The 72,089-nt window shown below is 44.1% G+C and overlaps 4 protein-coding genes across 4 annotated transcripts in view; 3 read left to right on the forward strand and 1 right to left on the reverse strand.

The window, feature by feature from the left end:
- Window positions 1-3,106, forward strand: part of LOC310773161 (1-phosphatidylinositol 4,5-bisphosphate phosphodiesterase gamma-2-like) — a gene marked incomplete at both ends in the record, with an annotated part of 30,005 nt that extends 26,899 nt beyond the window's left edge. Inside the window, 2 exons of the mRNA XM_083633071.1 lie at window positions 2,440-2,585; window positions 2,897-3,106. Of these exons, the coding sequence (XP_083489197.1) occupies window positions 2,440-2,585; window positions 2,897-3,106 (356 nt within the window). The remainder of the gene's footprint in view (window positions 1-2,439; window positions 2,586-2,896) is intronic.
- A 14,211-nt stretch (window positions 3,107-17,317) lies between these two features.
- Window positions 17,318-20,549, forward strand: LOC310773162 (uncharacterized protein; the record flags this gene model as incomplete). Its single annotated transcript, XM_083633072.1, has 5 exons — window positions 17,318-17,366; window positions 17,558-17,651; window positions 18,080-18,167; window positions 18,647-18,962; window positions 20,458-20,549. The coding sequence occupies exons 2-5, from the start codon at window positions 17,596-17,598 to the stop codon at window positions 20,547-20,549; spliced, it is 552 nt and encodes a 183-aa protein (XP_083489198.1). The 5' UTR covers window positions 17,318-17,366; window positions 17,558-17,595.
- Window positions 20,182-22,884, reverse strand: LOC310773163 (putative nuclease HARBI1; the record flags this gene model as incomplete). Its single annotated transcript, XM_083633073.1, has 6 exons — window positions 20,182-20,791; window positions 20,888-21,014; window positions 21,163-21,384; window positions 21,529-21,777; window positions 21,965-22,176; window positions 22,798-22,884. 6 exons carry the CDS (start codon window positions 22,882-22,884, stop codon window positions 20,558-20,560), a joined length of 1,131 nt encoding a protein of 376 aa, XP_083489199.1. The 3' UTR covers window positions 20,182-20,557.
- A 6,663-nt stretch (window positions 22,885-29,547) lies between these two features.
- On the forward strand, window positions 29,548-42,671 carry LOC310773164 (1-phosphatidylinositol 4,5-bisphosphate phosphodiesterase gamma-2-like; the record flags this gene model as incomplete). The annotated part of the gene is made up of 6 exons (XM_083633074.1): window positions 29,548-29,731; window positions 30,716-30,751; window positions 38,680-38,832; window positions 40,730-40,823; window positions 40,929-40,979; window positions 42,566-42,671. 6 exons carry the CDS (start codon window positions 29,548-29,550, stop codon window positions 42,669-42,671), a joined length of 624 nt encoding a protein of 207 aa, XP_083489200.1.
- Window positions 42,672-72,089: the final 29,418 nt, after the last annotated feature.

Below are 72,089 nucleotides of genomic sequence, written 5' to 3' on the forward strand. Positions count from 1 at the left end.
CTCTGTGTTGCTTTTATACTTTGGTTTTTCCCCCAACCCCCTTCCGCTCAGGAGTTTTTTTTTTGCCACCCACCAGGCCGTTATTGAAAATAAGAATTTGTTCTTAATTAACTTGCCTGATTAAATAAAGGTTGAGGATGAATCATCCCAGCGAGCATTTTTAGGTTGAAAAGACGTTTAAAAAACGTTTAGGGTAAACGTTGAAAAAACGTGCAAGAAAGGTTCAAGAGTGAAAGTTTTTTCACCGACTATTTGCAGACATTGATTAAACGTTCAAGTTTAGACCATATTTCACCAAGATCTTAAATTAAAAATTCAACACCCCACATGGGATTCAAACTAAGTTCTCCCACATTCAAACCGAGCTCTTGGCATGAGCTATACTTTTTCTTGTATTACATGGGGGGCCGGGCACATATATACTCTATCTCGCACACAACTTGTAGACTACACGATTGTAGGCTCAACAATCGGGAGGACAGGTTATTTTATGTGATGTGTACAAGACTATAATATTATGTAACAGACTCAAATTATGTTGCAGACCAGTGCAGACTTGCTTTGGTCTAGTCAGTCACAGCTAGCTAGCGACTAAAGGTCTCATTATGCTTTCCGCATCAGCGAGGAACGCGAGTGTCCGCGCGGAAAAGTGACGTCAAATCAGCAGACACGCCCCTCCGCAAGGCTCCGTGCGGACGGTTTTCGACCGGCCGTGCGCACGCCGAATTTTGTAACTACGCGGACGCGGACGGGCGGACAAAGTGGAGTTTTCAAGACTCGCGCTCAATTCCGCCTGCAGAAACCCACACAGAGTATACAAGCTCCACACGTTTCCTCGTCGGATTCCGTGTCTCTCATTTCCGTGCGGCCGGCCAAAGCGTCAAGCATAATCCAGGCTTAAGTAGGCTACTTGTGCATCATGCATGCACGCTGCTGCAGGAACTAAATTCATTATTTTATAGTAGCCTATTGCGCTAAACTATTAACCATATGTGTCCTGGAAGCTTTTTGCTGGCACCACATAGCCTATATAGTCCCATATTTATGATATTTCATGTGACATAAAATGCGTTGAAATGTAGTTTTCGTGTAGACCAGATTTCAACTCTCAGTTACACAATAAATTGGACAAATGCCAATTCACACACTATCAATATTGTCTCTATTTCAAGCTACAACAAACGTTTTAACAATATGATTAACCAAATTGTGTTTTTTGACACGTTGACGTTGTAACCGCATTTTAGCCGGTTGAAAGGAGGGTGAAATTAGGTCTTAGACGTTGAAACCCAATATCACCCAGATTTCAACTAAAAATCAACATTGAAAAAACGTTTTGTGCTCGCTGGGATGACCAAAAATAAAATATGAATTCTGGAGCACATGGTCGATTTTAACAATTGAATATGTGTGACGAAGATGTCGTCACTGGAAGCGGACAGCACATTGTAAACCACTCAATAAATAAACTCATCCAGAAAGACATAATTCCCCTCTGTCATTGTGGTGAGTGCATGCACCACAATAAATCACATCTCCAGTTAAAAGTTCACATACATCCTCTGCAGTAATATAACATGTTGGAAAAACCACACACAGTTTAGTTAACTTAGTTGTTTATTCTATGGAATGTATTTCTTATAATCTAACAAAAGCATTGCCATGTGCCATGATGCCATGTTAATTAATGTTCCTCTCCTCCATACTCACAGGGGCTGAACCAGAGCAATGGGCCAAGCTGGGCTTTATAGGGCTAGAGTGATTGCATGCATCTGTGTTGATTGAGGGAGGTACCATTTTGAACTGGTGAAAGGGCATGTTACTCCTTTTGAGTTATTTGTCAAGTTTGTGGACTTAATGTAAAATGCTTGACTGGGATCGGTGGTTCTTATGTTTAAACATGTTTGGTTTATGTATGAATGCACAGTAAAAGTGTATATGGTGAAAATGAGGGTTAATTGATTTGCTCAGGAGTTGGTTGGGCTGGGGGAGGGGTTTAGGCTTTATAAACCTTTGGCCACCAAGGATCCCGAGTGTTAGTCTGAGGGAGGCTGTGTGAGACACAGGTAACCAGACATTTGTCAACTTTGCACATTATCAAGTTTTTGTTTAGCTATTCTTTATGTGGACGTCCAAGTTCTGTTCTTCACTCTTTTTTGGAATAAAAGCACCTGTATTGTTTTTGCAACTCTAGCCATCTTGTTTGTCATTTTTTCTGAGGAGTTTTTGAACCACAGTTTTCTTGACAATATGCAAACAGACCGATGTTTCAACAAACATTCGTCTCCCTCAGAGTCAATGAGGAAGTGTCCTCCAGAATTCATCTTTTATTTTTGATCTCAGTCCCTTTTCTGAGAGGCATTGGTTTTGCAAAGTTCGTCAGCTGAAGCGCAGATATCCCCTCTTTGTTCTAAGGATCATGTTTGTGTGCCCACCCAGATAGATACACCCAGCTGAACAGCTCCCTCTTCAGTCTGAACGGACGCAAGGGTTACGTGCTGAAGCCAGACCTGATGTTCACTGACAGCTACAACCCAACTGACAAGAAGAAACCAAGTACAATCAAGTACAACCTTAAGATAAAGGTATGTTTATGTGCACAAATATGCACACACACACACACACACACCATCATCACCCTCATCTTTTTTTTCCATTTCGCATGGCATGACTTCAGTGACTAGGGATCAGTTGCGTCATTATGGCTAAGGGGATTTACACAAATCAACTACAAAAGCATTTGTTTTTCGGCACATTGATCATCAGATCATTGGACATTAAAACTCTCCAACCCTTCATAATAAAATATGAATGCATGTACAATCAATTGTACAATACATACAGATGTAATCCAGCAAACTGCATCAAATCTGTGACTGTGTTGGACCCCATGCAGGTGATTGCCGCCAGGCACCTCCCTAAGCTCAACCGCGCCATCGTCAGCCCGTTCGTAGAGGTCGAGCTGTGTGGAGACTCCGGCCCCGAGGAGGAGAGCAAACCCCGCAAATTCAAGACCAGCGTCCAGCGTAAGGAGGGGCTGAGGGGGGTAGTGGAGGGGGAAGACAAGTTAAAGGTGGGCAAGGAAAGAGGAGAAAGGGAGGAATGAGAGTGGGGGATCCTGCCGATGTGACAGACAACCACTGCCCCAACACTGATTAAAGAGTAACTAAACCCTAAACCCAAATCTGTGGAGGCCTGACATCTAGTGGTGAAAAGTAGGGTACCGAACTGACCATCCGCTATTGGCTGGTCTTTGTGCCAGGTGATGTCACCACCTCAGGGGCGGATAACGCATTACATTTATTACAACACATGAGTAAAGGTATTTGCACACACAGTCCATTTGTTTCATGTGTTTTTTTTTTACCAGTCATCCGATCATCATCGTTATGCACAGGAACATTGCACACTGAGTCCGATGCATTTTATTATTATGTTCGCTGAATTGTCGCCCTGCAGTCGTCCTCTCCTGTATCCACATATACAACATAGGGTGACAGGGAGTAGTGGCTGATATGCAGCAGCGGTGATGTGGACTGGAGAAGGCAGATGGCAGCAGGTATGCTAAAGGTATCGCACTGGACAGGGGCTCCGTACTCGCCTTCACCAATTGCCAATCCAGCTGTGGTGTGCCGTGGCCGGGTGCTGCACCGCTGCCCAGGGAGAGGGAGCAGAGAGCTGCTGAGAATCTCTCTGGCTGCCTCTCCACTCAGACCAAAGGAGCTGGAGCCCCTGCTCCTCGGGCTCTCTCCCCCAAACACAGACACAGATGGGTCAAACAGCTCGCAAAAGGCTCTTGACGGATGTGAAAAACACATCAAATCAAACCTGTTCTGAAACTTTAATCACGGATTAAAGTTTTGGAGTCAGTGTGGAAGCGTAATTGATACGCAACATGAGGTTGAATTTATTTTGAAACGTGCAAAATTTCAGGCAAAAAATATGGACTTGAGTGGAAAAGCCTTAAAACTTTTCAGGCCCCATCTTCCGACAGGCGCTATCCCCTAATAGCGCTTGTGCACCTGTTTGCGCATGCCCAGTAGTGAAATATGTTGGGGATGCAATTCTCGGCCGGCATGCGGAAACGTTCACGGCACCTGTCACAGACACAAATTAGAGCCGTGCCAAAATCATCTGCGCCTCAAAATGCCTGCGCAAACGGGATTTGGCCAGTTTTAACTACCAGAATTAGTCACAGGCGTGGCCAGGCAATGCTGGGCATTACGTCAATCAAAATGAATCAGATTCCCGTCTCGCAATGGCTGTTTGCGCGAGGCATGCAATATGCTGTAATTCTCTCCATGCATAATAGTGTACTCATTCGTGCGAGGACAGAGAGAGCTTATTGACAGATCGTCCATTGTCCAACAATTCTTCTCACTTCATTTCCCTCTTTGCGATGTGATACAAGTTTCTCAGTGAGTTATAGTTGATTGCCTCACTGAATTATCTGCTAATACACAATTTTAGCAGCATAATTTGATGTCTAGGCTGTGCGTAATGACATATCCAAAATGAATTCTACTTTGCACTGCGATGTGCTGCACGGAGATTACGGGTGCGCTCCCAGCGCAGCAGGTATTTGCACGTAAGAGGTCCTTTTCAAAGCTCTTATCGCAAAGTAACTGACGATAGGGTAATGCCATCCATCCCCACATTTTACCGCTGAAACGCCTGCTTTGGCATGTGGCAGCCTATGCCCAGTACAATTATCACAGGCATGCGCTTGTGTCCGCCCCCAATTTGCATTGCGCACGGTGTTAAATGAGCGCAAATGCTAAATTAGCGCTTTTGGGAAGATGGGGCCATTCATGTTTCATCTTTTAAACTGTACTTTTACTCTTTATTCAACTATATTTTGACCTAGTAATCAAATTTTTACTTCCCTACATTTGTCCACACAAGGAAATGGAGAAAGAGAAGGGTAGGTGAGGAAGAGGGGTGGAGAGGAAGAGATGGAGACAAAGTGGGAGATCGTTCATATCTCAATTGTATAGGCTATCCTTCTTTGTTTTATTAGCCTACCTGCTCTACTTCACTAAAATAGTTATCAAAAAGTGCTTTTACCCCCCTCTCTCCATAATTTTGCACAGGCCCGCACACCCTAAATAAAAATAGAAAGTAACTTGTACTTTCAGTAATTTATTGACCGGGTACTTTTTAACTTTTACTTGAATAGGTTTCTCAATAAGTGGCAATTTCCACTTTTAATTGAGTCATTTTTATGGGAGTAATTGTATTTTTAATTGAGTAAATGTTCAGTACTCTATGTACCACAAAGACCAGCCAATAACAGATGACCGGTTCAGTTCAGTGTTAGATGATTTGATGATTAGATTTTGGTTTGGGGTTTAGTTCAGACTAATTAAAATAAGTAAAATAATTGGTTTCATCCCAAAATGCTATGTATGCATGCATCTTCATGAATATGTGAACAGTGTGCTGGTTGGTCGGCGGCACCACCATTTTAACGCACCGGTTTACGGGCCCATGTTACTTTAATCGGACCTTGGTTGGCGGCTTGCCCATGTGACTTTAATAGGACGTTGGTTGGTGGCTTGCCCATGTGACTTTAATCCGACCTTGGTTGGCGGCTTGCCCATGTGACTTTAATCTGACTTTGGTTGGCGGCTTGCCCATGTACCTTTAATCCGACCTTGGTTGGCGGCTTGCCCATGTGACTTTAATCTGACCTTGGTTGGCGGCTTGCCAGTGTGACTTTAATCTGACCTTGGTTGGCAGCTTGTCCATGTGACTTTAATCTGACCTTGGTTGGCGGCTTGCCCGTGTGACTTTAATCCAACCTTGGTTGGCGGCTTGCCCATGTGACTTTAATCTGACCTTGGTTGGCGGCTTGCCCATGTGACGGTTTGCCCATGTGATTTTAATCTGACCTTGGTTGGCGGCTTGCCCATGTGACTTTAATCTGACCTTGGTTGGCGGCTTGCCCATGTGACTTTAATCCTAAATATAACCATTTCAATATTTAAATTTTTTCTTGAGGCAGGTTTTTAATTGGGCGGGGCTTAACGGCTTCAAACTTCACACCTGTTGTCATCAATGGGCGGATCCAAAGTAGTCGAGCCAACACGGCTTTCAAACACACACACGCTAGGTTGTCCCACATTTTGGGCGAGAGAGAGGGAGACGGGAGAGCGGGGGAGAGAACGAGATGGAGTGGGAGAGGGAGAGAAAGTGAGAAAGAGAGAGGGGGGAGAGAACATATGCGCGCGCGCGCACCCAGGGCCGGTTCCAGAACAAAATGACTAGGGATGCATCCTAGATAGGAAGGGGTGCAGATGCCCGGCCGAAGGCATCTAAAAATAATGCATTTTACCATCATTTCAAGTAGAATGATACCACCCAAGCAAGAATATTTCAAGTGTTTCAAGTGCTTTACTGAAATATTTGGACCATATAATGATAATACAATTATCTCAACCTTAAAAGGTTACATATAGGTGCCAAAAAGCCATAAATTCACATCAAAGAACAAAGAAAAACATAATTCAAGTTTAAACAGTAAGTGTGCAGTTGCAGCATTTATTATTATTTTTTTTTTACTTTTCAACTGAGCATGCAGACAATTAAAATAAGGGTGCAATGCGTGCTTTTGCACCCCCGTAGAACCGGGCCTGCACACACCCCCACACACCCTAAATTTGGGACGCTCATCATCGTTAAAATTTGGCTGGTGGCTTATTAACATAGGTTCCTGTGGTGTGATTAACTCAAAATGCATATTTATTTTGGGTTTCCAGGGTCTATAATCTGACCTTTGTTGGGGGCTTGTCTCCCCAGGCGATAACGGTCTGAACCCGGTGTGGAATGACCAAGCACCAACACCAATGGTGTTCAAGGTGTACGAGCCAGAGCTCACCTTCCTGCGCTTCGTGGTCAACGAGGAGGACATGTTCTCAGACCCCAACTTCGTAGCTCAGGCCACATTTCCTGTCAGAGGCATCCGCTCAGGTGGGAACACGCCCATGTACAACACGTCCAGTACACCAGTGTTGATAGTGTATCAGTCTGTATAGATTCAGTCTGTAGTGCTGCCATTTTGTCATCCAAGCACCCTACCTTCTGTTTGCTAAAAAGTATCATTTGTAGTAGTGATGCGCGGGCTACCCAGAACCCGCCGGGTCCCGCGGGCTGGCCCGCCCCACAGGCGGTCTGGGTTGGCAAATCATGAAAATATGGTGGGTGCGGGCAGGGCAGGCTCAGAACGTGACAAAGCAACATTATTAAATAATTTAGTTAGAGCAGTGAAACATGCAGAGTAGCACTTTATTAAGACGTGAGCTCTCTCTCACATACGTACACACAGTCAGACAGCGAGTGTAAAGCCGTCTGCAGTGCAGTCTGCTGCACTCTCTATAGCCTACATGGTGGAGTAAAGAAACGCTTCAAATGAGGTAGCCTATGTGCCCTCAAAATAAATATTTTGGAAGGATTATTCATTGTAATTATTATTTGAAGTGTCCATAAAACGAATCCCACCGCAGATTTTCTGTGTGGATCCAACTGTGATCTATTTGTCAACTTTACTGCAACAACGTGACCAATTGAGAGCGCATGAGGTAGCCTAATTAAAATAAATGGGAAAGAATAAGAACTATTTCTGTAGCCTACACTCTACCTGTACCTCCATTTGAAGACCTTGGATTAATTGAAGAAAGACCGATAATAATAGCTGAGTTTGTAACTGGGTTGGGTTGGGCATTTTCAGATATTTTAAAGGGCTGGGCGGTGCGGGCTGGCTCCATTGATGGGTTGGGTTGGAGCGGGCGTTAAAAAACCCTGACCCGCGCATCACTAATTTGTAATCATTTTGTAAGATTGTTACTTTTTCCAAATGGCAGAAAGCTCATTTTGGAATTTGGATGAGGTTGGAGTTAAATTCATTACACTAATCGTTATATTACTTATAGCTATTATAAAAACTCTCACTGTGCATAATAGTCTCAGAATCAAGAGATACAATATGCATTTCTGAAATAAAAAAACATGTTTATATTATGCTCTTTGACGTCACAATACTAAGGAAAAATATAAACACTATTTTTACTGCAATTAAAATGGTAATTTGTTATTCTGTCACTAGGAAAAGTAATAGTATTATTGATGAACACAGTCACTAAGGAGGATGCATGTTTTTTGTGTTTTGACAGGTTACCGCTCAGTACCTCTTATGAACTGCCACAGTGAAAACTTAGAGCTAGCCTCTCTGTTGGTCCACATCAAGAAGAAGTGACCGAAAACGTGTTCTTGAAGCGGCCAAAGTCACACTCCTGGATGTCTTTAATCTCTCATCATTTAGGCTACACGCCATCTTTCTGCTGTGCTTTAGAACGAAAGAGAAGAAAATAAACAGCAAGTTCTCACTCATTGGAGCCTCGCCGCATCCTTTCTTCTTCTTCTTCTTCCTCTTCCTCCACCTCCTCCTCCACAGTGGCTCCTGCGAAAAATGTGAGCCATTTGAAGTCCAATTTCTGGGCCGTTTGAAGCCCAATTTGGGCCGTTTGAAGCAAGATTTAGTGAATATAATGCTAACGCGATGATACATGTTACCTATTTGTTCACTAATAGAAACATCAACATTGCCTAGATAACTGCAAGTATAATATGAAGTAAAAAAACCAAAAACATGCCTCTGTACAAACGCTTCATAGCAAACTTGATTTAAGGAAGAGTGATCAGATCGTGCATACTGCGTTATTCTCCACAGGCTTAAGAACTACACGTCATAACAATAGCAATAATAATAAACATTGACATATTCTCAGTTTCATTAAACATCTTCCTGTTTAAGCAAGCCCCTAACATTAAAGACATGGTAGTGTGTTCTGCTCAAGCCCCAACCTTTGTTTCTGAAAAATTAGGCCAACAATGGTTTTAGTCTCTATAGCCTATAGCCAAGTGTTGAGCAATGCAAAACTCAAGGCTCCAACACAAGAGTCCAGAAATGAATGAGTGACATCACGGTGGCTCTGTCCATATTTTCATACCGTCTATGGTTCCGAGCTTCTGAGTCCAATTTTACAATGATATGCACCCACTTTAACCCTGCAGGTGTAATTATTACTTCAGATTAACTAATAAAGTAATAAAACCACTAGTAAACCAGTAGGCGGCGCCTGGCTTGCTGTTCAGTGAGTAGCCTGACTGCGGGCACACACTTTTTCTTTTTTTTTTGCAGGCCAGGCCAGGCCACCGGGCATTTGCCCGACGTGCCCGATTATGCAGGCCGCGCCTGGCTCCTAGGCACTGAAGCTCCCAGGGGCCAGACCTAACCTTAAATAGGACTTGGTTAGTGCATGAGCTTGATTGTATTACAGATACTGACATGTTATGTAATGTATGTGTACACAGTACACACTGGAAAACAGTTGCACAATTCAATGATCCAGTGACATTCGAGACATAAAAGGTATCTTGATGAACACATCCAAGTTTAAATATAGCCACAAGCGGCAATAATCGGGGTCCAAGGCAAGCAGATTGTGAAGAAATAGCCAAATTTAATATATTTAGAGCAGAACAACAGATGCAGATGACTTGAGAGATTAAAATTATGAACGAATTTTGATAGGCTGAGATAATTGTGAAAACGTAAACTTAATTTTTGCAGCGTCACCTTGAGGTCAATGAATGTCATTATGTGCCTGAGTAATGGGTGAAATTTGCAACCGTGACAATTTTTGGTGTTCTTGTCTTAGTTTTTCCACACAAACGCTTCGCAGATAAAAAATAATTTGGCAACCTTCGACTTAATTAGACCTCAATAATTTTATTGTTTATTACTTTGCTTTGTATTTCTTTCCTGTAATAGTTTTATTTCTCTATGGTATTTTCTTTATATATATTTTATGTAAAGCACTTTGAATTGCCTCGGTGTATGACATGTGCTATTATAGGCTACAAATAAACTTGCCTTGCTAACATACCACATGCATGAATTGTTGCAATTGTTGGCAGATAGGACTTGACCACCTGGGGATTTGAACCCAGGACCTTTGCATCGCCATGCGGAGAAGGTGACTCACTGCCTGTGTAACCCGTGTGTTTTTCCTCTTGCGTTGTGTTCTGGTTAAGAGACATGTGTGGCGACATTCATGAATCAGGAGGCAGTAGTACTGGGTCTCAAGCTCTTTACTGTATTACAAAATCAAACAAAACAATAGGCTGTTCATACACTGATACAAACTAAACAAAAAGCAATAAATAATAAGCCTTTCAGGCAGAGACTTCCACCGACACACCTGAACTCGTCGCCATCTTCCCATCCGACTGTCCTCTGGAGCTATGCGCATGTGCACAAAGCGACGTCACCAACGTGGGTGCGTTCACACACAACAGCAACAGATCACTCAAAACAAGACATTCACACACAAAACGAGGAAATGGTGGTGTTTTGGTTAAATTCATAAGTGAACCAGATTAACCTGTACCACTGGGGAGACATGGGGCCCTATCTTTGCAAAAGCAGAAATTTAGTGTTTGTGCAAATTGGGGGCGGGGACAAGCGCATGCCTGTTATAATTGTACTGGGCATAGGCATGCCACATGCCAGCAAGCAGGCGTTTGTTAAAATGTGGGGATAGATGGCATTATCCTATCGTCAGCGCGCAATTACTTTGTGCTGAGCTTTGAGAGCACGTCATGCTAAATACCTTGCTGCACTGGAGCGCACAAGATACAAGATGTTTATTGTTGAGTTGTGTTCCGTTACAAGTCATAATCATCATCGTCATCAACATCCTCATCATTCACATTATCATCATTGTTTCCTGTCATGCTTAACTGGTACATTAACATCAGAACATTGTCATCGTTATTGTCATCTGTTCCGGTGCTTTTCAGGTCTGTGCCGTATATTGCGGATGCACCATAAATAATCTTTATATGTTATGTTAATTAGTAGTTACAAGTCTGTCTATATATTGCGGTTGCCCATAAATAAATCTGTACATGTTATCTTAGTGTAACCCACTCCTGGATATACATGTCACTCTAGGTTCTGAAGAGCTAGGATATTCTTAGTGCAATAACCCCACAAGTGTAATCAATTAACTGCAAGTTTAGTTTGCATCATTAAATTTGAACAGGTGCATTTATATGAAAAATAACAAACTGGGCCCTCTAAGAGAATAGAAAAATATAAAGAAAAGTAGTCAGTGTAAGTGTAAGTCAGTATAAGTGTGGTCTGTGTCTGTGTCAGTGTGAGTCTATTCTAACCAGATCAGGTGATCAGCCTGTCTGTCAGAGTTCGATCGGGTTCGCGTGCACTTTTCTCTAGCGCGTGTTTGTACCAATCCAGGTGACTGGCACAATCCTACCACAAGGCAGATAGTTCATCCGCTGTTTCAGTGGTAATGTAGATCCGAAATCATGGGAATCAAGCTGGGTGGCTCGCCATCTACTGGAATCACTGGGATCTTCTTCACTGGATTTCGTCTCTCAATAGACCCTTCTCACGGGGGCCATTTTGTGTCGAGAAGCCAGGGTAAACACAGGTGCAAGCAAAACACTAATGAGGGTTTCCAAATCCCAATCATGGAAGTTGGAAACCCTCATTAGTGTTTTGCTTGCACCTGTGTTTACCCTGGCTTCTCGACACAAAATGGCCCCCGTGAGAAGGGTCTATATAAGACCTGACCTGCATTTATAAACAGGCTCATAGTCTCAGTTTCCTTCCTTATATCTCATCTTATATTTCTCTTCTGTTGTACAACATCCTACCAGATCATAGCTGTATGTAAAATAAAATACTTTACATTGAAATGTATTGTAGCGAATCAGTGTTACACATACAGTGGTGAGCAATGGTAGTGTCTCGACTACAGATAGGAACTGATGTGTGGGAGTGTTATTGGGGAACACTATGCTGTTGGGAGACTTCCGGGGGAGACTGAGCATGCGCGGGCAGTCTCCAGATACTGCCTAGAGGGAAAGCTGCTAGCTATGAGCGTGACAGCCGCTGAGAGTTGTAAATATAACTAACTGCTAATAAGGAACCCTGTACCAGCAAGAAGCCTCTGCCTCATGAGTTACCAGGAACGTTACACTGGCAGCAGATAGCAGCAGAAAGCCTGGGGTTGGTGATGATAAAATCCGAGCTAGACGGCGCTATCACCGTAGCCACGGAAGCTACTATACCATCGCTGTATAGAAGCGTGATCTTTTTCCCCTCCAGTTTGTTAGTATGCATTTTATTTTTATTTTTTGCCAGAAGGATCCAGGGGTGATTTGCGATTTGTTTCTGACTCTCAAAAGTCACTTTCTGGGCTGCACTATTTTTCTAAAAGGGTGGATGAGGATATATAAATAATATAATTATATAATTATAACTACATATTTATATTCTTTATATCACCACTAGTAGCATGTGTGTGGTTCACTAATGCCGCTGCAATACTATACACTTCGCTACACAGCACTAATCCAACATGACCACTAGATTTCAGTATCAGTTCTCAGTCAGTGATCAATGTTTCTTAACCCTTCTGTTGATGAGTCATTAATTGTGTGTTAAAAAAATGACCACCCCATTATTATAGCGGATATAATCCATAATATATATTATCACATAATGATGTGTTTGATTTTTATGCCTCCACCGCACTGGCGTAGCCAGACTTGGCTCATTGGGTGTGCCACAGAAAGCCAGGGTATGCCAGGGGGCGGAGCAAAGAAAATTGGGACTTTTCAAACCAGATTTAGAAGAATATTAAGATAGGACCATATGACCATAACCATCATGTGCCTGCAAGGTCGTCTTCCACTTTGTTTTGGCTTGATAGAGCAACACACTGAAACGCAGAGTGTTGCCTCATCTGTGTAATCTGAGTAGCTGGGGCCGGTGCATGGTTTGAGATGGCCTTCACAGTTTTAAACTCCAACAGGGAACTTAATATCTCAGATTGTAAAGGCCAATAATACATTTCTGATTCATTATTCAAAATTTGCACAGCCTGTAATATTTTGTCTTCTGGGATTTCAACATACAGACCTTCAGGGGTACAGTAAATGACAGCATTTAGCTTACACAATGCATCTCTCCCCAATAAATTAGCAGGTGAATTGGCTGAAATTAAAAATTCCTGTTGCAAACTGTGACTGTCTGTCACCACAACATTTGTAGCTTGGGATAGATTTTCTTTCATAACTATGCCTGACACCCCCACTGTGTTTACTGTGCCTGAGCCCTTGGTACATGCATTTTCTTTTTCTCTAATTGTTGACAAAGTAGCACCTGAATCAACAAGCATAGCAATACGTTTTCCAGCTATTTGTACTGTTAACATTGGGTCTTGTTTTGGGTTTTCTGACAGCTTGACTTTAAGAAATTGTTGCACACATGTATTTTCTATTCCTCCATGGCACCCCTAGTGCTCAATCGCTTGTTGCATCGGCGGCGGGTAATTATCTTGAGCCCAGAGAGTCCTAGGCTGGTCTTGTGATTGTTGGTTATCCTGAGGCCAGGATTGTTTTTGCTGTTGATAACCAGGCTGACTTTGTGTCTGCTGGTTATTTTGAGTCCAGGATTGGCTATGCTGTTGATAACCAGCAGGCTGACTTTGTGTCTGCTGGTTACCCTGGGTCCAGGATTGGCTATACTGTTGACAACCAGGCTGAGTTTGTTGCTGTTGGTTCTGTTTTTTATTTCGACATTCGTTCGCCCAGTGTCCACGTTTTCCGCATGCACGGCATCTATCGCTACGACGTTTCGAGCGCTGTTGAGATGTATTATCTGCTGTGGGTGTATTGGGGGAAACCCCAGGCTTATTGAGGTTTGGGTCCTGTGCAGGCATGTGATCAGCAGATATGAAGTGTTTAACCATTGTTTTGAGTAAATCATTAGGATCAATTTGTATGTTTCCAGATTCTTGTTGCAACATATTTAAAACACTTTGTCTGCTGGACCTGTCAAATACACCGTCTCTGCATAGATTTGACAGTGCAACTACTGTCTGAGCAAAATCTGCAGTGTGCCAATCTTTTGCAGATATTTTGTAGGCCGTTGCGACCTCGGGACGTAAACAATTCATGAGCGTTTGCAACGCCAACAAATTGTGTTCACTCACACAAACACCTGCTGATGTTTCCCAAGTAATTTGGAATCTCTGAAGGAACTGGAGTGTTTCTTCAGTTTTGCCTTGGGTACAGGAAGTGACTTTGCTAAAATCTCCTGTGTTCCTGGCTGATTTCTTGATAGCCTCTAGGCATTTTTGTGTTATCGAATCATCTCGGGAATAATTTTCCCCATCTGTTGTTGCTAGCCAATCTCCATTCCCGCTACCTACTGGAAATGTAAAATGTGTCTATACACTTCTCCACTCCAAATTATAAGCCAATGCCAATAATTGTCTTACATCTGGAATTAAGCAGTTATACAGAGATATCACTTGTGCTAGCCATTCATGAAAGGCACCAGGTCTGTTTAGAGGATTTGGACTGTCTCTGAGCATCTGTCTCGCCTCGTGGGGTGTCCAAGGTTTCAGAATGGGTGTCTCACCGACCATGATTTTGGGGGCAATAAAATGAGGATGGTCAGTTGTGTCAGTGAGAGACTCTCTGCTGGTGGTGGGGAGTTGTTCTTTATCAAGGGTTGGGTGTAACATTGATCTAGCCCATTCCTCCCGAGTCATGAGCTTGGACAAATCCTCACGGGAGAGTGTCTCGGGTCTATTTTTGTTTGCCTTCGTTTATATTGTTTTTCTATTCCATCAATATCTCTGATGTCAGGTTGTGAGGAGGATCGTGGCCGTGTCCCATAATCCTTGCCTGACCGGTGATGGCGAGAGAGACTGCTTTTACTGAATTCATCTGGGTCTATATCCAGTCTCTTTAAGATGCTATGTTTTGTTTTACTGTCCTTCGGTTTAGCACCTGCTTGACTTGGGCTCTATTTTGGGTGCTGTTCTGCTGCTTCAGTAGAGGAGAGTGATTGGTTGGATGGTTGGCCGCTCACTCCTCCTTCTTGCTCATGGGCTCTGGCTGCCGCGTTATCATTTAAACGAATTGCTTCTGTGCATGCAATTATCTCTAACATTTGGTCATTATCATTTTCCTCCTCTGACTCTGAGGAAACACATTGTTTAGAATATAAACGCGCGCCAGTGGGCTCTGTGTCTGCAAACCTATCACAATTGATACCGCTGTTTCTCAGATGTCTAATGAAAGACTGTGGAGTCACGTGATTGTTTTTCACACAGTGCAGATGCATGAGGGCAGATGCTTGCTTTGCAGTGTTTTCAGGGAATTTTGCTGAGATCCGGACTATATCTGTTTGTTTCAGTTCCAGGATAGATATGATTATACTGAGTTTGTCGGGTGCCGTTGTTTTGACAATTTTATCAATCATATCTGTCATTTCTGGCATTAGAGCCTTATTCTTTTTAACATCAGAGCAAGGCACTCTCGCTGTGTTGCCTTGGGGAGGCTGGTGCTTTTTAGCTACCCGCTTCCATCCTCTTATGCATTCTGTAACATAAGACTCTGACCAGCCGAGGTTGATTGACTGTCTGGCTGCAGTCTGCATGTACATCATTTTGTCTTTATCAAATGAGCCTCCTATAGGCCAGAGGCCTTGGCTACATTTAGTAAGATCATGGGTGAAAGGTATCACATAGTTTTCTCCAAGTTGCAAACGGACTATGTCAGCACATGAACCAGGTGGTACCAGAGGGACCTTTGCTTTTGTGAGCTGTTTGCGAATATCTCTCGCCCTCAAGCGTTCCGCCTTTGGCAGTGGACAAGGTTCCGGTTCCCCACATTTGGACTGATTTTTACCCATTATCTAGATTCTCTGTCACAGAGTCAACACACCATCTAGATTATATTGTATATATCAGTCTCATCATCATGCTTCTATTTAAGCGCTCAGGGTGTCAAAACTCTTGTCTCAAAGGCGGGTGAAGAGCAGAGAGAATAGCTGCAGCTTTCTTATCTTATGTTTTCTATTTCTCCTAGGGCCTGTGTTTCTGGAACTGGCATCTGTCCTTGTTGTGTGTGCGTTTGGAATGAGCTTACCAGAGGGCCGCAGGGAATTTTTCGTTGGATGTAGTATTGGGTCTGCTGTATCTTACTTGACCTCCTTAGTGGGGTGGAGGTGCTTTTTCCAAAGAATGTATGCGTTGGTTGTAGTTTTGGGTCTGCAATATCTCGCTTGACCTCCTTGTTGGGGCGGAGGTGCCTTGTCCAGGGCTCTGACTGAGCCCGCTTTGTCTGTGAATCAAAAAAACTTGTGACAGATCATTTGTTCTTTTCCCAGATGTTATTTGTTAGTTTGACAAACAGTTAGGGAATACTTCATTGCGAACTTCCATATTTTACAATTATTGTACTCCTTTAATTTTGGCTCTTGGGAAATGTATGGATTTGGAAATGTATGAATTTGTTCACTTTTGCTGTTTATAATGCTTTTGGTTTCATTAGTATGGTTGTGGGGTTCTTTCAGACTTGTTCCTTATATATTCTTGAACTGGTTTCCCAATAATGTGTGGCCTTTTTCCACCTACTATGTCGACTAAAACATAGTGTGTCGCCTTCTGGCCATCTAATTATGTCAACCTGTGAAAGAATATTTTGGTTTCCCCAATAATGTGTGGCTTTTTCGCCTACTACAATTATGTCAACCTGTAAAGAACACTTCTCAGGCTCACTCGGTGCTTGTTTCTCTGGCCGATCCTGGCCAGTGCCCAATAAAAGACAGTGGTTCTGTCTGTAACGCAAGTGAACGATCTTTATAGGTGGCATTTCTAGGTAATAAGTTGTAATTAGGCTGTCTGAAACCAGTTTGATACATAAGTTCACTGAATTTGCAACCTTTTTAGGTACCTAGTTATGGATAATTTTTGATAATTTTTGAGGAACCATACCATGCACACTTTGGTGGGCTAGGGTATCCCATGATACCTTGCGCCCTTGCAATCCACGAAGAAGAATGAAGCTCTCCCCACAAACTTCCTCCAATGGCCGCCCCCACAAAACCTCCCGCAACAGAAAAAGTGAAACGCCCATTCGCTAAATAACAAGCATCATCGCTTTCTTTTCATTTTTATTTTAGAATAGTCAATAGCGTAAACCATTACTTCATTTCAGTGCGGTCAGTTGTTTGTACGGTGTCAGGAAAGTCACGTTTGAAGAATAGTAGGAAGCATCTTAGCTGACGGTGTTCTGGACAGCAGCCACTAGTTAGGTGGCTAGCGTTTTACCCGCTCCGTGCGCGCGCCTGCACCAGGAGTACAAAGAACTTCATGACCAGTGCTCTGCCATGGACAGCAACGCAGAGCCAGGTACTAGCAACATGGCTAGTCTTGCTTGCCAGCCTCCCCTCCCAGACCCTGCGTTCACCTTCAAGTGTAAGTGAAGTTCGTTTTTAACCAGCCATTACTTAAGCACACATTTGTTGGTTGAATGTGTAACGTTATCGATAAGAAATACGCTAGGTAACGTTATGCATTCATTAGCTGATGATGACGTTAGCTCCTTTGGCTTCACCTCTGCTCACTGTCTAAATAAATTACACCGTGGCAACTGATTTATTTTATAGGGACAAAACAGGATACAGCAAAGCTGATTAAGGCCAGGATGCGGCTCAAGAAGCTTTTTACAGGGGACAGGAATTCGGCTATCAATGGATGGAAGTAAGTTACACACCAACATTGAACAACACAGCTTATTATGCTCTGGCTTTTGCTGTGGGTTGATTTGGGGGGGGGGGGGGGTTAGCTTGATTTCACTCAAATTTAAGTAACCAAATATCCCAATCAGACGATATATAAAGATGAGTAGTCTAATCTAGATTTCACACTCACCGAGTTGTCTCCCCAGTGTAGACAGTTCTACAATTCAGTGCTAAATCAACATCAAACATCTCCCCATATGGGTCCCTGTGCCATGAAAACATTTGAGATGAACAAATCACTAATTTAAACCCCTCCATTTCATAGAGGTTCATATGCCCAGTTTTCATACCAGTGTTGCCAGGTGGGAAATATTGAATCACTGATGCTGTCACAAATGGACACAGCCCACAAATCCTGTGTGTTTTGTGTATGTGTGTGTTTTGCAGTCAACTGCTAGCTGATATTGGGCTGGAGGGGAAAGTGGACTTCAAATCTGCCCAAAAAAAATGGGACAACTTGAAGACCCAGTACAAGGTATTAATTGTTCTTGAGTGTTAGCCACAGGCCACTACTGCATTTTACTTTATGCACTGTTTTTTTTTTTTTTTTTTTACTTTTTATTGACAGATTATTATACGTTCTTACATTGTATACGTTGTAGATATGTACTGCCATAGATTTTTTTTTATTTTTTTTATAGACAAATAAAAGAAAAGACAAAACCACAACAGCCGCAACAGCAGCAACAAAACAAACAAACAAAAACAAAAAACAAAACATATAGAGCAGGGAGTCTACTTTTCATTGTACATTCATCTTGGATCCAAAAAAATAAAATCTGGCCTAATGGGTGTTATATATTGAACCCAGCATTCCCATCTTGAGGTAAATTGTTCTACTTTATGATTGATAACAGCAGTTAGTCTTTCCATCTTATATATATCCATTGTAATATTCATCCATTCTTTCACTTTAGGGCTCTTTATGCACTGTTCAATTGTCGTTTCTTCTAGAAACTGAAAGATCCACCAACCGGTAGTGGTACAGACCGCGGTGAGGGTACACCGGCCACCTGGCCTTGGTACAACCTGATGGACGAGGCCCTGGGAAAAAAACATTCAATAACGCCTGCGGTGGTGAGGGCCACGTTGCCTTTGGAGGGTGTGCCAAAGCCAGCAGCTGAACAGGAGCGAGGTGATGGAGAGGAGGAGGCAGCGGCGGCTGGAGAAGGAGAGGCACGAGAGCCAGAAAGAGCACAAGAAATGGCCCCAGCCCCACAACAGAGGAAGCGGCGTCGCCTCGCCGATCTGATTGAGGAGGAGATGGAGCGTGAAAGAGAGAGGCAGGCGCAGAGGAGGAGGGATGAGGCAGAGCGAACCGACCGACTCTTCTCTATCCTAGAGAGATTTATGGATAGGCGTTGAGCATTTTCTTTCTAACTTATTTTTAGTTTAAAGGAGAATATTTAATCCAGAAGTGTTGGTACACAGGTAACCTCAGGTTTACATACAATGTACAACTTCAAATACAATAAGAGACACGGGCAGGAAAAACGCAACGCGTTTCAACCTCACTGGGTCTTCGTCAGCCTTCAGCCTGATGAAGACCCAGTGAGGTTGAAACGCGTTGCGTTTTTCCTGCCCGTGTCTCTTATTGTATTTGAAGTTGTACATTGTATGTAAACCTGAGGTTACCTGTGTACCAACACTTCTGGATTAAATATTCTCCCTAAAAAGTAACCAGTAAGCTCCTTTTTCCATTTTGATTCTATGTTGACTTTGAGCTTGCTTGCTGCCACTTTCTCTGCTCCTAGTTTAAAGGAGAACAATGCTGATTTATTTTGCACATGATCTCAGACATCTGAAAACTGCAAACAGTTTTGCAGGCATTCATTTAGGTTGACATTTATTGAGAGTTGGTCTGTGTTCATTTGTGGAGGCAGTGAAGTCATTCATGGACAAATGACATCACTCACTTGAACTCAAATTAACTTTCAAATCTGTCAAACTAAATGAATGCCTGCAAAATTGTTTAGAGTTTTCAGACATTTGTGAGATCATGTGCAAAATAAATCAGCATGGTTTTTCAGTGAAGTTCTCATTTGCATTTTGTTTCATAAACAATGCAGATTGATCTCACACATATCTGATAACGGTAACCAATTCTGCATGCATTTATTTAGACAGTTATTGAGAGTTGATCTGTGTTAAGTTGTGGAGGCAGTGTTGTCATTAATGACATCACTCAACTTAACTCAAAATCAACTCTCAATAACTGTCTAAATAAATGCATTCAGAATTGGTTACCGTTGTCAGATATGTGTGAGATCATGTGCAAAATAAATCAGCATTGTTTGTCAGTGAAGTTCTCTCTGTTTCATGTTGGTTGAATCAACCCAGTTTTGACTGAAATTAAATGAAATGTGATTTTTTATAAATGGTTGTTCAAGGTTACTTGTAATAAAATAAACAAAAGATTGTTTTACAAGCAAATTGTTTTATTTCAAATGTAGCAAAAATAAACTGGGTAACAGTGGAACACACTCAAACTAAAAATATTTACATTCACAGTACAACAGATTACAAAAATTCAAGAATAATTTTACAAAACAACAAAAATAATCATTTTACAACTATTATCAAATGGTACAAAAGTTGATTTGCCAAAGGGTGGTTGCCAACTCATTTGTATATAACCGGGGTAAGGGGAAATGCCACAAGACTTACTTCACATTACAGGACAGGATCCCGGACAATTGACGCCACAGACAGACTTGACAGCACAAGACACTAGACAACGTGCTCCGTTAAGACCCTGCTTGGAGGGGAACTGCCGGTGTCGGGCTTCCGGCGGACTCTAACGTTAGTCAACAGGATTCAGGAGAACATTATGGGAGAACACCCAGACGCACCATAAGCTTGAGCTCAGTGCAGTGCGTACTCATGGCCACCGACCACATCCTGGAGTGCGCTGACTTGGGTTGATAGATGGTCACGCAGGGCGTTCCCATTCATTTCCCCAGCTTGTGCCTCGCCCCCAGCCTCATCATCAGCAGGGTCTTGCCCATCTTCTTCCTCCATGATGTCACCCACTCCCAGGCAGATGTTGTGCAGTGTGGCGCATGCCATGATGACATCTGGCACAAAGGTGGAGTGTACCTTAGAGGGAAACCAAAGATTAATTCAAGGATAAGTACATAAATTATTTCTCTTTGAATTTGCTCATTTGCTGCGGTCATTCTCAGTTTAAATTACCTCCAGGGCCTGCAGGAAGATGGCTCTCCACCGGGTCTTCATCATTCCAAAGGCTCGCTCTATGATGTTGCGAGCCCTGGCGTGGTGGATGTTGAAGCGCAGCTTCTCTGCACCTCTGACAGGTCTCCTGAAAGTAGGGATGCACCAATGAACATTTTGGCCGATACGATAACCGATATTAACATTGCAACATTGGACCGATATGAATATGTAAAAGAAAAAAAGACTAACATCGGCCGATACGATATGATTGCCAATATATCGTGCATCCCTACCTGAAAGGAGTGATGAGGGCCAGTGGTCTCTCCAAACAGGGGTAGCCACTGTCTCCAAGGAGGAAAGTGCCAGGGGGAGGGTAGGCAGAGTGGTAGATGGGGCTTCGCCGCAGCACCCTTGCGTCATGCACTGACCCCGGTGTTCCCACGTAAATGTCAATGTATCGGCCCCTGCTGTCACACACTGCCTGGAGTTGGATTGACGTGTACAGCTTTCTGTTCCTGTACAGGGGTAAAATCAAAAACAAGAAAATATTTGTGAGCCTGTGAGGAAATGTGTACAATGCATTAAATTAAGTATTATATTAATGTAATACTGCTCTATGCCTGAAATATGGCATGGTGCCTGAGAACTTTAAGCCTTGCCTGTAGCATTGTGCGTCCTCTTCCCCAGGTGCCTTGATTCTCACATGGCAGCCGTCAATTGCCCCACGGGCATTCCTGAATGCCGGGTGCCTGGCCAGGTGAGCAAAGCCATCCCCAACTGCCCTGTGCTCCTCCTCTGTCTGTGGCAAACGGATGACACGAGGGGCCACATTGAGGAGTTCCGTCGCCATGCGGTGGACCAACAGGTGGACTGTGGAGCGGGGTATATCGAATGCTCTGGATGTCACCCTACAGGTTAGGTAGGAATGGAGATTGAGACCATTACATAATCAATACCAGTTATGTTAAAAATGTATTGTAGTCTCGTCTTTCCACCAAGTAATAGAAAAGTATCGATAGTGGTATCAATAAAGATTCAGATCTTTAAGCAGTCTCTAAAATGTAATTAATAAAAATTAACTATCCCCATTCTTACCTGTAGGAGGTACCAGCTCCTAACCAAAAGAGGAAAACTAGCACTTCCAGCTCCGGTCCCCAGCCATGGTGCCTCTGAGGGTCCATCATGCGTAGGAGGGCTGTGATGGCGTCTCGGTGGAGCCTGAAGTCTGGACGTGTGTCTCCATCATCAAAGTACAGGCGCAGCAGTGGCACATGAATGTTCAGACGGCAGTAGGTAGTCAAGTTCTCCTGTTGGGGGAGATGGGGTCACGTCATGTGTACATTTTAAAACACTTGAAATCTGTTTAAAGTTTAAGCCATTTATGTCAACCAATCAATTTACCATATCCATACATTCATTTATTTCCTACATGTACTTATGAAAAAGGGTCAAGTGATTTTAAATTTCTATTCACCTGTTCTCTATTCATCATCGTATAGTAGTGAACATTTGACCGTCTCAATGTTAAATGTTGTGAATTACTGTAACCATTAATTGTATTAAATCCTAATACTTCAATTTAGCAATCTGTGTTCTAATTTATTAAACTGATTGATGTATGTATCTGTGCATCTGTATTTGCAAATCGTAATGAATTATGACTGCTCTAAACTATCTTGCTGGCTGGCTGAGCCAACGGGGCTAGCTGGCTATGTCATGTGGGGTATAGCATAGCATCTAACGCTAGTTCTGTGTCTTTGAGACATTTTAAATAATCTCTTGGTCCATTATGTTACTGCAATGGCCAACCCCTGGGCCCAAGACAATAGAGCATAATTTTACTTCACTGGAAGAACGTCACAATTATGTAGTAGACTGTCTTTTGTCCAGTCACGGAGCTAAATTTGCTAACTTCAGGCCTACTGTACCTGGTCTGGTTCGCTAGACAAAAGTGCCGCCCACCGCTTCAACCTCCCCATCCTGGCACGGTCCTCCTCGGCCTCTTCCTCCGCCATCTCCTCAAAATAATAATAAATAATAATAAAAAGAAACAGCAGTTCTTCTTCCATTACTACGAAAAACGTCTGGCCGAAAAACAACTGGTTTAGCTTAGCTTGATCTATCTTGATCTATCTATCTATCTAGCTATGTCTAGAACGTTCCAGCAGTCGCTTCTTCTTCTTCTTCTTCTTCTTCTTTCAAGTTTCCGGCAGTGTCGCGGCTACTAGGCGTGTTGCACTGCCCACTGCAGGACAAGGATAAAATGACGCTACCTTAAAGCGCCAGGACGTCTGAAACAAGTTTATTTTTCAGTCACCTATATTAAAATTGATACCTAATTAATAAAGTATCTAGTTAGGTAGCTAGGTGATAGGAAGCTCACTTGCGTTACAGACAGACCCAGTGTGTCGGCTATGCCAATCTACACCCCGCCGAGTGAGTTTTTAGTAATTCTGAGGAGATCTATTATTTACGTGGTGTTGGCCTTGCCAATTACCCAGGGCGTTCCCCTTCAGTCTCAAGAAAACCCACAACAACTAACTTAGGTTCTTTTATATCAGACAAACAGTTAGGTAAGGAATTATAAAATTTAATTCAACTTACCGAACTGTTTGTAGATATCCGTTCGATCCAGGGCTGGACTGGGACCAAAAAAGCTACCTGCCATGTGTCAGACAGGCCCACAATTTCGAATCGGCCCAATTTTTCGAGCTCGCGCTCGCTTCGCTCGCGCTCGCATAGATACTCAAAACCAAAAAATATAGAGTAGATTACTTTGGACATAATATAGCCACACAAACATTTCCCGTATCTGATGTATCTTTCCCCATAGTCTGTTACAACTTTACCCCGCTCGCCGGGCGCTTCTGGCTCATACTGAGCGCATTAGCGCCAGGCGAATGTAACGCATTTCCCATTTTACACTGTGCCATTTTCACGTCTAGGTCTAAATGCTGGCTCCTACCTGAGTCTTCACGTGAAGTTAAGACGCTATCCGATGTAAAACATCCTCTTCTTTTAATGACACCTAGTTGTTGCATCCAAATTGTTGCATAAAATCCACTTTTCTGTCGCTCAAAAACCGAAAACTAACAGTTGCTATGGGCTGGCCCAATTGTACGTGGACCAACGTTGATTGGTTAGAGGGCCACTCCAGAGACCAGAATCATTGACGCCTGAATGGACTGCGGTCACGCCATCCGCACTTTGAGGAAGCGTAGTCGCGCTATCTGCATGTAAAATCCATTGAGCGTCTACTTCGCTCTGCACGGTAAAAAGAGTGGGTGAGCCCCTCATGGTGCCTTCAGGTACGCCTCGTACACCCATAAACAGATACTAATGGCCACAGAGCTTGTTGTAAACAGCACAGATAATGATGATTGGGCCGCTACCGGCCCAATCAAATACATAATACATACTTTTTCACCAACCTGACCGGCCCAAAACGCAGCGGCCCGCCGGCCATCGCACCGGTAAGAATACATTACAGTCCAGCCGTGGTTCGATCGTGACGCCAGTTGATAGAGAATGAAATTCCACAGCCAAAAGGTAAACAGTGAACCACTTGAAGGAAACCAGTTGAAATGAAATGATGGAGCCAGGAGTCAGAAGAAGTCGTCTGTTATGATGTATTGAACACAGATCTTGGCCAAGAGATGCACTCTTGTATATTCACGGATGGATACACAGGCTTACATACATTGAACAGATACTCAAAGATACTTATAGGACACACATCAGATTACATGTCTTGACGCACATCAGATTACATGTCTTGACGCACACTGGAAGGCCATTCTGTAGACTCAACCTATCTGTTATTCTGGCCCTGCAAAGAGAGCACCGTGGCAAGGTGACAGGGCACAGTGTGCGATCGAGAGGAGCTGCAAATATATGGTACAAGTTATCTAAATACGTCTGTCTGTGTATGTACACAGGTTATCCAAATATGATGTCTATCTGTGTATGTACACAGGTCATCTAACTATGAAGTATGTCTGTGTCATAACTATATGTAACTAAAATGGAAATGTATATGAATATATTAATAACTAGTGATTGTCCAAATAAAGGCTAATGTGATGTAAATTTTCTCTATCAAACGCTATGAAAATCATGTTGAGAGCGCTGTTTTTTTGTGCTCCGTTTGTTTTTCCCCTGTAGTCGCGTGCAGTACAGATCAGAACACAACGACCACACGGACGGTCACCAGCTAGTTTCTGTTTGATGTTGTTCACTGTCAACATGAAAGGCAGATTATTGCTAATTCTGGCAGCAACAGAGGTTGAAAATCCCTCGGGAGGAGAAAAGGTACAGTAGGAAGAGTGTAAAAGACGATCAGGGCGCTTTTCCTCAATGTTCAACTTTTTCAGCTTAAAAACGCCCACAGCGCTCCTCCAAAAACAACAGACGCCACCAGCGCTGAAACGCCAGGTGCGTTCATTAAAAGAGGAGCACGTCTAGCGCGTCCTTACATAGAGAATGCAGAAAGACGTTGGCAGCTCCAAAAACGCTATTGGTCTGAATGGCCGACAGGCTGTGCATGACAGCTGATGTGTTTTGCAGACAGACAAACAAACAAACAACTTAATTTTTCCTTCTTTCTTTTTGGGTGTGCCAGCTGCCTGTGTGGGTGGCATTGGTACACCCAGGCGCACCCGTAGCTACGCCAATGCTCCACCACCGGCGATAGCTGGAGGCATTATTTTTTCGGACGTACAGTACATCCAGGCGTCCGTCCATCCCATGCTTGTTAATGCGGTATCTCAGAAACACCTTGAGGGAATTTCTTTGAATTTGGCTCAAACATCCACTTGGACTAAAGGATGAACTGATTACTTTTTGGTGGTCAAAGTTCAACGTCACGACCACCCGTTCCATGTTTGTTAATGCGATATCTCAGGAACGCCTTGAGGGAATTTCTTCAAATTTGGCTGGAACATCCACTTGGACTCAAGGATGAACTGATTAGATTTTGGTGGTTAAAGGTCAAAGTTCAAGGTCACTGTGACCTCACAACCATCCATTCCATGCTCGTTAACACGATAGCTCAGGAACACCTGAGGGAATTCTCAGGGAATTCCTTAAAGCTAGGCTCTCGCCTGTCCTACAGCTCGCCGAGCTGGCCCTGCAGCTCGCATTTGCAGCTCGGCCGCTGCGTGGCCTTGCCCGCAGCTCGGCTGCTGTGTGGCCTTGCCTGCCCTATTACAGCGCGCACAATGTCTCCCTCTCCCCCTCTCTCTCTCCCTCAGTCTCTCCCCCCTCTCTCCTCCTCTCCCTCTCCTCTCTCTCCCACTCCCTCAGTCTCTCTCGTGACTTTGTGTGTGATTGCATTTGAATGTCTAAGAATGCAACGCCATGTAACTGGCTCGTTAAGTCTTGCATTCCAGGGAATTACGTTAACGTCTGCGGGTCTTATTGACATAAGTGGCTCGAGTGCTCGGAGGAGAGAAAACTATCTGAAGCTTTCTTTGTTGGAGTCCAGGTATGTTTTACAAGAAAGTGCTCGTCATTGTCGACGACAACGTTATCTGACCTGGCTAACAGTGGATACTCGCTTGCTTGCTGTGTACCGGCTCAAAGTAGTACGTTCTTTATTTTGCCCCCTGCACTGTCCGCTCCAAAAACAACTCTTATTTTGCGCCGTGACCGCCGGAAGTGTTAACAGGACCCAGAAGAATTTGGCCCACTGTAAGGTCTGAACATAAGGTGAATAGCCTTGTGTGTGTGAGTGAATTTATGACATCGCTGATGTCATCAGTGATCATCACTGAACTATAGCCTTGTGTGTGTGAGTAATTCACTGATGATGTCATTTATCAGTATTCCAGGGTCCATACACCTCTGGAATTCAACTCTCATTTATATGCTGATGATGATTATTTGGTGCACGGACTCAAGGTTGAACTGATTAGATTTTAGTGATCAAAAGTCAAAGTTCAAGGTCACTGTGACCTCACGTCTGTCTGTTCCATCAAGAAAGGGGGCGGGTATAGGTAAAAGGGGCCATAGAACCTTATGAACCTAAAATTCAAGGAGAGCAAGCAAAACATTAATGAGGGTTTCCAACTTCCAATTCATTTGGTGATTCAGTGCCATGTTACTTCCTCCCTTTTAGACACAAAATGGGTGAATTGGGTGGGAAGTGAAAAAGGCTACTGCCTGAAGAACGTATGAAATGCAAATATGAAGAGGAATATCGAACATTTAAAGTGGACATGGGAACTTGTTTTTCTTCATATCCATGGGTTCAGGAAAATGCATTTGTTTTGTGGTAACGTCATTTCACAAATTAAAAGGTCCCATTTCCAACAACATCACAAAATAAAGCACCCACGGTCCAGTACGACTTTCTGACAGGTGGAGAGCTGAAGAGCTGGTGAGACTCAAACTGAACCAAACTGGTTTCAGGGAGGACGCTTTGAGATTGTGGCTCTTGCAAAACTATTTTCTGTCAATGTGGCTCCTGAGTAGGGCAAGGTTGATTATTACCACACAAACACACATGCGTGCGCACACACACACACACACACACACACACACACACACACACACACACACACACACACACACACACACACACACACACAGATGTGCAGAAGCAGCACAAAACCCAGACGTGTTAGATAAAAAGTGATAGACAGTGTATAAGGAGGCAGCCCTAAGCTATGTTCCCAACAGCAAATTTAAACACTGTCGAGGCTAGGGGAATCTAGGGGAAGAGAAAAGATTGTGTCGAACCCAAGCCAACGGTGCTAAGGTAGGTCATATACAGTATGATTACCAGAATAAATAGGTTTTAAGTGTACATTCTAACATTTCAAAGGAATTAGAAGTGTAAGAGGTAGTTGGTTCCAGAGATAGGGAGCTCGGTTGGAGAACGTACTGCCGGCTGATTTGTTCTTGATTCTAGGGACAGTCTGGTCGCCAGCATCCTGTGCCTGGATGGCATGAGGGAGAATATAAGGGATTACAATAATATGAGTTAATAACAACTTATCTTCAGAATGAACTAGCCTTTAGTTTTTATGTTCTACTTTTCTTCAAGTGTGCAGACAAAACTAGAACAGATGACACTACACAGTGGATATTATATTAACATAAAATGATCTATCAATATAATATAACATAAAAGAGAATATCAACAATTGACAAATTGATGTGCACAGGCAAAAATGTTATATTTTACCTTGACCTTTTCATTGCGTGGCTTTTCATTCATTTCCAATTACAATTAAAAGGAAGGGGCAAAGTATTTTTACGTTGGGGTCCCTGAGCTAATATCGTTCTATTTGGGGTACTGATGCACGGAAGTTTGAGAAAACCTGATTTAGACCAAGCTATTTCAGCATACAACCCAACTTGAATCAATTATATTAGTACTTTTTTTTTTAATGTGGAAACAAACACACAAGACAGAGGCTCACACATTTGTTAATACTGTAGTTGATGAACAACCTTCAGTTCAAATTCAACTCTCCAGACCTTTCTGTAGCAAACTTTGCTCAATATCTTCCTGTTGCTCATTTGCAAGTTAAATATTTGGTGTTGTGGAGAGCCAAGATGTAGCTACACCTTCACCCCCACTCCATCTCCACGCGCGCGCGGCGCGCACACACGCACACACACATGCACGGATTGCACGCACACACACAATGTCTATTGAACTTCTTTATTTTACTCTATATTTCCAATGCTTTCAAGTCATAAAAATCCACTATGTCATGGGGAGTTACTTTTTTTTAATATTTCTTTTTCTCTGATTTCACCCCTATTTTCTCCCCAATTGTACTTGACCAATTCCCCCAGCTTTCCCGGTCGCTGCCCCACAACCTCTGCCAATCTGGGGAGAGCCGTAGATACGCACACACTTCCTCCGATACATGTGCAGTTGCCAGCCGTTTCTTTTCACCCGACAGCGGGGAGCTTCACCGGCAGGATGTAACACGTGGGAGGATCACGCTATTCCCACCAGTTCCCCTTCCGCCCCGAACAGGCGCCCTGACCAACCAGAGGAGGCGCTAGTGCAGCGACCAGGACACATACCCTCATTCCGGCTTCCCACCTGCAGACACAGCCAATTGTGCCTGTATGGACACCTGACCAAGCCGGAGGTAACACGGGGGTACGAACCTGCTACCCTCGTGTTGGTAGGCAGGGAATTAATCTACTGCTACACTACCCGGACACCCATGGGAGTTGCTTCTGTAGATCTAAATCAGGATAGAGAGCAAAACCATGAATGGCAGGTCTGGAATAAGTGGCAGATTATTTTTTGCAACAGTCAAAATTGTGCATTTGAAGGGTGTGTATAAAAGTGTACACTGTTCCCTAATGCCCGATGACATCTTATTGTATCTTTGGATGACATCCAGTGCTGAAGTAATGGAGTCAGAGTGGGTTTATCACTGCCACAGTAACAAACAGGCTGTGCAAGTGTGTAGTCTAGCGCTTCATGAGAAGGTGTTATTACCAAATTGTGTGTGTAAATTTATAGCTCTGTCTCTACCACTTCCTTGTTATCGCGCTCTCTCTCTCTCTCTCTCTCTCTCTCTCTCTCTCTCTCTCTCTCTCTCTCTCTCTCTTTGTCACTTGGATAATGGCAAGATGTGGCACTTCACCCAAATTTCAGAGTGACATACTGTTACTGTTCTCTGTTTCATGTGCCAGCAGCAGAGATGGCTCAACAGCAGGGGGAGAGAATGGAGGATGAGAGGAATTTGACTCTGATTGAGGAACTGGAGAAGGGAGACGAGATGAACATCTTTCGGCAGAAGGCGCTGGTGAAGGTCAAGGTGCAGGTCCTCATGAAAACGCGCCAGGTGGCATGGGCGAAATCAACCAACAAGACCGACGGTGCCTGTGAGTATAATAAAAAAAAAAAACGGAGTGTCTATTTGTACCAAATGGTGCAAATAGCATCTGCCCTATGGCTCTGCTATTTTATACCCCCTATTTACAAGCACACCCTTACCGAGGCATGGTGCGAGGGCAATGCACTGCAGCCTGTATCCATGCACACTACATCAATGTCCTATCTATAATTTAGTTTATCTTCAGCAGCAGTTGCAAGCATTTTCTTTATTAATGACTCAATAATTACCTTTGCAAGACAAAGATAGGCTACATAAAGCCAATACACACAGCTCTCTCTCTCTCTCTCAACGTTAAAGCTGGCTGTGCACGCTACACTTGTCAAATGTGAGGGAAGCCAACGATTCTTCGGTTTGAATTAAATAACTTGCGGTACATTCTTTAAAACGTCCCGACTCCATGGTTGGAGTACACTATAGTATTGGAAAAAACAAGTGAAAAGGGATCCATGTTTTGAAATGGTATGGTATAAAAGTTCAACGTTCAAAAAAGAAATAAAGTCCGCACACTGCAGTGTGTGGGCTTTATTTCTTTTTTCAAGACAGATTTAGCAGCCTAAAACTCCTGAGGGTGGTCAATTCAAAATCTAGGATCTGTACATAGGTGCTTGGGTGGAGGCTTGGGGGGGGGCATACATGGAGTGAGTGAAGCATGTAAACACTGTAAAAACATATAATTGAAATAGAAGGGATGGGTGGTCAAGAAATCTGAGAATGAGCTCTGCTTGTTGTTCCTGTACAGAGCAATGCTGTTGAGGCTTTATGGCTTTCACTGAGCTTCATTTTGAAACCCTCCACAGTCGAGATAGACAGACTAGGAAGGGCAAGAGCATTGGCTGGATGCTATGCTGATAAATCCAGCCTTTCAACTTTGCAGATAAGCCTGAGCTTTTTCTTTTCTTTTTTCCCCTAAGATGTTTTTTCTTTGCATTTATGCACTCACTCATACCTTCCTATCTATCTCTCTCTACAGTATCAGTCAAATCAACCAACAAGACCGACGGTGCCTGTGAGTATAATAATAATAAAAAACGGAGTGTCTATTTGTACCAAATGGTGCAAATAGCATCTGCCCTATGGCGCTGCTATTTTATACCCCCTATTTACAAGCACACCCTTACCGAGGCATGGTGCGAGGGCAATGCACTGCAGCCTGTATCCATGCACACTACATCAATGTCCTATCTATAATTTAGTTCATCTTCAGCAGCAGTTGCAAGCATTTTCTTTATTAATGACTCAATAATTACCTTTGCAAGACAAAGATAGGCTACATAAAGCCAATACACACAGCTCTCTCTCTCTCTCTCAACGTTAAAGCTGGCTGTGCACGCTACACTTGTCAAATGTGAGGGAAGCCAACGATTCTTCGGTTTGAATTAAATAAATTGCGGTACATTCTTTAAAACGTCCCGACTCCATGGTTGGAGTACACTATAGTATTGGAAAAAACAAGTGAAAAGGGATCCATGTTTTGAAATGGTATGGTATAAAAGTTCAACGTTCAAAAAAGAAATAAAGTCCGCACACTGCAGTGTGTGGGCTTTATTTCTTTTTTCAAGACAGATTTAGCAGCCTAAAACTCCTGAGGGTGGTCAACAGGCCCGGTTCTACGGGGGTGCAAAAGCATGCATTACACCCTTATTTTAATTGTCTGCATGCTCAGTTGAATTTTTTTTTTTTTTTTTTTTTAATAAATGCTGCAGCTGCACACTTACTGTTTAAACTTGAATTATAATTGTTGTTTTTCTTTGTTCTTTGATGTGAATGTATGGCTTTTTGGCACCTATATGTAACCTTTTAAGGTTGAGATAATTGTATTATCATTATATGGTCCAAATATTTCAGTAAAGCACTTGAAACACTTGAAATATTCTTGCTTGGGTGGTATCATTCTACTTGAAATGATGGTAAAATGTATTATTTTTAGTAAAATAACATGTCGGCCGGCCGCCCGAGTGGACCATCTGCACCCCTTCCTATCGAGGATGCATCCCTAGTCATCTTGTTCTGGAACCGGCCCTGGTGGTCAATTCAAAATCTAGGGTCTGTACATAGGTGCTTGGGTGGAGGCTTGGGGGGGGCATACATGGAGTGAGTGAAGCATGTAAACACTGTAAAAACATATAATTGAAATAGAAGGGATGGGTGGTCAAGAAATCTGAGAATGAGCTCTGCTTGTTGTTCCTGTACAGAGCAATGCTGTTGAGGCTTCATGGCTTTCACTGAGCTTCATTTTGAAACCCTCCACAGTCGAGATAGACAGACTAGGAAGGGCCAGAGGATTGGCTGGATGCTATGCTGATAAATCCAGCCTTTCAACTTTGCAGATAAGCCTGAGCTTTTTCTTTTCTTTTTTCCCCTAAGATGTTTTTTCTTTGCATTTATGCTTTATTTGCCTGATACAGAGAGAGATAGACAGGAAGGTATGGGAGAGTGAGAGGGGGAGGACATGCAGCAAATGGCCGTGGACCGGATTCGAACCAACGTCGCTGTGGGAAGGACTGGTTACACCCTGCCTTTTCGAAACCCCCCCACTCCGAAGATCGACCTCCATTCTTCGTAATGGAGGGGTTTCCCATTTTTTTTAAAGGCACCGCTATTCAGAATGGGGACATCCCCTTCATTTCGAAACCCCCCCACTCCTAAATGGATTTTCAAGTCCATATTTCTCCGAGTTTCCTGCATCAAACACTGCAACTCGTTTTTTATTGAAAATATGCATAGGCGGCGCTAGACCATCGGGAATGGGGAAGCTAATTTCCTTAGATTTCTTGCTAATATATGACTCAATGAACCTTATTCAACTGTGAGCATTTGACTCAAAGTTACAATTAAAAAAAATCAAACACTTTTCACCATATGGATGTGGGCATGTGTAACAGCTCACCTTTAGATGTGTAGAAAACATAATTTATGATTAGATCCTGTCGGCGTGTCAGGAGATATAAATAATCCGTTGAATATGCTGCTGTGCAACACATCCTTGCGCTCTCGGATTACGCATTTGACAAACTTAACAAACTGCGTGGCAAGACAACATAAATTAACAATGTTTAGTGATTGTAGAGATATCTCTGTGCACCTGCAGAAAACGAAAACTGCAAGCCAGGAATGCGCAAGACCACACCTGGTATTTAGACCAGCAGAGTGGAAAGTCTGTGTGCCTAAAAATAAAAACACTGCTCCGGGCCCGATACGCGCTTAACTAGAGTGTGCGTTGACAAGGTGTAGCCTATTTCTTTGCGGAGTGGGGGAGAAAGCAAGCGGGACAGCTGTGCCCACTCCCTGACCAGCGGCTCGCGTGATTCTGAACAACACAGAGTGCAAACATGTCTGTGATGGTGATCCACAGCTGATTTTAGGATGTATCCAACGTTCACATTCCTGTAGCCTATCTATCTGAATGCAGCCGGCTCGTGTTTACTGCTATAGCGAAATTATATGAAGACAGTGACATATAATAAAAAAAACAATGAGTTGAAACGTTTATTTCAAGCTGCAGGAATGCAGGAAACTCTGAGAAATATGGACTTGAAAATCCATTTCGGAGTGGGGTGTTAAATCAATTTCAATTTCGGAGTGGCGGGGGTTTCGGAATGGGGGGGTTTCTGAGTGGGGGTGTGTCGGAACGGTGGTGTTTCGGAATGGAAGGCGGTCCCCGGAAGGACTGACATATATTGCAGGGGTGGCCAAACTCTTTTGGATGTGGGCCACATACACAAAAATATAAGGGGTTGCGGGCCAAACAATATTAAGCACGACAGTTTTATCCACAAAGGCTACAGGGAACCCTTGCTAAAGGAACCTTTGATCTCCCGTGAACTATTTTATATCTACGCCAGGCTTTCAGACTGGGGTGTTGCCAAAGGCAAAATCCATGTGCCTCCTGGCATAGGGGGCGTGGCCCGTATATATATCCAGGGGGCCGGATTTGCCTTCAGATTTTCTAATTTTTCCTCACCGAGAGTAATGCAGAGTGATGCGCGGGCTACAACCCACTGGGTCCCACGGGCTGGCCCGTCCCGCCCCCTCTATTGAGCAGTATGGCCCTGGACTGCGGAGTTTCCTGGGACCACTCTTATTCTCAATTTTTACAAATGATATGCTGTTTGCAATTGGTAGAGCCAATTTGACAATGTATGTCGAGTGCTGACGATTCCACTATTTATTATGCGGCCGCCACATGTACAGAGTTTAGACAGGTTCTGTTCTGCTTACCATTATAACTGGTTAAAATCAAATAAACTTGTACTTAATATATCAAAAACAATGTGCATAATTTTCAGTTCTAATTATAGATTATCACACAATCCCAAATTGAATTTACAGATTGAGGGTCAAACCAGACAACACGTAAAAACTGTGAACAGACTTGATTCTACATTATCTTGCTCCAATCACATCAAGGTGGTAGCCAAAATAGGCAGAGCGGTTGCCATCACACAGAAGTGCTCTCCTTATCTCACATCATTGCTGTTTGTTACACCCGCTACGCCTCTGCACTGAATGCTTACTGAAGGCCAGGTATGGTGGATGGGAGCCCAATCCAAATAAATGATCCAACAAGTGTTAATTATCAAAATGCAATGCCAGGGTTTATTTCACACTTAGGGACAAGACAACAAACAGATCTAAGAGCACATTTCTCCTAAGTCGTTATGTACTCTTCTATATTCCATTAGGACTGAGAAAGTTTAAGCTACCAGTGCAGTAATACACACTGGAACACACGACACACGGTGATAAGATCCACACTTGGGAATACACAGCACTGCAACGTCTCACACAGTGGTACGATCCACACTCTGGAATACACAGCACTACAACGTTTCACACTTGATTTTGTGGACACTCCAAATCACATGCAAGTATGAGCAAACAGGTGAGGCACTCCTAGGTTCTCAGTCTAATGATACTACAAGGGCCCTGTTTAACTGGGAGAATGCGCACACAGAAACAAATAAACAAACAAACAAACAAAATATAAAAAGATCAGCCCGCCCTTCCAAGACGAACTCCCAACTCTTTTCGTCTTATGGGTCAACAAGGCCCAGGCGGACTAATTGAATCCCCAAATAAACAAATAAACAAAGAAATTAAGGTCAGCAAGAACAGTGAATAGACCCTCCTGCAATCACTGCAACACACAAACAATGTCACAATTAATATCACAATTAATAAACGTTTGCACCTAGATTTAAAACTATTGCTTTATTTCTCAGACTAAAACATATAGCAAACACTGTAAAACATATAAGAAAATAAACTACTACTGTATGAAATACCTGCTGCGTCAGCGTGTGCTTTCCCTCGCCCGGTATAACGTTACTCCCGGCAGCTGAAAGCCCACCACTAGCACGCTGCAGTATCGCACTGAAAGGCACAGTAAAACGCAGAAGTTGCACTATCAGAAAGAAACAATAATTCCCTTCAGATTACTGAGTAAAAGCATTCATCTCTTACCAAATGGTCAACACTCAACGCTCAAACTTGAGGACACGGCGCGCTGTCCTCCCACCCGCAAGAGAGTCTAAAACAAGAAGTTGTACTGTCAGAAATAAACAATGATTCTCTTCCCATTACTTATAAAGTAACACTCTTAAATCGCTTACCGACTGAACAGACACTCCAGCTTAACTGGGGAACACGCCAAACTTTTCCTCTGTCCTGCCCGGAAGAGTCTAATACAAGACACACCTCCCCTACTATATACGCCTCCCCATCCGCATTCAAGGTGTGTACGGCAAGCCGCAGGTACCACCCGCTACATGTTGTTTCAAGTTGTTTGCTCTATGGTTTTATGTATTTAGACTACTGCTCTGTAGTATGGTCATTGGCACCCAATGGTCTACTCAGAAAGCTACAAGCTCAAAACAAAGCAGCTAGACTAGTCCTGGGCTGCTCACATAGGTGCATGCATGCACGTCTCTCATGGCTCAATGTTAATGAAAGACTATCTGTTAACTTACTTATTTTCATAAAGTTACTCAAACTCAAACTCCTAAGTTCCTTTATAATTACACTAGGGATCTCGCGTGCCACGTGCACTCGATTCCTGGGCTCGCCCGCTATGCGGCCTCGCCCGTCCTGCAGCTCGCATTCGCATTTGGGAACCACTGCTGTCATGGTTAATGAATTAAAATGAAGTTATTTCAGTTATTTCAAATAGTTCAGCTATCTGCCCAATCCAATCGATTCAGCATCCTTTGAAGAACACAGGATGAACCTGCAGTCTAAATAGAGAAAATTACTTTAACAAGTAGAACTCGCCTACTTTGAGGTATGGCAAAATAAGAAACCTCTCCAATATTGTCTAAATCGGCCAAACATTTGTTGAAATATTTTTTGCATATAGCATAGGTATGCTAATTAATACTATTTACTGAGAATTATGCAAATTGCTCAAATTATGCAAGTTAGCATCTGGCATTTCTATAATGCTGGGCACCCATACTGTACATTTCTAACATAAAACTTTGGGGTAGCCAGGGATGTATTACCGAACAGGCCTACCAGGCCAAGGCCGAGGGACCCAAGGGCTCAGGGGGCCCATAACCCAGAGCAGAGCCTCTTCACAGGGCCACCATGTATCTTGCCCGGGCCTGGGATGAACTGATCCCTTAGGGCCTCAACCCTTTATTTTTGACAAAATGTTCCATTATGTTTATGGGCAATTAGAGGGTTATTGTGCTTTTGGCTTTAATTGAGTGTCCCTGCACTGTAAATCCTGTGTAATTAAGAGAGGGTCCAAAATTAGCACCAACCACCAGCCAAATGTTGGTAAAATTATGCAAGTGGCTGGTAGATTTGCTTCACTCACCAGCCAAAACAAACAATGGTAATCTATTGAGTGGCTGGTAAAATGTGAACATTCACTAGCCATTTGGCTGGTGGACAAAAAAGTAAATTTTGGTGCTTGTATTGAGATACAGGAGAATGTATTTCTTGTTATTGTGCTGTTGGCTTTGAGTCTTCACGTGGCTGTGCTGTAAATCATGTTGAGATGCAAGTGAATGTATGTTATTATTTTGATCTTAATTGTATGTGCGCTGTGAGGGGCGCCCTTTATGCGTCTAGGCCCAGGGGCCCGTCATGTCATATGGGGGTAGCTACTCAACATTACCGTGTTCACATTGCTGGCAAGTAGACTACCTCGGGCTCTCTCCCCCAAATAAACAGCTTGGAAAGGCTATTGACTGATGCGAAAAACGCAGAAAATCAAACCTGTTCCGAAAACGTGAATGACAGGCGAACGTTTCGGAGTCAGTGTGTAAACATGAGTGATACAACATGTGGTCGCATTTATTTCCAAACATGGCGTGCAAAAGCCTTTAGTGTTCTGATCCCACTCACAACATTTACACATTATAGCAGACTGGCGTATTGGCCTTGGCGGAGGTCTGCGCTCTCCGAGTGCACTTCTAGTTTGGATCATTTATTATATTTACTATTTAGCCATTATTTACACAGACAACCTTTGATAAACCTCCATGATTTAAATGACGATAAGACCAAGGAGATGGTGGTTGACTTCAGGAGGGCCCCCTCACAACCTCCACCTCCGCTCACCAGACGGCAGCACTGTGGAGAGAGTCTCCAGCACCAAATTCCTGAGTGTGATCTTGTCAGACGACCTGACATCGTCGACCAACACATCGGCCATTGTGAAAAAGGCCCAACAGCGGCTCTACCCACTCCGCAGACTAAAAAGGGCAAGCCTCCCCATCCCAGCTCTAATCCCCTTCTACAGAGGCACCATTGAGAGCATCCTCACATACTGCATCACCTCCTGGTTCGGGAACTGCACAGCAGCCGAGAAACATCAGCTGAACAGGATCGTCAAGACGGCGGGGAAAATCATCGGCTCTCCTCTCCCCTTCCTGCTAGAGACTTTCCATCAACGCTGCATTAAGCGAGTCTCTAACATCATCAGAGACCCCCAACACCCCTCCTGCAGCCTGTTCACCCTCCTGCCATCCGGGAAAAGATACAGGAGTATCAAAGCTCGAACAAGCAGGATGACGAACATTTTCTTCCCCCTGGAGGTGTGAGCCATGAACTCGCTTCACCCCCCGCAAATACGGCCACTGCCCCGTATTGCCCACTAACTTGCACTGGTCAATTCAACAAGTAGCTGCTGTTCTGTGTGTGTGTGTGTGTGTGTGTGTGTGTGTGTGTGTGTGTGTGTGTGTGTGTGTGTGTGTGCGTCTGTGTGTGCATGTGTGTTTGTGTGTCTGTGTGTGTCATTTTTTATATTTTTAAATTATATTATCGCACTTTAAATATGACACTTGCACTAGGTTTTTTATCCCCTATTTATTTTTATTCTACCATGGCCCTCGTGTAATCTGTTAATCTAAAATTGTTTTATCCCTTTTATCCGTCGAAGTGTCTAACTAAGTTGGCACTGCTTATTCTAGCAAGGTACAATTTTCGTCTTTGTTGTATGCAAGTATGACAAAAATCACAAATAAATGAATCTTGAATCTTGATGGCGCCAGACATTTGTGATGCAAAAGCCGCTACAACAGGGTTTAGCTTCCATTTCGAGATATTGTGTGTTTGACTGTTTTAACATGCTAACTGTTATCAGTGTGTGGGTGTGAAATGTCTACCCAGAATGAAAGCTGAATAGTGTGGGGGGGAAGCACCAACTATATGACTTGCATTCATTATACATTACTGACATTTCCTGTTTATCAAGAGGATTTTGTGTTTATACTGCAGATGTAAATGTTGGATGATTCAGATGGAATTACTGTATATAAAATCCTCTCAGGATGCTGCCATACAGTGTTGTACACTTGACACGTCCTCTTTGTATTCCCTTGGTCCCAGACAGATGTGTTTCCACAAATAGAAAATCTTGCGAAGAGCGTGGGCAGGTGTCCTTTTAAAATCAGCCACAAGAAAACTTTCTTGCTCTCGTTTCAGTGGACCTGTTTGAGATCAGAGAGATCCGTCCAGGGAAAGACTCGAAGGATTTCAAAGACAGCGACGTCGATGGAAATCTTTGCTTCACTATCTTCTATGGCTCCAAGTTTGTCCTGAACACCCTGAGTCTAGAAGGTGAGGTATGGGGACACTGTGTGGTTTCATATGCCATTAGCCTTCTGGTTAAATTACATTCTTCCAGTTACCTTTGGTCAATAGGGAAATGTCAGAACTTTTGATGAATATGTTTAGTGAAGTGTAATTAGCATTAAGCCTGATATGTAAAAATTTTACCATTTTTGTCTCAAGAAACTCTGCATTTAGACCATCATGATACAATTCGACAAACAAATATATTGATCTCAGGTTTGGTTCAGACCAGAAGTGGAACAGACGTCGTGAGATGCTGCATTACAGGCTCCGCCAATAGTATGACATGGTAGTCTTCCACTCTCCGAAATAAATCCAATCAATTATTATTATTGAAACTTCTGATGTTGGGGGAAGCCACTCTGTCAAAATGCCCCAGAAAATAATAAAATTAATTAATTTATTTTAATAAATGGGCGAAAGATAATTGTGCGTACCTCTCCCCTACTTCAAATTGCTTGTTGAGAGGTGTCCAGACAGGCTGGTTACGCAATAGAACAGATGCAAAATCTGCTCTCAGAAACCTAGTCATGGTAACCCAGCTGGTCACGTGAACTCACATTTCGTTCTACCAGACCGTTTGGCCTCAAACCCTGGGAGGGTATTTGCAGAAATTGCAAAGCGTTCTAGCCAATCAGCGACCCGCCTCCTAGTTGACATCGTAACCGGCCAATCAGGAACGTCGCTAGCAAAACAATAATGGCTGCCTCCTTGCCTGTCCGCCTCGAGGAGTAACGTCAATGTTTGTCGAGTTTAAACAGCCATACAGTGCACTTATTGCAGAAATCGACTCAATAACAACAATTAAACAAGTACAGGAGTTTGCAACAGCAGAGTTTCTTCGCGGAAAATATATTTTTGCCATTCTCCCGAGTGGATTTGGGTTTGACTGCATCCAACGCTGATTGGCTGAAGGAGTTGTCTGTCAAAGCAAGTACACCCACCCAGCTTCTGCCCACTGCAAACACTGCGTGAAAGCTTAAGGCCAGACGGTCTGGTAGAGTGAAATTAAATGTGAGTTCACGTGACCGGCTGGTTTACCAGGCTATCCGAAACCAGAATGAAGAACCTTATATGAGTGTGAGTGTCTTTGATATGGCTTCAATGCAAGCTTGTCTCACAGTATTATCTAAGTTGCCTCAATATTGCACCCACTGATTGCTACCGTAGGCCTTACCTATTTTAAACTACTGTACTTAAATAAAGTAATAGAAATTGGGTGAAATATAACATTTTGGAAAAGTTTTGGTCATCTGTAAAAAATGTGTGGGAACCCTGGACTATGGAGCGAAAGAGCTGTAATCATGTTCACTTCTCGCATTGACTCCAATAGATTATGCAGGGATGACATATTTTTGTAGGCTTAACCAGAAATCACCGCCATGTTGGGTTGTCAGGGGAAAATCGCATTTATTAAAAAAGAAAAATGCTTCAAAAGTCATCAAAGTGGTCCTCGTTTGTGAAGATTATCCTGCTGAACACAAATTACCACTCCCATAAACATTGGTTAACCACAGACCTTATTTCATGCATTTTAAGCAAAATCCTTATTCAAACCAAAGTGCTTCCAGACTCATTCCTGCGGTAGACTACTCTATTGACACAGGCCCTGTCTCCTAAAAGGGGGTGGCATGGGCGAAACCCACGTGACAAAGATACAGGAATTGACTGGCAGTTACTGTCTTTCTCTGAATATACTGTCTCTGGCGTAAGGTATGCTTCTGCGGTGATATGATATAAATTAGGTCCACAGTGTGTTCATTCCAATCCATTAACATGGGCACTAAAAGAAAGTGGGTTCTGTCCACATCTGGTGTGAGCCACACCTTAGCCTATACTATACTACTACAACTATGCTTGTTTTTTTATTGTATTATAATTATTTTTTGCACATTTGTAGCTGAGTCTACAGAGGTTGCAAACAACTGGCTGAAAGGATTAGATTTACTGTGGAAAGACACGCTGGTGGCCTCCACTCCAGATATCATAAAAAGGTATGCACACACACGCATGCACACACACACACACGCATGCACACACACATTATAAACCAAACACTCTTGTAATCTGATCTGAGCTCTTACTGTATTATTTTTCAGTTGGTTGAGGAAGCAGGTGTTTTCTACACCAGACCAGATCACAAAGGACAGGTACAGACTTCCTCTTCTCCTTTCTTTCACATCTATGCAACTGGTCAGTCACTTTCCAGTCTTATTCATTCATACAAAGCCTGTAAGTTATTGAGTGCATTTACATGTGCACTAATAAACCGTTTATTATCGGATTTCTAGAGTTACCTGATTATTCAAATGTCATGTAAACAGCATCCTTTACCGGATAAAGGCCGTTATCAGTTTATGAGAAAACCGATTAACACACCTAGGTTTCTGCTGAATCATCGAGTTTATTCATTGCAGTCCATTGTCCATTCACACACATTGAGGTGAGTTCCCGCTATTTACTAAGTGCATGTAAACACGGATATCAGATTATTGCCAGTTACCTGTAGGCTATACCACAAATGTAGGATAAGCAGATCCAGGATCTGTTCCTTGATCTGGTTTGGCTTAACCAGATAATTGCCATCTAGCTAGATTCTAGTTAAGTCATACCACGAATGTAGTTCTCAACTCGTTTAGCGGATCCAGGTTTTTCTAATCAAGTTGAGAGCGCATGCACATGAAAATGCCCGTGCACAGGAGCTCGTGCCCGCAAAAGAGGCATGGTTTTTAACAACTAGCCAATCACAATGCAATATGGACTGCTCCAGCTTTTACAACGCTATTTCCTCATTCATTCAAAGCGCAAATCGTGAAGCTTTACTGTGTATGTCAGAATCAAAATCCGCGTTATTATTAGTCTGTTCCCGAATGACTGTCTAAAGTTACCACTTTTATTCTCATCAGTCATTTCTTTGAAGAGCGGTTTCTGCCTCCACGTATTATACAGCAGCTCAATTCACCCTCTCAATAAACTCAATAAAACCTGCAAGTCTTTTTTGCGAGTGGAAGTAATGTGTAATCTATCTCAGTCTAAATATCCAAAATCCGTAGGCGTATTTAGACCATTTAGGCTCAATGAATAATAATGATCTCATAATGTGTTTGGTCGCACTGATGGAATAATTCCTATAGGCTAATAGGCTATCAATAAAAAAATAATGATAATAAAATTAAAAAAGGTTGCTGAACTGATCGACACGGTACGTGCGGGCATAGGTTTCATTTATATATATATATATTTTTTTTATGGTCACATATAGGCTATTGGCAGCAGAGTCGCATATCTCCATATTTCATACAAGGACTATGCTGGAAATATGAAGTACAATCACATCATACAAGCCAAAAGCAACACAGTTGCAGCTGCAAAATGCAGGAGTAGCCTAGATATGAACCATCTGTGTGCAGTCGATCCCATATTAAATTGCTTAGATGTAGAAGGCTATTCTGGCATGTATGACCATGTCCAAACCAACGTCAGCAGGTTATCCATAGAGCATAAGTTGCTATGGTGATCCATCTCGGTAAGAAGTTAACTAGCGTCGTGGTACGGCAAACCTAGGTTTAAACCTGAAGTTACCTCGCCACTAATCTTGCTTCGTGGTATAAGCCTCTGATTATTCTCAGTTATCCGTTTATTGTTTGCATGTAAACACACTCACTGTAAACAAGTAAACAGTGACAAAGACCTACAGTAATCAGGCTCACTGCTGCTGACTGCCTGTTCTCCCCAGGATCTCCATAAAGAATCTGAAGTCTCTCCTCGCCCAGCTCAACTACAACTACAAGGTCCCCAGCACTAGCGTCCTGAAGAAAGTCTTGGTATACATCCTCTTCTGAAACATGACTGTTTCTCTCATTTAACCCTTGGTTAGAGGGTATGAGGAAAGTGCCCTGAACAAGCTTTTTGTCATAGTTGAAACATGCACCAGGTTGTTGTAACTCAAAGAGAACTCGCTGCTTTAAACCCATAACAGTTGTGGGCTCTCTCGGTCTTGCTGTCTGGCATTGCTTAACTCTTAGAAGAGCTCGGTGGCATTCATGTCCCTAATATGGGAGCGGAGAAACCTCTTTAAACCATCAACTGTAAGATCGTCATTACTGGTTAACATGTCCCTGAAAGTATCAGGTAAAACGGCCTTCAGTATGGAAAACAAACTCAAATAGCAAATTTTTTAATTTCAATTGTTTATCAATACACTATCCCTTGTGCCATCATCTAATCAAGGTAAGCATACATGTAAGGGCCAAATCTTTGTATCTAAATATACTGTACTACCATACAGGCAAATCGTTGTATCTGAATATACTACCATACAGGCAAATCTTTGTATCTGAATATACTACGATACAGGCAAATCGCTAGGTTATCATAAGTGTGCAGCTTCCTTTACCATTTAACTTCTTTCCTCCGCACTTTTGAGCTGTGCCTCCAAGACATCAAATTCATCCATCCTCTCCATAGAGCTCTACAGCAGTGATACTCAACTGGCGGTCCGCGATGGAATTGCCTTTTTTTTTTTTTTTTTTTTCTTTTTGCAATTCCATTTTCCATTTTCCATTTTTTTACAGCGCACCTGAACGCAACATGCAATATACCCGCTGAATAAGTGTCCAAATGTTCATGTCATTCTGGTCAATACTCCACTTCTGTTATAGCATTACAGTCTGGAATATGGAATATGTTTCAATAATCTTTGATTTAGCTGCTAAATTGTCAAATACCGCCGTCTGCTTGCTACCCAGGCACTTATGTATGTACTAACTTAACCTAACTAACTGGTGTGCACAACATTGTCAGACTAAACTCTGGCTGACACCCCAAAAACCTACAATCCGCTACAGAAAAATGTAAATTGTTTGTTTATTAACTGGCCCCTGGCCTTCTATCATTTCACGAAAGTGGCCCCCGGGCAAAGCAAGTTGAGTATCCCTGCTCTACAGTGACCGCCCACCTTCTCAGCTCCAGTTCCATCAGAGAATTCCCCATTCATTCTGCATAGATGTTTCGGAAAATACTTATATAAAGAGTTTTAAACCTGGAACCAAGCCAATCAGCCACCTACTGAATCATAAGTAACCATGAAACATTTCAATTGGAGCAAAAACAAAATATAAAATGCGGGGGGGGGGGGGTACATTTTCACTGGGCAATGAAGCTATACCCCACCCCCCCAAACCCGCACCCCCCTTACTTTGACCCAAAAAAGAAAATCATTTGTCTGAGTGAGATGTTATATGGTCTCTTCGGGTTCCAGAGATGGGAAAAGTACAGGCATTGTGTAAAAAAAGTAGTGATTCAACTTGATTACTCAAGTAAAAGTAAAAAAGTACAGGATCTAACTGTCCAGAATGGCCCCAACCCAACCCCCACCCCTTCCCCCCAAGGAGGACGGCACACTATGCCCCTCTATTGGCCAGCTGCCACCGAGTTTAATGGTGAGTTTAATTTAAAGTGAGATAATTGATTAGATAAACACATTCAGAAGAACCCTGCCATGTCAATACATAGAAACATAAGAGTTTACACAGTTGGACCGTTCATTTGGTTTTCTCCCTTTGCTTTCACAGAAAGGAGAAACGAAAGACTACCTGAACTTCAACCAATTTATTAAATTATACAACCATATCATGTTTGAAGGACAGAAAGAAGTGAGTCTGAATTTATCTTGTTAAAGTAAACCTAATCTATTCTATTGTACATAATTTGTTTTACAGCATTCTCATTATTATTGTCTTTAAAAAATCAGATCTTCAACATAAAAGACGAATGTGCTTCTAAATGGTGAGCATCTGTTGTAATGCTTCCTCATTTCTCTGTGGTGTGGAATGTGATAGCACTCATGTGAATACAGAACGCTAACAGATGTACACAATAATAAAATGCTATCTTGACTGAATGGTAGCTTGTACGTACTTTTTGCACAAGTGGGGTTTGACTGTGTGTTTGGTCTCTTCCATCTTGCAGCAGCACAGAGGGACCTGATGACTTCGTCCAACAATTCCTCAAATACCAGCAAGTAAGAGCAGTACATTGATCAATGAGACTAGAAAAGTGGGAAGTTGTCTGTGTCCTCTGACCTGCAGTTTTTGGTACTTCCGGCCTCAGTGCGACCAAACAAACCTGCCGTCTCTATGTATTCCCACTACTTTGACCTGAAAGCACTAGACTCATTCACTCACTCACTCACTCACTCACTCACTCCACCATTTACTTAAAGTGGCCATATTATGCATTTCTTAATTTTGTATCATATATAATCATATATAATGTTGTTACAATCTTGGATCGTCATATTAAACATGGGCTAAGCTTCAAATAAATAGGTGGAAGTGTTTTAATGTTACCCCCATGAAACCCCCCCCCCCCCCCCCCCCCCCCCCCGACATGGATTTGTGCGAGAGCCATAGTTCTACGTCAGGTAGGACTTGTTACCATGGTGATGCCAAGCCTAGCCCGGGCCGGCGTGCGCGCGCGCCATAGCCTTCACCCGTCCCCCCTGCCCCTCCCTTCCCTGTTCTAACTGCTCCAGTACACTGCCGACTTGTCAACCTAACCGGGCGTCACCAGGCTCTCTCCAACCTGGCTGTCTGGGACTAACACAACAGTAGTCTCATGGAATAATGGATTTCAGACCGCAAAAACAAGGAGACGACTTGGAAGTGAGCCAGGATGTAGGACTGAAGTGGTAAGTTCTGAAAATATGTGTATCATTCCAGCATCGGTTGTAGCATTGTGCTGCTAGGAAGCGCTAACGTTACTTACCGGCTGGGTAACGTTAGCACTTGCTATTAGCCTAGCAGCACAGCTGCCATTCATAGACATGAACAACCGATGAATGACGAAGGCACACATTTTCAGAACTTGTAACGTTAGTCCAACTTGCTGGCTTCTCCAAGTCCTCATTTTGGTTTGGTCCGTGTAGCCTTTGATAGGAGAGGCACACTTATAGTCACAAGCATTTGGGAAGTTAGCTAACTAGCTACATTAGCTGTTTTGTGGCTTGAATGTGACAACAATTAGTGTGAAGCTCACCGGGCAGGGCGTAACGTTATGGCGGCCGCGGTAATAGAATCCCTGCTCGGCCAGCCACCGAAGGAAATGTGCAGGGGCAGCCCGGGCCTAGCGGAGCTGTAGATAGCTAGGGGGATGTTGTTGATATATCAATTTATAGTTTGCTTTACGTCCAAGTCACGTTTTTCATTGATGGTCAAATTCGTTTTGACAATGCGTTGCTCGTTGATATAATTGTTTTACAACTATTAAATTTACTAGCCAAAGCAGAGATTGCGTGTCTGTTTCTGTTATGCATGACTATCTATCTATCTATCTATCTATCTATCTATCTATCTATCTATCTATCTATCTATCTATCTAGAGAGATAGATTATATATTAGATATACATATATATATATATATATATATATATTGTAGTAATCCCACAAAGCAGTCGAACAGTCAGGTTCTTGTCACCGCACTTTATTGTGGATCGCTATAACCGGGGACCACTGTCAGCCGTGGTCCACGCCAAAACAACACCCCACAACACGCACCCAAACCCAGCTAGCTTCTCCTAGCTCTGCAGCTCCCAACACACACACAGCCTTCCCTCAGCTTCCCACATCAACAACCCCGAGCTGACGCTCTCCCGTTCACGTTCCCCCTTCCCCCAGCCAATCACAGGTGAACCCCTATCTTCCACCACACCCACTGGCTGGTATGCTGCCTTTACGTACCCCCGTAAATCCCCACAGACATGTCAACCCCAGACTAACGTGACAACTAGACAAACCCATGTTTACTGACAAACCCACATCGCTACACAGCCCCCCCTTTTAAACAAACACTTGTCCCAAGTGGTACAGTAAACATGCAACACAACAACAACACAGTAACACCCCGACATCCCACTTCTGACACCAATGTAGTAATCCCACAAAGCAGTCGAACAGTCAGGTTCTTGTCACCGCACTTTATAGAGAGCCGCAGGGATGACGTATTTTTGTAGGCAGAATGCGGAAGTCGCGAACTTCCTGGTTCTACACTGTTTCTGTCTATGGGATTTTTGAATGGGTTTTTGCCGCGATGCTTCAAATACGGTCTCTGGGCAACGCAAGATTAATCAAACGCGAACCAGAGTTCCGTCGGATAATCTTCACACATGAGGACCACTTTCATGAGTTTTGAAGCGTAAATGCGAGCCCTAGAAGTAAAATGCTCGAGCTAAGCTAATCCAGAACTACACACTGTCGCATAGGCTTCCACGTCACGTCAGCACTCAACCTGGACTGTTGTTGATGTGTGCACTGATTACCCCGGGATGAACGGGCTGAACCAGGTGAGGGAAAGAGAATTTCCATGTTCGCCCTTTGAAGTGGTGACGTTATTGACGTATGTAGTGTTATGTAGAAACCAGTAGAAGCAGCTTGTATAGTTGATCAGCTTTATTGTCAGGCGGACAACATAACACCGGTAGGCGACTGACTGCAGTTGACATGGAGCAGGCTGACGGCGCACCCAGATGACGTCACTCTCTGGTATCCCTACGCATTGCGCGATATCAAATAGTACCATTACAATACATCTTCCTTTCTTTGAGTCTTTAAGACATATGTACAAAATGCATTATACTGTATGAATTACTGTTTACAGTCAAATTATAGATAACTGCTCCATAAACAAAACCTTGTCGCCATGAAACATAAATTCACCAACTTCTAGATTACCATTATCTCTTTAGGCATGAACATTGCCTTTCTTTTTATTTTTATTTTTATTTTTTTACTGACCATCAACAGATTTGTGAATAGAACACACAGAACATTTTTTTTTTTTTTTTTAACAGAACAGTCCCATATGCTCTTCCTTCTTCGAGACGGTTGTTTCACTTAGGACAGTCTTTGATGAAATAGACTTGTGAATTATTCCAAACTAAGGTGATCTGGGCAGACTTCCAGATAATCACCACATAGCTGCAGTGGATTATTATGCCACTCTCAATGCAGGCTATGTCAACTATGTCACATATTCCCCGTATCTGTCCGGTGGCTTCACATGTCTGCCACTGGATGTGATGTGTGTAGGAGTTGATTGCATACTGACTGGAAGTGTGACAGGAGGTGGATCAGCATCTGGAACCAGTGATTGTGATGCTCCATCACACTCACTGTGTTCTTCTCCACCCTCCTCTGAAGCCTCTGGACTGCCGAGGATTGGTCTCAGGTGGCGACGGTTCCTGCGTAGTACTCCCCTGTCCGTCTGAACCAGGTATGACCTCGGCGAGTCACACCTTTCAACGACAGAAGCTGCCTTTGTCCATCCTCGCTCGTTGTCCAGCTTCACTGCAACGGGGGTCCCGGGCCGGAGCTCTGGTAGAAGTCTGCCGTTGTGCCTGTTATCGTAGGCACGCCTGTAGCGCTGTTTTGCCCTCTCATCAACCTGCCTCACATGCTGGAGATCCGGCCATGCAGGTTGCAGCTTAGCCTCCAGAGTAGGAACTGTGGTGCGGATTTGCCTGCCAAGCATGAGCTGAGCAGGGCTGGCACCTGTGGCCTGCAGTGGGGTCGCTCTGTATATTATGAGGGCTAAGAAAGGATCAGTCTGTTTCAGGATTCGTTTTGCTGTCTGTACAGCTCTCTCAGCCTCACCATTTGCTTGTGCATAGTGAGGGCTGGTGGTGACGTGTCTGAAATCATACTCCTGAGAGAACTGCATGAACGCTCTTCCTGAAAATTGGGGACCGTTATCCGTGATCAGTTCATTTGGGGAGCCCCATCTAGCAAAGATGTTCTTCAGCTTAGCTCTGGTGGTCTCCCCTGACATATCTTTGAGGTAGGCTACCTCGATATACCTTGAAAAGTAGTCTACAACTACCAAGTAGCTTTGCTTATTCAGTTCACATATGTCAGCTGCTACTCTCTCCCATGGGCGGCTGGGCAGCGGGGTAGTGATCAGAGGTTCTCTATTCTGAGTGGGTTTTGACTCCTGGCAGTGTCTACATGTGCTGACCATTTCCTGAATCTCTCTGCTTATTCCCGGCCACCACACACTACACCTAGCCCGCTCTCTGCACTTCACGATGCCCTGATGCCCATCATGTATGCGCTGTAAAATATCTGGCCTCATCTGTTGTGGCACTACTATTCTATCATTGTACAACACTAGCCCCCCTGATGTTGTGAGGTGCTGTCTGGAGGCGTAGTAGGCCTTTACCTTATCTGGCACCTTAACTGCATATCTGGGCCACCCTGTCATCACGTAATGTTGGACCATCTGCAACTCTGTGTCCTGTAGGGTCTGCTGCTTGACCAGGTCAAGCTTGGTCGGGGAGATAGGCCATGCCTTGTGGACTGCTTCCTCATAGGCCTGTATCTCACTGGTCAGCTCTGCTATTTCCTGTGCCACAGCTGCCTGGGGATGCCTAGAAAGGGCGTCGGCTATAACTAGCTCTTTCCCTGGCACATATTCAGCTGTGGGGTTATAGCGCATCATACGTAGCAGTAGCCTCTGACACCTTATGGGCACTAAATTTAGGTCCTTACAGTTTATTAGAGGAATAAGGGGCTTGTGATCGCTCTGCAGGGTAAAGGAGTCTAGGCCATAGAGGTATCTGGAAAACTTCTCACAAGCCCAGACTGCAGCAAGGCACTCTTTCTCAATTTGCGCATAGCGCTGTTCAGCTTCTGAGAGTGTCCTGGAACAGAAACTCACGGGTTTCAACTGACCATCATGTTTCTGTAGTAGAACTGCTCCTAAGCCATAACTACTAGCATCTGCGCTAACGACAGTGGGCTTAGTCACATCATAGAACGCTAGCACAGGGGACTCTGTAACGAGTTGTTTCACCTTCTTGAATGCTTCCTCTTGCACTGCATCCCAAGTCCATGTAGCATCATTTTTCTGTAGGTCGTTGAGAGGTTTGCTAACCTCAGACAGGTTTGGTAGGTACCTGCCGAGATAGTGGATCAATCCCATGATCCTCTTCAGGTCGGCGACGTTGTTCGGTGGTTCTAGCTCAGTGACGGCTTTGACCTTAGCCTTGTCTGGACGAGTGCCGTGCTCATCGATGTAATGGCCAAGGTAGTTGAGTCGTCGCTGGCGTAGGAGGCATTTGTCATGGTTTAACTTCAACCCTGCAACTTTGAGAGTGTCCAGGGTTTTCTGGAGCCTGTCTTCATGCTCCTCTGGAGTGTCTGAAAAGATGAGGATATCATCCATATAGACGGCTACACCTTCATGATCCTTCAGGAGCTCTGTCATTTCACGTTGAAATATTTCAGGTGCACTTGTGATTCCGAATGGTAGTCTATTGAAATAGTACCTACCAAAGGGGGTTATGAATGTGGTAAGTTTGGCGCTCTCACTGTCTAGCGGGATTTGCCAAAACCCGCTAGCGGCATCCAAAAGAGAAAACACCTTAGCACCTGCAAGTCTGGGTAAAATGTCATCTATAGTGGGGAGGACGTATTTCTCCCTCTTCACAGCCTTATTAAGCTTCTTAAGATCCACACATATTCTTATCTGGTCTTTGTTCTTTTTGGGCACAGCCACCATCGGTGCACACCACTCCGTTGGCTCTTTGATTGGCTGTATCACTCCACTCGCTACCATACGTTCTAGTTCTATCTTCACCTTCGGGACCATAGGCACAGATACGCGCCTAGCGGTGGCCACGCTGTAGGGTATGGCATCCTCTTTCAGAGCGATTTTGATTGGCTTTATGTTCAGCTTACCAACCTCAGCTGGATAGGGATCTTTAAGCTGCTCTGTGCTTTTGATTTCCTCTATTCGCTTAACCAAGCCCATAGCGATGGCTACATTACGACTCAGCAGGTGGCTGCCATGTGACCCTTTTATCACATTCACTTTAAATCTGAACTTTTTCTCTTTCCACCTCGTAGTAGCTGTGAAGTGGCCCATACAGTTCACCTTACCCCCTGGGCTCTCTAGTCTACTCAATGGGGATTTTAGTTGTGGCTTATTTATTAGCTGGTTAAACGTCTGTTCTAATATGACACTTGTGTCTGCTCCTGTATCGATCTTAAAGGCTATCTTCATACCTTGTATAGGCAATCTCACAGTCCATGCATCGTTTGAATGGTCCACATCTGTGATTTCTCCTAGGAAAAGTGCTTGGCTGTCATCTTCGTCCTCATAGGGTGTAGTAACTTCGTTGACCACACGGGACCGACACACCACAGCGAAATGTCCCCGTTTTCCACAGTTGCGGCATTCAGCATTACGTGCAGCACAATTATCTTCCCTGGTATGCACTCGTCCACATCTGTTGCATTTGCGTCCAGGTTTGTTCACATAATGTCCTTGTTGTGCCGTGGCCCCTGTAGCCTGTCTGTCACCGGGTGGTGTCTTATAATAAAAACCCTTTTTCTGTTGGGGAGTCTCACAGGTCAAAGAGTCTTTTACGTTTCGACATATTACTCCATCTTTCAGCCCCAGCCGCCGCCACTGGCTCAATAGCTTCTTTACTGACATGGTGAGTTGGGCACGTTCCAGCGCTTTAGGTAACCAACCTCGGTCCAGGTACCTTTTCACCATTTGAAGTGTGACGTCCTCTCCCTGTAGCCTTCTCCAGTGAGCCGGGTCCCATCCCCAGCCGGTGGGTGTAGCCTCTGCTTGGGTCCCCGGAGCCACCACTACAGCAACCAGCAAGTCTTCCTCGGCCGCTGGCTCTGCAGCTGCTTGGTCTGAAAGTGCAGTAGGAAGCCTAGACAGTACGTCAGTGTTAGTGTGATCTCTACCTGGCCGGTATTTGGTCGTATAATTGAAGTTAGCCAACTGAGCAGCCCACCTCTGTTCAACAGCCCCCAATTTTGCCGTCTGTAAATGTACAAGTGGGTTATTGTCCGTTACCACAGTCACTTGTGCGCCCCACAGATAGTCTTTAAACTTTTCCACAATGGCCCATTTCATTGCGAGTAACTCCAGCTTAAAAGAACTGTAGTTTGTATCATTTCGTTCTGCTGGACGGAGGCTTCGGCTTGCATAGGCAATGACTCTTTCTTGGCCATCCTGCTCTTGTGCCAAAACGGCCCCCAACCCCAGATTGCTAGCGTCAGTGTAAAGAATAAAAGGGAGGCTAAAATCGGCATAAGCCAGTATAGGGGCCTTAAGCAGTTCTTTTTTTAGAAATTGGAAGGCTGTCTCACACTTGTCAGTCCAGTTAATGGGCGGCGAACCACCTCTTTTCCTTCGCCCTGTGCCTGCTAAAAGTTCATTTAGAGGTTTAGCAATCTTTGAGAAATCTTTAATAAAGCGCCGGTAATATCCCACGAACCCTAGGAAGGAGTGCACTTGCCTTACTGTCCCTGGGGGGCTCCAGTCCTGCACTGCCGCCACCTTCTCAGGGTCAGGTGCGACGCCTTGTCCACTCACCAGATGTCCCAGGAATTTCACTTCCTTCTGGTAGAAGTGGCACTTTTCTGGTCGGAGCTTCAGGCCATAGCGCTCTAGGGATTGAAAAACTGTCTCTAGATGGTGCAGATGGGTTGTAAAATCAGTGGAGTAGATTACTACATCATCGAGGTAAACAAGGGCAGAATCTGTTAATTGGTTTCCCAGACACCTTTGCATCAGTCTCTGGAATGTTGCGGGTGCGTTACAAAGGCCGAATGGCATTCTTTCAAACTGGTAGAGGCCAAGTGGGGTCGTAAAGGCCGTTTTCTCCTTATCTTTCTCCTCCACCTCAACCTGCCAATAGCCGCTGGCAAGATCTAGCGTGGTGTACCAATCAGCTTTGGTCAGGCTGGTGAGGGAGTCTTCAATGCGTGGAAGGGGAAAAGCATCTTTATGCGTTACATTATTAAGCTTACGATAATCTACACAAAAGCGCCAGGCACCACACTTCTTTTGGACTAGGACGATTGGCGCCGCCCAAGGGCTGCAGCTCTCCTTGATAACACCCTTCTCCAACATACCTTGTAGTAAGCTGCGCATCTCTTTGTAGAGGGTAGGGGGCAGAGGTCTAAACCTCTCTCTGATAGGGGCGGCATCACCTGTGGGGATATGATGTTTAGCAATGTCCGTTCGCCCATAATCCTCCTCATGTGCAGAGAATACATGTTGCCATTTGGACAAAAGTTGGTGGAACTGATGTTGCTGGTCCTCACTCAGGTGGTCACTAGGGGGTAAGGGAATATTCGGCTTGGCCGCCCCCACCGGGCTCTGCCCTTGACCAACCTGGACGACGGCCACCTCCACCACACCTGCGTCTATTTTAGGTTTTAAACCTATTTTAGGTTACGCACCCTTACAGGGACCCTGCCTCCCTTTATAGTTACCAGTGTCCTGGATACCTCAACCCCCACGTCTCCTCCAGCAGGCTCCACTAGGGCAGAGCGGTTCCTGAGGTCTGGCGGGGTTGACACTCTGGCCCACAGCAGGGCCTCACTTTGAGCTGGAACAGTCACTGCATAGCGGCAGGCGACCCGGGCGGTGCCTTTCCACTGCTCCTTAGCCACAATGGCTTGGATCCGTCTGCAATCTGTAAACACACCTTCCCACTCTTTCCTAAGGTCTTTTGTGCGGGGGTTATGGCACAGAGTCTCTTGACTTTTAAACAGTTGCTCCCAGCAGGCCAGAATCACATTCATCCCTAAAAGGGCTTTATGCTCTCCTAAACATTCATCTTTTACAATGACAACTCCACGTGATGGCACAGTTACTCCCCCAATACTAAAATCAGCAACCATATATCCAACATAAGGGATGTTAAGGCCATTAGCAGCCCGTAAGGTCAACCACGGAAGGTGTCTGGATTCTTTCTGTTTGCCCTTAAAGAGCTTGTTACATAAGTTCTCACTAAATAATGTGACTTGGGAACCAGTGTCTATAAGACATTTAACATTCACATCATCTACTTTAACCTCTGTTACGGGGCAAGCTCCAGCAATTGTAGCATTTGCTAATTGGTGAATAGGGTCATGTTTGGGGGGTCCGGCCACTTGACCCACAGTGGCCGGTGGAGCTAAAAACCCTGTGGGGCTTCTTGTTGTGGGCAGTAACGCTTGATATGTCCCGGTTCCCCACACTGATTGCAAAGGGGGCGGCCTTGCGGGTCCCACTTGAACCCCCGATCATTTAAAGGTGCCCTAAACCTCTGTCTCCCCCTCCAGGAATCATCTGAATAGGCCCTCGGCCGGGACGCTTGTACAGGAGGGCAAGGTCCATTATTCATCCACCAGTGCCCTTGCTGTTTCTGCCAATTGTTCTTTAACCTCCTTGAGTATCTCCCGACGAAATTCTTCTTTCCAATCATTAGCACTGTTTTGTGTAGGGGGCGTCTGCCTATTGACGGCAAGGCATGAAGGTGCCGACCATTTATCGTCTTGTTCTTCTTCTAATGCCAGGGCTTCACACTTTACCTCATCAAATGTCAGGGCTGGAGTCTTTCTTACTTGGCGCCTCAGCTCTTGTCGGATGGGCCCCTCTCGTAGCCCCATAATGAACTGGTCACGTAGAATGGCGTCGCCGTGTTCCAGGCCTGCATCATCTTTCCGCTTTAACCTGTAAAACAGCTCGCGGAGGTGAAGGGAGTAGGATCTGAGGGACTGGTTAGGTTCTTGTCTGCAGTTAAAAAATTGGGATCTCAGAACAGATACATGAGTCGTGTCACCATACAACTGGGACAATACAGAGAATATTTTCCGTGTAGTGTTCCTCCCCTCTGTCTCCAATGTCAAGATTTCTCTTCTTGCGTCACCATCCAAAAAGCCCATTAAAAAATCTGCTTTTTGAGCGTCACTTATTGGTTGGAAGCTTAACATGGTTTCCATCTGTGTTTTCCATTCTCCCAATTTCACCTCAGAGCCTAACCCACTAAACCTCTGCACCCATGGCATTCCCATAACAAATGGCATCACCGTAGCCTGCCCTGCGGCTGCTTGTTCCTCTCCAGGCATGTTGCAAAGTGCTATTGCTCAACCCAACAGAAATCCTGCCGACAAACGCCAAAATGTCACCGGGTGGTGTCTTATAATAAAAACCCTTTTTCTGTTGGGGAGCAACAACAAAATGCAAGGCGGAGGCAGAATAAAATAATGTGTCCTTTATTACAACAATATATATATAAAACTAATCCAATGGATAAAAAGGTGCAAAGTTCATGGAAGTTCCAGTCCTCCTCAATTGTCCCTTGTCCTCGCTCCCGAAGACAGGCAGCAGACGAGTCCTTCGTCTGCCGGGGACGGCCGATCACAGCAGCAGCTTAGAATAAAAACAGATATCTCGTCAGAGGGATGGTCTTCCTTAAAATCAGTCTGTTGTTAAAGCTAAAACGGGGCACTCGATAAGGCTTAGCTGGGAAGAGATTTAACAAAATAAAAATAGTCCACGGCACACCAAGAGTTCAACTCAGGAACAAATCAAATAAATAAATGTTATGATTGCACTGCAAATAAACCCACTTCAAATCAAACAAAATAAGACCCAGTCCAAACTGTCGTAGCCTAGATAGCCCACGTTAAAGCGCTGGTATTAAAACCCCAACTTGATGGATAACTAAAGTTTAAAAGGCGTCAATATGGGCGCCGATAAATAGCTTGCTGCGCTGGTAAAGTGCTGTTAGAGAAGAGTGTGAGAGAGGGACTTAACTGGAGGAAGGGCGGAACGCGTCCCCACCCCTCCACTTTGGTCCAAGGCCTCCTCTCTCGAACACCGAATGGCACTGGAACAGGAACGGCTGGCTAGTTCTCCCTGGTGACTGGGCTGGCTCTCAGGCTGGCTCCCCCGGACGGCTTCCTGGGTGCAGCAGACGGCCGCTGTGGCTGTAGTAGGGCTCACACTGTCTCCCGGACCTCTCGAGCACGGACGGGTGCTTGTGTCTCTGCTGCAACAACAGTCTGGTCGGGTTCGGCTCTTAAGCGCTTTCTGGCTCGTCTCTTCCGGGCACGATCAGTGTCTGCTTCCCTCCAGCTCTCCCTCTGTCCTCTCGGCTGCTGCTTAAATAAGAAAGCCAGGGGGAAACCAAACTGCCCGCACCTGTGTGCAATTGGTGCCAATCAAACCCCTGTGGCAAGAGTAGAAGGCGTGGCACTCAATCTCTCACACACACACACACACACATAGACACTAGTCACCCTGTGACATGTCCATATCCGTGCCTCTCTTTGTCCTTGTATGGCGCACGCTTGGATGCTACTTCACTCACTTGCGCACAGTTAGCATTAGCTCCTTGCTCGCTAATATGCTGCTTCACTTGCTCTGATTGCCTCACTAGCTCTACCGCTTTGCTGAGCGTCAAGTCAGGCATTAGCTGTAGCTTCTCTGATAGCTCTTTATCCAGTATCCCTATGACTAACCTGTCGCGGATATTTTCATTCTTAACATCAGCAATGCCAAACGCACAGGTGTCAGCTAGCTCGTGCAGGCTTCTTATGTACTCTTCTGCCGTTTCCCCCGGCTTTTGAGTACGCTGATGGAAGCGGGCTCTTTCGTGAATCGTGTTCACTTTCGGCACAAAATAATTGTCCAACATTGCCATGACAGCCTCATAACTGTTTTCTTGTTCCTCGTCTTCAAACGTGAACGTTTTATATATTTGCTCGGCTTCTTTTCCCAATGAATAGAGCAGTGTACACACTTGTACCTCGTCTTCCTCTTTGTTGAGCTTCGTTGCTATCCTGTAGCGATGAAACCTTTGCCGCCACTCTGGCCATTGTTCTGGGCGAGAGAAATTAAAGTTGTCAGGAGGTGGGAACTTTGCCATCCTTAGTATCTTCTGACACCATAGTAGTGTTATGTAGAAACCAGTAGAAGCAGCTTGTATAGTTGATCAGCTTTATTGTCAGGCGGACAACATAACACCGGTAGGCGACTGACTGCAGTTGACATGGAGCAGGCTGACGGCGCACCCAGATGACGTCACTCTCTGGTATCCCTACGCATTGTGCGATATCAAATAGTACCATTACAATACAACGTATATATCCCCATCGACTCAAAAGTGTAGTCTCATTTAGCCGTTTGCTAGCTAGCCGTCCTTTTAACGGCAAGTAAAAGCTTCAAAACTCGTAAAAGTGGGCCTCGTGTGTGAAGATGATGTTACTAAACACTGGTTCGCGTTTGATTAAGCCAGCGTTGCCCAGAGAGATTATTAGAAGCATCGCGCCAAAAACCCATTCAAAACTCTCATAGGCGAAAACTGTGAAGAACCAGGGCTGTTAGCATCGATGATTTCCGGACTCGTTACTGCGGCTCTCTATTGTGGATCGCTATAACCGGGGACCACTGTCAGCCGTGGTCCACGCCAAAACAACACCCCACAACACGCACCCAAACCCAGCTAGCTTCTCCTAGCTCCGCAGCTCCCAACACACACACAGCCTTCCCTCAGCTTCCCACATCAACAACCCCGAGCTGACGCTCTCCCGTTCACGTTCCCCCTTCCCCCAGCCAATCACAGGTGAACCCCTATCTTCCACCACACCCACTGGCTGGTATGCTGCCTTTACGTACCCCCGTAAATCCCCAGACATGTCAACCCCAGACTAACGTGACAACTAGACAAACCCATGTTTACTGACAAACCCACATCGCTACAATATATATATATATATATAGATAGATAGATAGATAGATAGATAGATAGATAGATAGATAGATAGATAGATAGATAAGACAGACAGATAAGACAGACAGATATATATGCATAACAGAAACAGACAGGCGATCTCTGCTTTGGCTACTAAATTTGATAGTTGTAAAACAATTATATAAACGAGCAAGGGATTGTCAAAACGCATTTGACCATCGATAACAAACGTGACTTGGACGTAACAAGCAAGCTATCAATTGATATATCAACATCCCCCTAGCTATCTACAGCTCTGCTCGGCCCGGGCTGTGCCGGGACATTTCCTTCGGCGGCTGGCCGAGCAGGGCATCACGTACCGTGGCCGCCGTAACGTTACGCCCCGGGGCCCGCCCGCTATGCCGACGTTATGTTTAGGCGTGGGGGTGGGAGAGGTAGGTTTAGGGTTAGGGTCTGGGGGAGGTTAGGTTTAGGCGTCTGTCTGTCTGTCTGTCTGTCTGTCTGTCTTATCTATCTATCTATCTAGATAGATAGATAGATAGATAGATAGATAGATAGATAGATAGATAGATAGGTAGACAGATAGATAGGTAGACAGACAGACAGACAGACAGACAGACTCGCTTCTACAGCGCTAGCTCTCTGGGCTCTCTGAGGTTTGCAAACACAAACTTCCTCGCGCTGACCGCCTGGAGTATTTCCCGGAGGGTGGGGGTTCTTAAAGGGACAGGACCTAAAACAGAGCGTTTCAGACAGAGGGTGAACTGAAGGGGGCAGTGAGAGCCAGTACAAGATAAACAATGAGGTTTTTTTTTAACTATGAATGATGCAATAAGTTACTCTACTGGAGGCCAACAATAAAATAATAATACATATATTAGCAAAATATGGGCCCTTTAACCCCCATCTCTCTCTCTCTCTCTCCCTCTTCTCTGTGCTTCCTTCAGGAGCAGTGTGCTAGTAGTGATCCAGACGATCCTGAGTTCCTCAGTGAGGTAATCTGCTAGCCTGGTAAAAAACATCCTGATCATGGGACCTCACATTCTGTTTCGCTCTACAGACCAGTCTGAACTTCCAGCACCCACATCGATTTCCTGAAATGACAATGCAACGGGGCCAATCAGGGACCGTGTCGTAATTGATGATGTAAACAGGCCAATCAGGCATTACTGCTGGCAAAACAGTAATGGTGTCTCCCAAAGCAACGAGCGGTAATGTTACCTAATCGTTGACTAATCGTTCATCTGTGGTTTTAGGAATAAAGAATATAATAAATAAATTGAACATAGATTTGATTGATCAATCATTTTCTACATGATGCCATGTTAAATAAAACTAATTGAAGGTATTGGGAGGGAAAGACTCCCGTCTATGTTGTTACTGCAGTCAAAGAGTCGGTATTTCCAACTCAGACAAGTTGCTGGGGTTAACAGCATCTCAGAGCCAATCAGGACTCTGCTATTTCACATGTTCCCAGGTTGGTCCCGCCGACATTAGTTAACGCTTTATTGGCTGTTTTTGATGAGAATTGATCATATTTATTGGGTAAAAAAAAAACTTACGAGATATAGTTGACTACTTTTTGTGAGTAGTCGTCGATGACTGACTACTAAAATTCAGTTGTCGTGAATGCCCTAGTGTGTGTGCGTGTTTGTGTGTGTGTGTGTGTGTGTGTGTGTGTGTGTGTGAGAGAGAGAGAGAGATGTATGCATTTGGACAGTGTAATCACTTAAAGCCTGAAATGTGCTGGAAGCATTGGCATCGAGTGCATCTGAGTATTTACATTGCTGCAGCCAGCGTGTTCACCCCGGTCCCTATCTTGGCAAAAGCGGTAATTTAGCACTTGCGCGTGTTTAGCGCTGAGTGCACCGCAAATTGTGGCCATGGTGAAGTGCATTGGTATTCTCCCTGCTTTAAATAGGCGTGTTTATATTGAAAATTATGCAGGCCACACTGATTCCCTCTCTCACTCTCTTTATACCCTTCGCGAGGTGGAGAACCCAACACATATTTGGAATCGATCATATTAACAAAACATTTTAACCTAATAATTTCTATTCTATTCTATTCTATTCTATTCTATTCTCCTCCTGATTAAAGGAATTCAGTAGTTTGTGGGTTTGGTTGGGTCGGGTTAGATATTTTTGGACCAAAGAGTGGATTTGCATGTGTCCTCTGATATGTGCGCTCATTGTAGCGCGCCTTTTTTAGCGCCAGAGCTCTTAGCACAAAGAATTGCGCGCATGGTGACGATAGCAGAAGGCAAGCATTTTGCGGGGACACGCCTGGTTTGGCTTGGAGCACGCCCACACCTGCATTTGCGCACAGATCCCGGTGCAAAACATGGTATCGTGGTATTGATGGTATTGACACTGACACATGCGCGAGGCAGACCGCTATCTTCCCTGCCTTAAGAAGCAGGGAAGATACCATAAGGCACGCAAACCGATGCACATGCGCAAAAAGCGGATATCGCTTGGACGACGATAGGGCCCCATGTCTCTCTCTGCTGTCTGTCACATTGGTAGAGATAGAAGCTTTCGTTCCCCCAGCTACTCAGTTTGTAATCCATATGACGTTAGTCCGGCTCAAATAAATATGGGTGGCCATCGAATTCAAATGCATCGTCCTTATTCTCGAAATTTTATTCTGCGCTTTTATTTTGAAGGAATGGTATATCCTTCAAAATAAAAGAAGCAGCACACGTCCTACTATAGCAAAGGTATGGCCCTCCATACTCTGCCTCTGATTGGCTTACCCAGGGATGGACTGCACCATCGGGAGCGGCGGGCCGTTTCCTGGTGGCCTGGCCTGGCCTGCAAAAAAAAAAAAAAAAAATTGTTGCCCGCAGCACAGTCAGGCCACTCACTGAACAGCAGGCCAGGCAGGCCAGTATGTAAGTGTTCCTAGTTGCACGGATAGCAGGCAGGCAGGCTGCAGGCAGCAAGGCAGGCAGGAATGAGTGGAAGCAGAAACAGTGAAATAAGTTATTTCACTGTTTCTGCTTGTGCTCTCTACTTTGTTAACCTTTCTGCAGTGTTTATAGGCCTAACTGATTCGCTGGGGCAATCTTGAATTATCTTGCAATTCAAGATACGTCTGCCCTTTTATTTCATCGGTTTTAGAACTTTTTAGCCGTAGTTGCACCTTTGTTGCACTTTTTTTTTTTTTTTTCATGTTTTTAACACATTCACTGCCAGCTGTTTTTTTTTTTTTACTGTAGGTAGCTTCTGCCAGAGGGGTTTTTTGAGGATTCTGGCTCATCTTTCAAGACCTGAGGATTCTTTTCTGCTAAGATTTTGTGAACACAAAATATCTAAAAAGAACTAATAGAATGTGTGCTTTCTCTGTCTAAAAGAGTTAGTTTGTAGAGTTAGTAGTTATGTAGGCATTAGCACTTGAATACAGCATGGTTTCAGCGTCTGAAAATTTAAGCTGAGATAAATAGCTTTTTGTGAAATTCGATAGAACAGTCACTTTAACCATTCATTTTTGGCATCAGTAAGACGTCAGACATCTAAACAGTAGTTTTGAACAGTAATTTCCTCCATAACAGCAGGAAACACCCCTCTCCTTCAAACTCCTCCCTCCGTGTGTGTTCTTCTTGGCTGCAGCGGGCGTGTCACAAGCTCGTTTCTGTTGCTGCTGCTGCTGTGCCTGTCTGCTGGCGGCCGCTGGGCAAGTCTGGATGGGCTCGCTCGTTTCTTGGAGTTTCGGTTGAGAGCTTTGATGAAGCTTTTGCGATTCTGGTCTTATTTATGCTGCGTGTTTCAAAGTGTGTTCCACCTGTAATCTATTATGCAAATTTGCAATCCCTCACCGCCAGCAATCAGCGCGAAAGCGAAAGCGTTTTCGCCAATCCATTCTACAGTATGAGAATGGTTTCATCGCGCGTTCCCCTGCAGTTTTGGCTCTGCTTTTTCTAGTCTGGGAGAGCACTGTCGCCACTTAGTGGGTCGGTGGAATGGGTTGTACACGTTCGGTGGCTCCAATATTTATATAAGAGATGTAAAAGGGTTAGATGCACATCCCACGGTCAATTTTTTTTTTTCATTTTTTTGACGTATTAACACATTGACTGCCAGCCATTTTTTTCTTGCTGTAGGTAGCTTCTGCCAAGCCGTTTTTTGAGGATTGTGGCTCATTTTACAGGAGCCGATGATTATTTTCTGCTTGGAGTTTGTGAACATACAATATCTCAAAAGTACTAATAGAATGTGTACTTTCTCTGTCTAAAAGAGTTAGTTTGTAGAGTTAGTAGTTATGTAAGCATTAGCAGTTGAATACAGCATGGTTTTACCGTCAGAAAAAATATTCAGAGATAAACAGCTTTTTGTGAAATTCGATAGAACTGTCACTTTAACCATTCATTTTTGGCTCTCTCTCTCTCTCTCTCTCTCTCTCTCCCTCCCCCTCTCGCTCTCTCTCTCTCTCTCTCTCTCTCTCCCCCTCGCTCTCCCTCCCTCTCTCTCTCTCTCTCTCTCCCTCCCTCTCGCTCTCCCTCCCTCTCTCTCTCTCTCCCTCCCTCTCGGGAGGGAGACGCACTAGGTTTAATCCTAGTGAGAGGGGGAGAGGGAGAGAGAGAGAGAGAGAGAGAGAGGGAGGGAGGGAGAGAGAGAGAGAGAGAGAGAGAGAGAGAGAGAGAGAGAGAGAGAGAGAGAGAGAGAGAGAGGGAGAGAGCGAGAGGCAACTCCTCCCTCTTCTTGCCTGCAGCGGCCGTCACAGTCTCAGTGCTTTTGCTGCTGTCCTGTGCCTGTCGATCTGCACGGCTGCTGTTTGAGGAAGTCGGCATGGACTCGCTTGCTTCTTGGAGTTTTGGTTGAGAGAAGCTTTTGCGATTCTGGTCATATTTATGCTGCGTGTTTCAAAGTGTGTTCCACCTGTAATGTATTATGTAAATTTGCAATCCCGTATCGCCAGCAATCAGCGCAAAAATGAAAGCGCCTTCGCCAATCCACCTTCATGAGAATGGCTTCAGTTACACTGCTTTTTGCTTGCCTTCCTCCTTCCTTGTCGCCACTTAGTGGGTCGGTGGAATGGGTTGTACACGTTGTACACGTCCAATACCTATATAAGAGATGTAAAAGGCTTAGATGCACAACCTACCGTCAAAAAAAAAAAATCGATTTTTTTGACGAGTACACTCGTCGCTGGCAGTTAACAGCTGGATTGTGTTTGACGAGTACACTCGTCGCTGGCAATCAAGGTGTTAACACGTCATTGGCAGTCAACCGTTGGATTTTTTTTTACGTATTAACACGTCATTGCCAGTGAACGTGTTAACAGTGGCAGGCATTGGCCTCTATTCTCCCACAGGCCTTCGGTGCTAAAACGGGCCTTACACACAAAAAAACGTGCCTTGCGCCTGTCTCGGGAAGATATCAACATGGCTTTAGGCTGGCAAATGCGCTTTACGCTGAATGGGCGTGGCGCACTCCCTGAATGGGCGAGAATGGGCGTTTTCGGTCTTAAATGCCGGCCTAATGATATCTTCCCACCTGGTGTAAATTTAGCGCTTTGCGCTTTTGAAAAACAGGCCTATTCAGTGCGCCAGTTGAGCGGGGCGCTCCTCTGCCTCTCCCCTGTCACCCTTCTCTGTCTCTCTCTTACCCCTTTTCCACCGACCTAGTTTCAGGGCCGGTTCTGGGCCAGAGCCTAATTTTGAACCAGTTCTTTGTGTTTCGACAGCCTAAACTCTGGCTCTTGGCGCTGGAAACTGGTGCTTCAGTGGCTCCACTTCTGTCCTGGATCAGATGAAAGCACCGCTACGTCATAGGCTGCGTCAGGGGCTGGGGGCAGTCTAACGTGAGGCGAACTCTGGCTTGACAATGGCGGAACACACTGATAAACACCTTCAGTCGTCCTCTTTTAATGTCCACAAAGTGATAACACACTTTCAGCCCACGCTTCCAGTACATAAGAAATGGCGACGTCTCATCAGGACATCAACATGTAAGTTGCTTATAGGTTTTAGCCATCGTCACTGACGTAACGTAGGTAGAGACCGCTAACGCTAGTTAGCTTTGTTTAACCACAGATTGTAAACTCCACTCTCTCGTTTATTAAAACGATCTTTTTGGACATGCTCACTCTACTCTCACCACCAACAGCTACCTAACTAGCTGGGTTAGCAAGCTACAGCACATAGCATAATCTGAATTACCAAGGTGCTGTGACTTTGGTTGCTAACGTAAGCTACCTCTCAGCTGGCTATGTAGCGTTTACAGTAATAGTAGTCAGCTGAGCAAGTCCTAAAACGTTATGTGACAGGGGTGTAGTGGTATTAAATACAGAGGTGGGTAAACTATCCAATGTGAGTAGTTTACCCACCTTGTTTCACTCAGTCATTGATTGATACAGTTGATCTGAAAATAGGTGAATAAACTGTGTATACCCTCCATTATGCCTGCTTTGCTAAAGCTGGTCGAGCAAACTGGCTTAAATCCTCCCATTTCTCTGTGATATTGATCACTAATAATAAAATAGCACAGGGCATTTGTAAAATTTGAGACCAATGCAATATGATTAGAATGACCACTACAGGCGTTGCTATTAAAAATCATTTGAGATATTAGCTTGGTGTGTTAACTAACTTGTGAGATAGTCTGGGTATGTTTTATGCTAAACTGGTTGTCTTCTTATGTTTTAGCAAATGACAGACACAGCGATGCAGAGGCTGACCAGACAACTGTTCCACTGTCAGCGTGACCAAACCATGAAGATGCACTGATGATTCAAGATTCAAGATTTTTATTGTCACTCCGTAGTACAAGTATCACGTGTGAAATTCTTGTGCTGTAGGCTCCGTTACAACATAGTGCAAATAACAGTATAACAGTGCAAAAACAGGGCATATAGATGCAGTAAAACAAGGTGATGGATCACAGCTACACATAAGGAGAAAAGATTAAGCTTGAAACACAATATGGTTGTGAATAACCATTTGTCCATGCCATCCTGAAGAATGACACCAGCTCTGTTACATTCTAAAAATAGCTCTACTGATGATGTCAGTGATGCCATAAGAGCAGAATCATCTTATGGGGCGGCTGTGGCTCAGGAGGTAGAGCGGGTTGTCCACGAATCAAAAAAGGTTGGTGGTTCGATCCCCGGCTCCTCCAGTCCGCATGTCGAAGTGTCCTTGGGCAAGACACTGAACCCCGAATTGCTCCCGATGGCTGTGCCAGCACCCTGCGTGGCAGCTGGCCGCCTTCGGTGTGTGAATGGGTGAATGTAGGCACATTGTAAAGCGCTTTGGATAAAAGCGCTATATAAATGCAGTCCATTTACCATGTCATAAATCATCTATATAAGCAAGTGACATCACTGCCACGCAGCAATGATGCTGCTGCTCAAACCCTTCTTTTTTCTTTTTCTTTTTTTACTTTTGTAATGGCTTTTCAAGTAGGCTACTAAAAGATATTGAATGATGGGAGTGTTTACAGACATAAATAACTTTGCAATTTATTGTGCCCAAATAAAATCTCTGCCATTAGACCCCCCCCCCCCTTGTATTTTCAATTGTTCATGTACTGTAATGTGTGGCTGTGCTCATAAACATCAACATGCAAGCAAATAACTAAGAAAAGCTTATTGTATAGACTGGCAAGATATATTGGTAACACTTTACAATACTGGTGCAAACATGTGCATGAATGCATGCTTAACTCATGATGAATTAAGCCATTAATTGATGCTTACCGCATCATCAACTAATGAAAGGTATGTTTGATGAACACACAGATTCATATATGAATTACTATTAATTAAGTAGGCTATGCCTATATCATCATAGTTAATTCCTCATCAACACATACATTAACACACTGTGTTCAATAATACCGTAATTCATGTGTTAATTACCACTATCAACTTCCAGTCGCCTGCAACCGGGAAATCGATTGAGTTTCCCCCGTTGCATAACGAAGACGGGATGCGCTACTAGCCACGCTCCTCCTTGTCCGAGCTAGCCTGGTAAACCAGCCCGTCATGTGAACTCACATTTAATTTCCAAATGAAAATCACGTGACGGGCTGGTTTACCCGAGCGACATCTCAGGGGAAACATACTCGACTTCGGGGAAAGAGAGTTCTCTTTGTTTGACCGGTGCCTAGCTGGCTGTAAAGAGAGGCGTTCGGGGTGCAGCGGAGTCGCCTCTGCTGTTTACGGTAGTTTGTCAGTGGTGGTGGCCTGGCGGGGACACTGGCACTATGTATGACCCGCTATGCCGACCACCCGCTATGCCGACCACCTGCAATGCCGACCTTAGGTTTAGGCGTGGGGGTGGGAGCGTGCCCCGGCCGGCCGGCTACGGCGATTTCAGCAGCTGTGCTGTAGTCTATCAGTAGGCTATCATTCTGATTACTTGTTACCAGTGTAGTAGTGTAGGCTACGCTATTTTATGGAGGTTCCTCTCGTGGCTCAGGCTGATCGAGTGATTGATGCTTGGTGCTCACGGGTAAACTCAAATTGACAGTAGCCTAAAAGAGGCTGAGGCACCTGAACGTATACGCCCCTCTCATCCTCCGCAGCTTCTATATTTGCCACATAGAGAGCCTCCTCACCTTCTCTTTTCTGGCCTGGTACGAGGGTCTCTCAGAGGCCAATAAGGCCAAACTGAGGAGGGTGATTAGCTTGGGGTCCAAGCTTTGTGGGGCGCAATGCTCACCCCTCCAACGGCTTTATGACCAGAGGGCGGTGAAGAAAGCAAGTCAGATCGCGAGGGACTCAACACATAACCTCAGCACTTGCTTTCAGATCATGCCCTCTGGTAGGAGATATGCTGCCCCTATATTTAAAACTAACAGGTGGAGGGCCAGCTTCATTCCCTCTGCTATTAGGCTCCTTAACAAACATAGCCCCCGCTAGCCCCCCCCCCCCCCCCCGCCCCTCCCCTCCATCAGGGAAACCTGGCCCTGTTGTGTGCTACCCTCCCCCCCCCCCTTTTTTTTAGGTAGGCATACAGGTGCACAGAACTTTTAGAGTAATTATGTATTTTTTTGTGGTATTTTGTATGCTGTGATCTATTCACTTTTTTATATATTGTCTTGTTTTCGCTGTACTGACCTTAACAAAGTGAATTTCCCTTGTGGACAATAAAGTGCAACTTGACTTGACTTGAGGCTTGCCCATGGGTTTACCCAATCTGGCATCCGCTGCATGTATCTTTGGGATTTGCCCCTGGTAATCCGGCCACTGTCAAGGTAGCCACGAGAAAACATATTGTTTCCGGCCAAGACTTTCAGAATAAAAGTCGAAATTCATGTTGTAACCAGCTACGCAGTACTGAGCTCTGCGTGCTTTTATTTTTTATGGCAGGCTGAGGCAGCGGAAGTAATTGTTTGTGTGCCATGTCTTTCGTGACACTTATTCTCGTGGTCGAGCAAACTAGCTGGTTTGCACACAACGTGGTGGTCGTTTTGCCCGAATAATATCAACAGCAGCCTCCGTGTTCTTATTCTACGAAGAGTACAAACTGCAAAGCCTAAAGAGTCTTTCACAGTGGTGGTGGCAGTGTCGAATGGATACCAATCGCAAGATGAACGAGCGGGTTTGTTAGAGTTTCAGGTAGCTAGCCGTAGCAATTTAGCTTTAGCAATTTAGCTAGCTTGTGGCTTAGCTAGCTTGTTTGTTGTGTGCGTGCATGGAGGAGACCTGTCGCTACAGTCACGTTGGTTCGGGAAGTGAAGAGCAACACAAGTGAAAAAGGACGAGAGCTGGAAGTTGGAGGAGGTGGACCCGCTGGAGAGATCGAGCAACGCGGGCCGTGGGGAGGAGAGGGGAGAGGCCAGACTGTTTCCCCCCAGCTGATGGACAAAAGGGGCACCGGAGAGCGTCTTGTGCCAGGGCAGAATTTGGGGACATGTTCACAAACTTGATAAATAAATGTGCTTTTATAACTCCAATGATGGTCTTCACTGATTACCTATATATTTTGAATTGTTCTCATGACTATACTGTATAAAAGTGATTTCATGAACAGCATCAGCTAATGATTTGTGAGGATATCATTATGTCGTGACTTTACAATATGTGGCACAAAACTATTAATTAATACATAAGTATGTCGTGACTTTACTATCTGTGGCACATAACAATTAATTAATACATAAGTATGTCGTGACTTTACTATCTGTGGCACATAACAATTAATTAATACATAAGTATGTCGTGACTTTACTATCTGTGGCACATAACTATTAATTCATACATAATGATATAGGCACTTGTGAGGCACAACACTTACAATTTAACTCATACATTTGTGGTTCTTGGCATATAGAGCTTACAAGACATACATCTAGTGTTTGATGTCTGTTGGAGATGCACAGTGGATACAACGTCAGAGAATGTGTTGGAGTTGGTCTGGTTCGGGGCTACCAAGGCGGGCTACTACACGCATAGCCTATATCAGAGCAGCAACATCAGAATGATAGCTACAGCTGCTGAAATAGCCGTACCCGGCTAAGAGGTTCTGAAGGGGTCTCGGCCGGAGGTGTGGGACCCAGGCAAGATGAGGGGCAGGGCGGGTAGGGGTTGGGTGGTGGTAGCCTGGGTAAACCCAGCCCCCAGTGACCTCGACCTGCTCTCAGACAGACCATGGGCTGCCCTGGGTGTCGGGCCGGGAGAGAGGCTCTTAGCCTGGGGGTGGCTGACCTGCTGGGTCGTGCATTTAGACACCCGGTAAGATAGGCACAAAACACCGGCCACATGTTCTGTGTCCCTGCAGTGGACCAAGCTTCGAAGAGGAAGGAATGCCCATGATGAGGTAATGGCTGGGAGAGGTTAGATCCAGCCGGTCCCTGACACGCTGCACACCGCCTCGCTCAGCTGGTTCTGATTGTGGGCTATCGGCATTGCGGTCTGGTAACGCTAAAGTTCCGTTGCAGGGAGCTGGATGTCGATAGTGGTAATTAACACATGAATTACGGTATTATTGAACACAGTGTGTTAATGTATGTGTTGATGAGGAATTAACTATTAACTAGCATAGCATAGCCTACTTAATTAATAGTAATTCATATATGACTCGGTGTGTTCATCAAACATACCTTTCATTAGTTGATGATGCGGTAAGCATCAATTAATGGCTTAATTCATCATGAGTTAAGCATGCATTCATGCACATGTTTGCACCAGTATTGTAAAGTGTTACCGATATATTTCACTCATGAACATCAACATTGTGTGTACAGTTAAGGGACTAATTTTTTTTAGGTGGGGAAGATATAAAATTAAAAAGAAGTGACATTTAGATTATTTACTCTCTGCCCTCCCCCTGCACATGTAAAATAGCGACTAGTTTGCATAGGTGACCCCAAAATAGGCCACTAAACTTGATTTCTGGGTGGTTTTGTGTATCTGTTACATTTTTCACTCTCCATAACATGAGTTTGTGTCCCTGCAGTTATTCACAATTAAAATGGTAAAACAACAACATCGAAACATTTAAATAATATGGTATTTATTGTAACTATAAAAAAATAGAAATCCATTGCAATTACTATTAAAAGGTAAAACAGAGACCAAGGGGGACAGACAGGAACTCCTACATTCCAGCAGCATGTAAGTAAAATTGGACTTGAATTTAGGTAGAACGAAGTGAAGAAAAACATCCGATGGCAATGATGAGAATCAGGCAAACAGGTTGCATCTGCCCAGTCCAGTCCTGTACAATACAAAACAAACAGTTCAGCTTACGTCTTGATGTCAAATTGTAGGCCTACTTTAATCCCAAAACATTTAGCACACCTAGCTCAGTGAAATAAACAGACTACCGAACTCAATAACAGTCATAAGATTATTGTAGTGATTGTAAAGATGCATGTTGTAAGTCGCTTTGGATGAAAGCGTCTGCAATGTTATGCTGTGTGGAGAGTGATCAATATAAAAATGATCATTTATCCTGATTCTTTGAGAAATGAGAGGTTTTACAGAAATCATTGTTTACATCCACGTGAGTAAACAGGATACTGGAGAACACCAATTTCTCTGCCATGTAAGCCTACAGTTAACCATAGGCTGGAAACCTGGTTAACCTTAGGTCTACATAGCAGAGAAATTATTGTTCTCCAGTATCCTGTTTACTCACGTGTAAACACACTCACTGCATGATAATACAAGTCAATGATGTCTGTCAACCCTCAATACAAGGATCAAATCATGGAAGTCTGACCGAAAATAAAACAAAGTAGTGCAGTTTCTGCAACCGGAACATATGTCTGTTTAGTCAGTTAAGACACAATTGCTGTGAGCATGAACTCAGCTCTGACTGCACTGTTATCTAACAACAAGCTAACATTAGCATTAGCATCCATTCAGTGTTACAAAGAATCAAAACGTATTAGGCAACGTAAATTACCCGTCTTCTCGAACGTAATCGCCGTTCAAGGCAGCCACGACGAGCAGCACAGAAGCGTTGTGCCAGCGTTGTTTGGGCTTCAATGAAGGCTCGAAAAACCAGGAGCAATGTAAACAACACTTCGTTCATCAGGTCCGCCATGTTGAATGAACCCTGAACCTGCCGCTAGTGCTGCTGGGAAATCAGAGACTTTTTTTTTTTTTTTTTTACCGACGTATCCAATGACGTAATGACGTGGCTCTCGTTCAAAGCTCTCGCAGTGGAACAAGAAAGCGGTTCATAATCTGGGGCTCCAGGCTCCGACTGAGCGCCAGTTTTGAGCAAAGCTCCAGCCCAGGCTCCAGGTTCCTGTAGGTGGAAAAGGGGTATCTGAAACCAGGCCTATTCAGTGCGCCAGTTGCGAGGAGCGCTCCTCTGCCTCTTCTCTGTCACCCTTCTCTGTCTCTCTCTGACTCCCTCGCTCAGACAGACACAACACACGTCCCATAGGAAAAATAAGTTGTAAGTTCACTGTCTGTGAAATGTCCCAGCATGCATTGTGCTACTCCATTTCGCTACTAAATAGCAACCAAATGAGCCGAAATAGATATAAAGGTAGATCTAAATGTGTAATGGTAACACAACCTGCAATTGTAGAACATTTCAATATTGGACCAAATAAAACATCGAAATGAAAACACCACCCTATGTGAAACATATATGTCATGCTGGGCCTATATATATCCCTCGTCGATTTAACGTGATTTAGATAAGTGACAGCGTAACGCGCTTCTACTGTCATGTCCTACTGTGATGTCTGCTCTAATAAATTGGCTCTACTTCACATTTTAGTTTTACAATAAAAACACATTCATGCAATGACTTTACATAATGTAGGCTATATTTATGTGCATCATCCTACCTGCAACAGGGGAGAGAAAACGATATCTTTCTGGACAAACTTTCACCAATCTAATTAATCTCATCATATAGGGATAGGCTATATTTTTCTAGCTGATGTGTTTAGAACATTCTTTTCACTTTGATCTTGCTAGTGTAGCGTATGAGAAGCATAATAATATGGAATAATAGCCTATATATGGAGACAGACAGACAGACGGGGAGGGGGGGGGGAGCAGAGCACTTGGCTTTGTCTGGTTTTACTGGATTTCTCCTGGAATTGGAGCTTAAAAGGCAAGCGTGTGACTCTTTACTGCACTTCTCCAATGAGCGGACTGTGCATAATTTTACGCTTAAAAGGCGTGGTTATAATGGTTGAGGCTGCGTGTAGCGCCGACACCAAGATATCGAGTGCGCTGGTCCACACCCACTAATCTGGGCTGCGCCAGGCCTTAAACGCAGTTTCTACGCCGATACAACGATAGGGCCCATTGTGTATTAGTGCATACTTTTTTGTGAAATACATTTGGTATAAAAAATCTGAAATTTGGGTTGTGACTTAAAGAGCATGGTGCAGGTTAAAACAAAATCTGAATTTACATTTTGGGCTCATGATTAGAGTGAAAATACTCCTAAAAGACAAAGATTCCCCCCCTTCCCACAGCCCCCCAGGGTATAAATATGGAGGAAAAGGTGGCATTCTATAAATGGGCGTTTTAACTGTTACTTAGACCCATACCTAGATAGATTGTCCACACACCCACCCTCAAACATATCATCCGTGCAAGTTTTGAACATTCTGATCAAATCGAGGAATTTAATTGACATCTGGAGAATACAACACCCCACTAATAAAGAATTTTCATTTTATTCACACGCCCATAAATCCTACAGCAGAATTGATTATTTTGTAATAGATTCCCAGTTAATTTCCCACGTTAATAACACAAAATACCATAAGATTTTGATTTCTGACCATTTGACTGTTTCGCTGAACTTCTCTCTTCCTAACCAAAGCTACACTTGGCGTCTTAACCCTTCCTTATTCGCAGATGGGAAATTTATAGAATATATTGCCACCAAATTAAAGCATTTTATGGAATTTAATGACAACGGAGAAGTATCTGATTCCACACTATGGGAAACGTTAAAAGTCGTTATCCGTGGGGATATAATTTCCTACGAATCCACAGCCAAGAAAAAAAGAGAGAGGCGCCTACTGGAAATTGAAAACATTCTTCCTTCCTTCGAAGCGGCATATCAGAACTCAAAATCCTCAGAGGACTACAATAGGATATTGAAACTAAAATATGAATATAATTGTATCCTGGGCGGCCAAATAAACACCCTTTTGTTAAAACTGAGACAAAAACAATTTGAATTGGGAGATAAGCCAGATAAACTTTTGGCACGACAGCTCAAGGGCGCTCAGGCTTCTAGATTAATCTCGTCCATCAAATCAAAGGGGG

Source organism: Poromitra crassiceps (genome assembly GCF_964638095.1).
Source record: "Poromitra crassiceps genome assembly, chromosome: 3".
NCBI classification, from domain to species: domain Eukaryota; kingdom Metazoa; phylum Chordata; class Actinopteri; order Beryciformes; family Melamphaidae; genus Poromitra; species Poromitra crassiceps.